General features: G+C 38.0%; 1 protein-coding gene across 3 annotated transcripts; it reads left to right on the top strand.

Moving 5' to 3' along the window:
* Positions 1-22,137: 22,137 nt before the first annotated feature.
* On the top strand, positions 22,138-63,557 carry RBBP8 (RB binding protein 8, endonuclease). 3 transcript variants are annotated; one of them, XM_018081028.2, is made up of 19 exons: positions 22,138-22,172; positions 29,042-29,266; positions 34,302-34,344; positions 37,592-37,687; positions 39,448-39,560; positions 41,293-41,368; positions 44,354-44,517; positions 45,925-46,026; positions 46,720-46,817; positions 47,491-47,618; positions 48,566-49,448; positions 49,533-49,653; positions 53,124-53,224; positions 54,012-54,126; positions 54,653-54,805; positions 55,512-55,581; positions 56,547-56,643; positions 60,854-60,995; positions 62,898-63,557. In XM_018081028.2, the coding sequence occupies exons 2-19, from the start codon at positions 29,155-29,157 to the stop codon at positions 62,993-62,995; spliced, it is 2,712 nt and encodes a 903-aa protein (XP_017936517.1). In that variant the 5' UTR covers positions 22,138-22,172; positions 29,042-29,154; the 3' UTR covers positions 62,996-63,557. The 3 variants fall into 3 exon arrangements, with proteins under 3 accessions (XP_017936517.1, XP_017936506.1, XP_017936520.1); XM_018081017.2 differs by lacking the exon at positions 22,138-22,172 and adding an exon at positions 26,274-26,404; XM_018081031.2 differs by lacking the exons at positions 22,138-22,172; positions 29,042-29,266; positions 34,302-34,344; positions 37,592-37,687; positions 39,448-39,560 and adding an exon at positions 39,674-40,599.
* The last annotated feature ends 8,532 nt before the right edge of the window (positions 63,558-72,089 follow it).

The following is a 72,089-nucleotide window of genomic DNA, read 5'->3' as shown; positions in this document are numbered from 1 at the left end:
TGATATTTTGTTACTTTGCAGTGCTTGACTTGCAAGCTAAATAATGTAGTTTTTACATGCAATTCCATTAAAGGGAAAAAAAAAAGAGGGAGAGAGTACTGGAAAACTTCATGAGTAGTCATCAGGTCCCAAAAACTTAGATCCATAGCACAGCCTACGATTGTCCTAATCTGCTTGAGCATTTGGTGACACAGTAGAAGACTATTGTCTATGCCCAGCCACGGGAGGGAGATGAGACAGAACTTTAATGAGTATATTCAAAGCTATTTGTTAGACAGCAAATGAAAGATGAAAGTTGGGAAAGCACAGTTCAATCACAGAAAAAAAATGTATTTTCTTTCTGGAAAACTGCTGTTCTTGTTCTCCCTGGCTTGTCTCTCCATCCCCACATCTGTTCCCACTTACTCTGCCCCATTTTCTCACTGGGAAGCATCAGACAATCTTTACTGCAGGCACAAGTATCTGTTCCAAGTGTCTTCGAGGGAATGCATTCTTAGTCATGCTTCTACTCTACTGGGTGTGCTTGCCTTACATGCAAGTAGGGGTCCACATGTGTCCCAGGCTTCGACTCAGCAAAATACTCAAGCGGAGATCTCACAGTACAGAAGTGCTTAACCCCCCCAACTGTTTAGCATGCATTTAATTTTGAGAACTTGTTCCACTAAAGCTAGCAAAAGTACAGTGTTTATCACTGTCTTCTCCTAAACTTGGGCCTGACACTTGCATATGGCACTTTCTTATGACACTGACAGCCAAAAAATGCATATTAATTATACAGCAAATAGAGCATTTCTGTTTTAAAAAAATATATGGCAAGAAAGACTGTTATTTCCCCCATGCTTTCTCTAGATGAGCTAATTAGAAGTTTTCTTCCTCATTTTGTTATACACTCAAAACTCAGACCGCTGTCAGTTCTCCGTGTGTCCCTTTTGTGTCTCCCAGGGAGAACCAGTGAGGCCCTGGGGGGCTCTTTCTCACTCCTTCACTGACCTTCTCCCAGGGAAGGCTCCTTACCCTCAGCCCTCTAGGTGGCTCAGGTGACCTTTACAGACAAAGCACACCACAAACACTTAGATGAAGGGGGGAAAGATGCCCAAAAACATAACAACACCCATATTTGCCTATTGTTTGTGGGTAAACGATTGTGATCCATGGGAGGAATAGAGAACTGGCACAGATGAGGGAACAACATTATAAGGCAACAGGTTGCTATGCAAAATAGTGACTTAATAGGCAATGCCTGTAAGCATTTGTTATATTCATTAATTGCAATTAATGTGTTTCAACTACTAGGAAGATTTTCATTCTGTTAGCAATGGCAAGTGTTCAGTGTGCAATGAAGCAGCCAAATGTAGAAAATCATTGCTCAGAAAATCATAAATCTGCAGGAAAAGAACATTGTTGCTGGCTTTTTTTTTTTATTCAGGAGAAAAGGAGCTGATATAACAGGACAGGACATATCCCACTCAGAAAACATGCATGCTCAGGCAGGCTGAAGGACTGTGTAAAGCAGGCAGATGTGGAGAGATGAGTAAGTCCCATCCCATTCATTCAGAGATAAAACAACTCTTTTTTTTTTTTTTTACATAGGATAGTCTAATGTGGAAACTGACAATCCTTCTCCTCTCACTACTTCTTTGATGTTCATTTGCTTTAAAATTTTTCCCCTGTGATGAACAACAGAGATTGCCACTAAGTATTTGCAAGCTCAGCAGCAAAGTAGAAGGAACCAAGGATTTGTTGCTTAAAATGAATCCTTGAAAATTACTGACTACAATAATTCCCTTCTGTTTGCTTCACTGTTATGGGATAAAGGGAAGCAAACAAAGTATAATAGCAATAGCTATAATAATAATAATAATAATAATTCATTAATGTTTGCAAAACCTCTGTTGGAGGCGTGTAAGTGAACAAAGTATCACTGTGAAAGGGATACTGAAGACGACATAATTACTTTCTCACAGTCTGCCTCTTTTTACTTACACGTTTTGGTTTCTGATAGCGCTGATAATTTTTGACAGCAAATTTCAGTGCTGTCAAAAATACCATGAGAAGAGCAAAAAGTGCACCTAAACCAGTACACGGTCCATGAGGGTGGGATGCTTTAGGAGGAGAGCAGGAATAGAGTCAGAATATTAAAAGATGGTAGTATTGCCTCCAGACACACTCTCCATCTCAAACCATTGCATATGTTGCACGATGAACATAGAGAGCATAACTTGCTCCTCCAGAAGTTAGCTATTCTGGCGGCTCTCCTTGCCTGAGATGTTACTTGCGCGAAGCAGGAGGGCGGGTGGCGGCACTAGGTGGCACTGGAAGCCCTGCGGTTGAGGCATTTTTAGGGTTATTCTGGGCTTTAAGCGCCATCTGGCGTTATTGCCGACTTTTTCGTGAAAAGTCTGATTATGTGACCACTGGCAACCACCACTTTTCACGGTTTAAGCTAAATATACATAACTAGATATCAAAACACAGTACCATCGAGTTTTTCTGAACTGGATAGTATTTCCCCTCCTTTCTCATTTTACTTTTGGAAAGGAGCTCAATATGCAATGTATTTACCAATTCTGATTTTTTGCCAAAAACATTTAATCAGAGAAAATTTGGCTTAAACGCATGAATGTGCTGCCAGATGCATTCCTGCTGCTGGATGTAAGAGAGTTTCAATGTCCTTTCCTTCACAGCTTCTTGGCTTCCTCTTGAAAACTCAATCAAATAGGTAAGACAAACCAGAGAGACTGCCATGGGAGGCAAAAGAACAAAGATTAAAAAAAAAAAAAATCACACATCCATATGTTCTTCCAACTCCCCTCCACCCCACCACCTAAAAAAAAAAAAATCAAAAAAAGCAACAATAAAGGACTAGTCCTTCACAATATTTCCCAAAGCTAGGAAAGTATCTAATCATCCTTCAAGATGCTGCACGAGAATGCTGACCAACTAGTAAGAGTTTTCTTCCATGCAAACTTGTTGCAAATCTGCTCATTCCTAGCCCCATTCTTAGTTTGTTTGGCCTGAAATGCTTTAGTAACAAATAACAACTTATTTTATATCCCTAGAATATTGCTTCTGGATAGAAGAGTGTATTATTTGTGTATGTAAAACTCTACATCCTGCTTTACCATTTCCTGGACAGCATCCATTCCTGGGTTGAAGGCAGTGTGCAACAGGTACACACTGAGCTTCCCAAAAGCAGGCATCTGTTTCACATTTTGAAAGACTTTAGCACTATTGTAAAGGCAGTGGGCAGCAGGGAGTGCAAGGGGAGGCTTCATTTCAGTTTTGCTCATGTTGAGGCTGACAAAGTACCTTTTCACTTCTTTAGGGGCATAGAGAGGATTTTCTCCTTTGCTTCTATTTTGGAGACTGATGCTGGAACACGAAATCGCCAACACAGTGTGACAAAGAGGAGCAGCTCTGGCCCTGGGAGCTGGTGGGTGGCTGGTGCTGGGGTAGCAGACAACTAAACCACTCCAGACCCTGGCTACAGACAGGGCAAGGGACTCCACTGGCTCCACCTTGAAAGGCAGAAGGGCTAACTTGTTCTTCCTGGGATTACCAACACTGGCACACTAAAGCCAAAACTCAGATTACCTTTGAAAAACTTGCCAACAAGTCATTTACAAGTTATTATCCTACATCCTGGGGGCGAGGATGGAGGGGGGTGGCAGGTATACACCAGGACATAGGGTGGGCACTTCTGCAAACTGCCAGACCAAGCAAACTAGCCAGGGGAATTCAGAGAGGAGTGTGAAACGGTTGACCTACCTAAAAATGAATGCTCTCACACACATAATTAAGACAGAATTTGCATTAGAAATCCATACAGCTGTTTGGAAAGGGGAATGTTGCCCTCAGGGACAAATCCACTCCCTAACACCCAGCCTTAGTGTCTCCCTCATGCTTGGCCAAGGTCCTCCCCCTCATGAGGAAGAATCCTCCCCCTGAGGCGCCTAAGCAACAGTGGAGCAATCCCGAGGAGGCTGCTTTATTAAATTAAATGTCCTCGTGGGAGGATGCAATTCAAGGGGGTTTTTTTCCTTGCTTTTTTTCTTTTTCTTTTTTTCCAAAATGAAGCTCACTTCTCAGGAAAGAGAGCTTCATTTGGAAAAATGAATTCTGAGTGTCAGAATTCAAACTGAACTTTATCTCCATGTTGGTTTTTTTTTTAAGTCAAGCTGCATAAAAATTAATAGATTTATAAAATCAGATTGTCTCTCCCTTCAGATCTGAATACTTATTCCAAGTTCATCATTAGGACAGTGTAATGTGGGTTCATGTTTTAAGCAGGGCTCTCCAGTGAAAACACTGCCTAAATTAATAACACAATATGTCCCATAGAAAATAACTAAAAGATAAATCAAGTCAAGTTAGATTCATTTAGGTTTCATTTGAGTTTTGTCTTGAAGTAAGAATATAGCAATTTGGTGTTGTTCTGTTCTAAAAGAAATTAAGAAATATATCCCAAATAATCAAGACAGGCAAGCATTTTGTATATGAGTAACCAGGATTACATCCCTGAAATACAGATGAGGACTCTTTGCAGCTTTAATATGAGGTTTTCTATACAAAATACTGAGCATAAATTCTCAAATCCAATATTCTTCTTTATTTTTTATGATTAGCTTTTTTTTTCTTTAGTCAGTGTAACTCCTTAATAGCACAATCCTTTTGCCTCTACTATTCTGCTGACAGTAGGACCACAAATACAAAACATTTTTGTAGAAGCACCTTAGAAGGTTTGTATTTTTGTTGGGTAAGTGCATGCTTTACTTGGTGTATTTGCACCATAACTAAACAAAAGCAGAAGGTCACATCAGTGTGTGCCTATGCAGCTTCAGTAATGGGATTTGCACTATAGTCTGCATGGGTGTGGACACCACCATGGTTACTTTTAGAGTGTATTTCAAGCTTGTGTCCCAGCACATGCTTAGCTCAAATTTGTTTCATGTCCAAATAATTTCAATACTAACGCCCAAAATGCAGGAATTTCAAACAAGCAGTGATTTAGAGCCATACTATTCTTTAGTCCACATTCAAACATATGCCAACCCATAGGCCATGTTATTATTATATGCTCTTAGCACCATGCAGCAAAATTACATGGTCAGTACAATGCAGACAAGTCAGCGTAGGAGCCTTCTAAAAAGGCTGGTGTCTTCAGCAAGACACTTTAGGCTCATGAACTGTACTTTAGGACCAGAACTGCAGACACACAGATGAGTGCACTTAGCTTCAGGCAGCTTTCTGGCTTGTGCTCCACCAAGTAAGGGAGATGCAGCTTATGTGACCCAAAATTACCTGATTCTTCTTAGAGCAACTGCAATTTCTGCCTCTGTCTTAGGTTACAAAGAGTAAAAAGAAAAATGTACTTTTGTCAGAAAACTGACATGTAAATGTTCCTGATTGCAGCACAGGGAGCAGATTTGTTGAGTAAGTTCCACTTTTAGCCAATGGCTGACTCCATCTCTGCAAGATAGTCCCCATTTTAAGATCACTCTTTCCACAAGATGGAAAAGACAGTTAGGATGTCAGAAGGGCCTTCCAGCCTGCCTTTGTTCATTATTTCTTTACAGGTCTTAAGGATGCTGAACAAAATGGCAACACTTGTTCCGAGAAGGGAGAGGGCATCAATAACTGACAGACAGCATGAACTCTTCTTCCTACCAATCTGTACTCGCTACCTGTGCTCTACCATCTTGTACTTACATTGTTCAGACTGTTACCAAGATGTTTCTGTCGTTCTTGTCTAATTATCTTCAAAGCTTTCTATAAAGAGCAACTTCATGTAGAGCAACTTCATAATCCACCCTGTTGAGAGAAAGAGGTGTACAAGTAAAATTTGCACTGCACTATAGACTGTAAAAATGAATGGAGGTCAGACCTCACCTACTCATGTTGTACAAAACTCTTATTCATGTAGGTAAGGTCACTGATGTGGACCAGGCTTTAAATTACTTGATGTGATGAAAATTAGTATCAGAAAAGTAAACAAAATTACAAATTTATTTTCTCTTCAGCTTTGTTGAGATCCACAACCGCCTTCTTGTGCCCTCTTCCAAACATGAAAGGTACTTTAATTTTCTTTTGCAGGAAGAAATTCTCATCTGTATGAGACTCCAGTGACTTGTCTCACTGGCCATTTAGGGCATAAATACCTCTTCTTAAAAGAAGAAAAAGGTCAGATTCATTAAAGACTTCACAACCCTACTCATGACTACCAGGCTGTTGCAATGTAATGACTCCAGGAGATAGGTCTACAGTCCTAGTGTTAAGGAATGCAATTTGAGCTGTTGCCGGTACAGACATGTCACTGATGCTACTAAAACAAAACTTGAGCTAAAATTTGTTTCAAGTCTTTACTTGCTTGCAATGGAAAGTTTGCTGGCAGCTGTTGTCATCATTAGCCTTGTGGCGATGTTTTTTTTCTGAAGTGTCTTGTGTCTTATTGAAGCTTAAGGCTTGTTAAGTTGGGAGGGGACCTTGGGTGATCTGCCAACAGCAGACAATAAAGTGTTCTTTTCTCCTGTTGTAACAGAGTAGCAAGTTCTGGTTTATGGAAAATGGCAGCTACACACAGTAAATTAAAACACACACAAAAAAGAGGAAAAGATGTGGGGTTTTCTCTAAGCAGTCCATTTAGCCCATTACAGGCTTCCCTTGGGTTTTAAATGCAATCGTAAAAACACTCTAATTTTTCACCATTAACTGTTTTCTTTTCCTAGTAAGCTAAGAGCAGGCATTTTTATAGCAATGTCCCTCTCCAGGGACCCCAGCTTTATAAGCTTTGAGCTGGATTCCTACCACCTCCATTTGCTGTGGCTCCCCAGACCAGCAGGAAAAGCTGTGATCTGGAGAACACCTCCTCCTCCCTGCCCAGCTCTCTGGGAAGGAGCTGAAATTCATCATTTGCTCATACACTGTCCTCTGGTTTTGCCTTCTCACTATGGATTGCTGGGACAGATGGTGGTCTAGCTTTTAAATATGGACCAGCTACATCATCTTTATCCTGTAAACCGACAGAGAGCTGTATCTCAGAGTATGCCAGAAGTCCACAGAAGAACCACTGAGGCAAACCATGCATCTCAAAGCAGACTCAGGTACAGTGGTTCTATGCAGTGAAGCCTCACATGTGGCTTAGGGAGCTCTATCAGGGCCATGGGACCCACCACAGGACACTGGTAATTTGTTGCCATAAAACACCAAATGCACCAGAAACACTTAATTCACCATCTTCTGTACAGAGGGCCTGTAATGGGTCCTGCAAGCAGGTTTGGAGGTCCTATATCACTCTACAGAATCATACAGCAGCCTCAGACTGTTAAGTTTAGGATCATTACCAAAAAACAGGTCCAGTGAAGACTAATCAGATTAAGACAATTAAAATGAAACCAGGCACCTTCAGTAGAAAGAACAAAACTAGAAGTCCAAGCAAGGAGCAGCATGTTTTGCCCTTTGATTGTGGTTTTCCTTGTTTGCTCAAGGTGCCAGAGCCCTTGAACTTACATGGAGCAAGCATGGCCAGGGACTGGCATTGTTTTAGCAATATGAGGAAACTAAACTCTAAAAGAAACCTCTAAGGTTTTTTATGATTTAACAGGTAGCTCTGTGGGTAAGTCCTGGGATGGAGACATAGATTACCTGGGGAATTCAGTTCCTTACAGTGACTCCAGCTTCTCAGGGCAACCATGGACCTGTCACCACTTCTCTGTATCTTTTCTCCTCCTCCATATTGCAGCCATGATGATGATACACCAGTGCCTTACCCTTTTCTGCCTCACCTCCTGGAATGGGAACTCCTCAGGCAGTGAGTTGCTGGCAGATTCACGCAGGAGCACAGCCCAGCACCGCAGGGCTGCCAGAGCAGCTTGTCATGGCTCTAACAGCAGTAGGAATGTGTGTGGCACTACTGTGTCACCACACGAGCACACACACAGCAAGATTCACTGTCCCTGACATGGTGGAGGTAGAAAGACAGCGGGCAATAACCACTTTCTGCATGCTTAACAGTTTAAAGGAGATAATTGCCATACATAACTCAAACCTTATGGTTAATTCAGGAAAGTGGAATTAATTAACTATCTTGGCACTTGGTCTTGATTCTACTGCTAACATGTGTTATAAAACATATAAACATCATGGAAGTGTTGTTCTATTTGTCATGCTGTGTAACAAATTGGGGACAGTACTACTGAAGAGGAAGCCAACATCTTTCCTCACATACGCTCTGCCGTAAGTAATCATCTCCTCCAGTAGGGATCTGAGGGAACAGCATTCCTGCTATTATTCATCTTCCAGTTACACATGAACAAGAAGTACAGAAATAAAACTCCAGTTGTGATGCATCTGCCTTTCCTAAGTGGCCAGTGCGCGTAACTTGCTCAGTTTGATTCTGGAATCTCAGACTCAGCCAGAAGCCAGCTCAGCCTCCCCAGGGTCACTCATCCGGCAGCCTTTTGCCAGGTTCTCTGCACTCGTATCTTCGCCTAGTTTTTTTTATGGGGTTTGTGTGTCTTTTGATCTTCCTTCATGATAAAACCAGGTAACCTAATTAAAAAAAAAAAAAAAGGAAGAAAAGAAACAGAAAAGTCAATTTAGCATTTGTAACAACAATCTCATTGGAATTTCTCTGGAAGTCTTGTAGTCTGGTCTTGCAGAGGCAAACTCCTCAGGTTGAGACCTTCTTAATGTTCTGACCCAAACATTTGCATAAAAATGGGCAGGTTTATCTCTTTTTTTTCTCCTAGCATCGGGATTTTTTTAAAGTATTTCACACATCAATTTGCACTTACTATTGAGATGGCTGGCTGTCCTGATGGAAGGGCAGAGGTCCCGGCTGACCTGAGTGTCCATCCCCCCAAAGTAAAAGTAAGTTCATGGCTGCTCAAAATTAGGCAACTGTTGTGTTTTCAGGGGCAAAACTTTATAAAGACACCAGACTAAATGGCTGTCCCAAGACAGATATGTCCTTTTGCTTTTGAAATGTCCCCAAAGTTCAGGTTGTTTTTTCCTCTGGTCCTAGAGCTCTTTAAGCAGCAGTAGCATATGTATTTCAAACATCAGTCACTGCTGAAAGACAATGAACAAAGGGCCATGCAAAAGGGAGGAAAGAACTCAGAGGCAAATTCTCTCAGGTCACATGCCAGGTGAGATGACACTAGTTCAGGCTGTTCACTTGTCCAAACGAGACCCTACTGCCATCTGCCCACATATTTCTATCTTTCCGGTGGTGTTGCCACAGCAAGTCCTTCATTCTTTAGAAAAAAAAAGAAAGAAAAAAAAGTCCACCTGAACTATTGTATGTGTATTGATTTGGTTGATTTGCTGCCTGTGTAACTCAGAGCATCATTAATCTGATACAGTGAGCGCCCTTTGAAAAGCTTTGACTAAGTACAATATCAAGTGTCACCCTGGGCTTTAGAGTACAAAAAGTACAGATAGCACAAACAAAAGGGCCATATTCACCCTGATTTAACTCTTCCAACCTTCCTAACAATTGCCATAAGGTGGTTATTCTGAAGCTGAATCAGAGGAAAATTTGAACCAGAATAGAAATGGGAGAAAGTGGCTTGGATAAAGATGTTTTCTTGATTTCTTAAGCATGTTGCTTGATTGATACTGCTGAAAATTATGCTGATGATTTGAAACACTCATGTTACTGTTTTTCAGATGTTGGAATTGTCTGGTTTCTAGATTACAATATGCTTAGCAAAGGTGCTAATCATTTCCTCCACATAAACAAGATTAAATTCTCTTCGGAAAATGAATACGCAGGTTGCCTCTGACAAGTACTTGTGAACTGCTTCATAACAGTTGGGTAACAGTATAAACTCCTGAGAATGAGTATATTCAGAGTAAGTAGCAGCAGGCATTTACTTTCACAAGAAGAAAACTTTCAAACTCAAATCCAAATTTTGTTCTAGTCCAAATTCCTTCCCCCTGCCTGTACTCCGATTCATACTTCTGTTGCTATGTCAGCTGTCATCCTTTCTGTTTCCATGCTCTTCTTCCCTTAATCACAACCTGAATATCACCACTGGTGTCAGCTGCTGCCTTCTCCAACCTTGGCCTTAGCAAGACTTGTCAACAACCACAGCACAGGGTGCTGCTGTACAGGCTGCAGCCCACCAGCCAAGTGCTTTGGAGTGTGCTCTGCAATTCCAGATGGGATTTTCAGTGCTGTATATATTCCCCCTGTCCCTACAACCCACACATCTAGAAGAGGTGGGATATTTCATTAGATATTTCATTAGAAGATGCTGTTCCAGTGCAATAGGGCTGTTGTAAGCCTGAAGCAAAACAAAACTTAGCACCCTGTCCAGCTTTCCTGCCCTTGATCACCCCTGATATTACTCATCCCCAGAGGCTGAGTCTAAGCTTTATGTCATGCCTATGGTAGACAGAAACAGTTTTACTGAAGATAAATATTATTTGGATTCTCAGTAATTCTGGTGTCCCTTAAAAGAAATTTTGCAAGACAATTCAATGACTTGACTTTTGTTCTACCAATAAATTCCTTTTTATGTTAAAAAAGGTATTTTGATCTCAGTGACAGAGGTAGGGCCAGATCCTGCCTAGTTTTTAAGCACACAGGGTGGTGCATGGCCAGGGTACACTTGAGCTTTCATGTTTTTTCACAGCAATGGGCAAAACATGGTCTAGAAACTTTAAATAATGAAGGGGAAACTGAAGCAGCTGTTTTCAGTTTTTAAACCAGTTCCAGTACTAGTTGAAATCAACCTATGTACCAGGAAATTGGCTGAGACCAGAATGTTTTTTGGTGGTGCTATTCCTCTGGCTTAGCACTGCAATAATGTAAAAAAGAAAAAAAATATTTACTAAAGAAAATACCCCTGGTGTTGTTGGTGACTCAGGTAGAGTACCTATGACCAGAAAACAACTTCTCTGTCACTGAATTATTGTTTCTCACTTATGTTAAGAAAACAACCTGGAGATTAGCCATTGATAAATGGTTTGTATTTCCTCAAAGGTAAGTTTTATGCTGCAATGCAGACAATTGAGCCTATGTCAGATTGTCAGTAACGCGTGACAATAGTTTCCTGTAACAAATAGGCCTTGTTCCAGTATGCACATTCCAGTATGCATTAATCCTTGTACTACTTTGTGTTTAAAATATCAAAGGCAGACATGATTGGAAAAACAGCAAAGATATCATCTCAGCAGTAAGTATATAAGGGTGCAGAATTCTTAGAAAACAGCTGTCCCAGTCCTTCTCAGCATGTAAGAGATACTGGATCTTGGCACCCTAAAAAGGAGGATAAAGTAACTCATGTGCTGACAAAATGGGGGAATTGAGGGTTTAATCCCTGCTGTTGCAGTGAAGAAAGTGGAAGCAGCAGATTACTCCTGCAAGGAGATATATTCCCTCCTTCCCCTCTGCTCTCACCCCAAAATAGTCATCATTTATCTATTTTGCCGGCCTTTTACTGTGGAAGAACTGGATAGCTGGCTGCACAGGGGATGCAGCAATTGTCTGCATGGTCAACAAGCACTCCATGTCCCTTCCAGCACAGACATCTAGGCAGCAGGATCCTTGCTAGCCCAGTTTATGAAACAGGGGAACCCATTTCATGCCTTGGTTCTGTGTGACCCCACAGAATAAATGCAGAGAAGCCTCTGAAGAATCCTAGAACACAAAACCTAAAGAGCAGCAAATCAATAAAAGGAGAAAGCACAAAAGAACAAATTTTTCATGCACCTACACTGAGATCATCCATTTCAGGATGAAAAATAATTTTGTGCACTTCCTTAATGAGATAACAATCCCTCAATTTATAAAAGGAAGCCTGCTTAAATGGTAGCAGAGCCTAGTTCAACACCTTAGATGTCATTTAACACTTTATGTTTTTGTTTCAGTGCCTTTTAAAGCATAACTCAAATATGAGTCCCTGATATTTGTTCTTAGAACTAATTATTCCTGTATTTGCTTGAATAGGAGCCAGGAGTGAACTACAGACATGAGTGTCAGAAAAAAAATACGACTGAAGGTACATATACACTGTTTGTTCACTATTCCATATGTACTTTAAATTGCCTGGGTGGGGGAAAGTGTTCTCTCACATTTGCATTTAGCTCACACATTTTCATTCACTTAATTCAAACAGGGTTTGTTAGTCGGTATTCTTTGCTGCCTTTTAGGTTCCTATTTGCTGCCATTTTACAAAGCATACTGTCTGGTCTCAGTTGTGTATGAGTCAGCCCAGTTATAAGGAGGTAGGTGGAGAGTCTGTATTTGGGCCAGCTGAGAGTGATTGTTGTTACCCACTTAGTTTTAGCTAGAAAAAGATTATTAGGGTGCACACAGGGGTGGGGGGGACACATCTCATAAATGTGGTTGTGTTAATTCTAGAGGGTGCATTTTTCTCAGTGTTGGGCCAAAAAAAGAATGGTTTCACCACTGTGTTCTGATTTTGCATTTTCAGATGCTTAGGTGAGAAGAAAATCACATTGCTGATTTACAAATAGAGATACTCAAGTCCTTTACACTGAACAAGTAGAGGTTTTTTTAACTCTAGATCAAATTCCAATTATTTTACTTTCAAAAACACATCTCTTAAAATGTGATTTATTTCCTAAAGAACATACTGTGAGAACTTGCAAAAAGGGTGGATACCTGAATTACATAGCACCCAATTAATCTACACACTTTACTGGTACAAGTGCCAGTTTAGACGAGATGCTCCAGGTCAGGCTTACTGACATTTCTGCCCACTTTGTGCTAGTCATGGAAGAATACAAATGAATCTCACATGTGGGATAGAGCAAGCTTCAGCAGATTAACTTAAGTCCCAGCTGTACAAGGTAACCACTGCCAAGAAGTCTAGGGAATGCCATCAGGGTTCACTAGTTGGTCCACTTTGACAGTAGGATATACTTAAACTTAATACAAGGGTTTGTTTGGAAGGGAACAGGGCAAAGTAGCCAGAGTGCTGTAAATTCATGCCTTAGCTTACTTTTCTCTAATCTTCCCATGTCAGACACACTGATGAAAGATGAGATTTTAAACTGATTGCACTGAGCAAATCCAAAAAGTTGTCTAATCACTGAAATCCACAGTCCAAACCAGACTTCCTGACTTAGCTTAGCTGATATAGTCAGTATAAGTGGCTGCAGATTAATTTGGTCTAGCTTAAATGAATCATCCAAAAAACTCCACTACACTGAAATCCTGTAGTATCTGTTTTCTCAGACAGCATGACTCAGCCATGACCTATCTGCTGGATGCTGGCTTTGCCTCAGGTGGAGGCTTGGAATAAAGGTGGTCTGAGCCATCAGTCCTGACAACCCTGCCTTCTGTCAGGAGCTCATGGAAGTACCACAAAAACTACGCTTTCCTTAAGGCAAATTACCACTTCCCTTGGAATTTTCAGAAGTTCGTAAGTACTTATGGAAACAATAATACTTACATTGTGTCTGTATTGTACTTCTTCTTTTGATCACTAGAGCATTGAAAAAGCTGTGTTGTTATGCACAGCACAGTAAACACAGTGCAAAACGAAATTTGACCAGCATCACTGTAACAAAGAATCACTTCAAAGTTTACATCTTTCCTGTGCAGGTGAAGAGTTCATGTTTTAGCTATACAGCTTTCCTGAGGGAGGAAGATAAATCTAACACAAAAGATACCATTAAATCACAATTACCTTTTCTGTGTTTGTTTGTTTGGGTTTTTTTCTGTTGATCCCGTCTCTTCAGTCATAAACAGTTTGGAATAAGGAAAATGCGTTGTGTTGTTTCTAGAATTAGTCCAGTAATGTACTTGCCGTCTAGCTGTCAGTTCATTATATAGTTTCTTCATGAAATTAAGGCCTCTAAGAACATTCATTGTATTAAATAAGGTCTTGGTCACCGTGCACGTGCTAGTTTCTCAAAAGTTTGATCCCGTTCATGTATTAAAAAGGCCTGAGCATGTCTCCCCTCAGACATGCTACCTCCGTGGTGGTTTAAAGTGAAACATACGTTTTGTTTAAAGAAAAAAATCCTGTGGGCTCATCAGTTTTGTCTACCCTGCCAAGGTTTGCCAGTACTTCAAGTATCCTCATACAGGGTTTGTCGGGCTTTGCCATTACATTAATTTAACAATTTTGGTTTAAAAGTTCCTTTTGCTTAAGTATAGATTTTTTAAGGCAGATTATTTCACTGACACCCTCTACTAAGAAAATCCACAAACACTTTCACTGGCACTATTTGAAGACAATGGCAAAGTTGGCTTCTGAATAAATCAAGGAGGTGAGTGACGGCCTCTTTAACATTCGTGAATGTCCGGGCTCCAGCTGTGTGTCTCAGAGGAAGACGGACAGAAGCTCTGCAGAAGCTTGTGCTGGAGGATGGCATTCCCACACCTTCTCCACCTCCCACTGCTCTTCCCCTCCCTCTGCCAGAAGATACCTCCTCCTGAGACTGACAAGAAGGAAGATAATCTATATTTTAAATGAGATAAAGAAGAAATAGTGGATCGGGCATAGAAACAAACCACTCTTCTTATACAATTTTAATAATGCTGCCAGACTGGTGTGAACTATTCCTTTTAAAGTCCTAAGAGAGCTGACGAGAGGTTAAGCAATGAAGATAGTACTTTGGTAGCTGCTGAATATGAACAATGATCATACATGACAGAATTTGAAGAAATCACAGAATATTCTAAGTTGGAATGGACCCACAAGGATCACTGAGTCCAACTCCTAAGTGAATGGTCCATATGGGGATCAAACCTATAACTTTGGTGTTATTAGCATCATGCTCTGACCAACTGAGCTAATCTTATGAGAGAGGGAGAGGAGGTCAGATGAAAGAAATAGGACAAATTAATCTCCCTGTTAGTTACATTAATTTTAACAGAACACAATTTAGTTCAGTATGATTAAGCCAAGACATAAATAACTGCTCAGACACTTAAGTGGGGACAGTGGGTAGGTGTCAGAGGTCATAAAATTAAATTTAATATGAGAATCAATGACAAATTAGACCAAAGAAAAGCACTCTCAAAAGCCAGGAGTTCTTTTCGCTTCATCCTTCCAATACCTAAAGGTAGTTTACAAGAAAGCTGGAGAGAGACTTTTCACAAGGGCATGTAGTGATAGGACAAGAGGGAATGGCATTAAGCTGAAGGAGGGTAGGTTTAGATTAGATATTAGGGAGAAATTCTTTACTGAGGGTGAGGCACTGGAACAGGTTACCCAGAGAGGTTGTGGACTTCCTATCCCTAGAGATGTTGAAGGCCAGGTTGGATGGGGCTCTGATTAACCTGGTCTAGTGGAAGGTGTCCCTGCCTATGGCAGAGCGGTTGGAACAAGATGAACTTTAAGGTCCCTTCCAACCCGAACTATGCAGTAATTCTACACAAAAAGCAAACAGAAGAAATATGAGACAATACCAATTTCTTTTTAGTTATGGATATCCCCAAGACACACAGAACGTTGTTGAGGAATCAGGTATAGGAGCTATATAAACATCAGTTTCCTTAGGTTTTCTATAGGTTTCTTGATTGTTTTGAAAGAGGTGGCTTTTGAAACAACAGCAATTAACTTCAGATTTAGACCCCTTCTCATAGCACCTTGTAATTTCAATATGTTGTAGCTAGTAAAACTGATTAAAAAGCTATTTTGTAGATATTTTTGATGAAGAAAGACTGGTCTTATTTTATATATTCTAGATACACATCAGTAGCCCTTGACAAATTACTGTCATTTAGCTGTAGAAGCACTAATTCTCAAAGAACCAGAAAGCAACAAATACATATTCTTTTTTTAAAAAATCGACCTAGTGAAAATTTTAGTCATTCTTTCTTCAGTAGCAGTTTGATTTAAACTATTACTACATTTTGCAATATGAAACACAAAGAGAAACCTGATGCTAAGAACATTTCAGCAAGTGCCTTGCAATAGAAAACTGTAGATTCTTAATAAAACTATGAAGTGTATTAGTAAAACAGCAGATAAATGAGTAGTAGACAGTCTACTTCGATTTTCCAAGGTCTTTGACCAAGGACCGCAGAAGAGGCCATAAGTACAAGTTAAGGGGTGAGAAAGTAGTTTTCACATTTAAAGGTGCAGACAACAAAAAAGAGAAATAAAATATCTAATTTCAGCATGTGAAAAGATAACTGTGGTTCCCATGATATCCTGTGCTTCCATGTAGGAAGCCTGTTGCTTAATACAATATCATCTGAAAAGAAGACAAATGACAGAAAAATATTTATTATTAAGACCTCCAAACAACTACAGCAATGCCACTTCTGACTCCTGCTTTGTAACTCTCCTTATAGCAAATGCTAACTCTTCTGTAAAGATCAATCTTCATTTTAAACAAAAGCAAAATATTCCTAAATATCTGTATCTGCTTTATAATAATAATTCAAACCTGGTCAAATACAAACAAATAGACAAGAAGAAAATCCAGTGACAAGGGATACTTTAATCTGTGGCAGCCTTTTCTGAAAAAAGTAACGATAAATCACTCTTTATATGAGAAAGTGCTGGACATTTGTACCCCTACACATTGAATTTGGCAAAAATGGAGGTTCCAGCCATTTGTGCAATCTCATTCCAGAATAATCATTCCAGTGTAATGGTCTCGGGTGCTTCAGTTACTTTCTGATTGTATTTCCTTTTTCCCCCTCCTCCTTTCCAAGAATGGAAGAGAATGCTGGAATTTCCTAGGAATTAGTTCTTCTCTTACATTTCCTCACAACATTCCTGTAGTATTACGGCCCATAGTGAGACTGCTCTACACTCAAAACTTCACAAAACTAATTACCCTTCTTGAATTACTAAATTGGACCAACTATTAAAGACAGTCTTGAGAACTGCGGAGAAAGAGTTAGACTGACACAAAAAATAATAACATTTTAAGGCTTTTTCCTCTCAGAGGAAAATAGCCAAGCTTTTATATCAGCCTTACTCTTGTAGTGAGAATAATGATAGTTCTCTTGTAATTTGTTTTTTATATCCTGCCAATGTCCAGTCCTGCTGTCTCAGCCAAGGTAGGTGAGACACTGTTGTCATCAACAAATTGGTTGCAACAGGTTCTAAACCTGTTCTTGCTCAAAGAAGCTTCAGAAAATGCTTTAGACTGCATCCTTTGGTTCCCTTGAAGTAATTTTTCTCTAGTTAGCCTTTAGGTCAGAAATTAACTGCTGCTACCTCTCTTTGTTATCCAAAGTAGGACTTGGCCTATTTTTCAATGTGCCTTTATGAACCAACAGTCTTCTGTCCTTACACTGCTACACAACTAGTCAAGGAGAGAGAAATATTACCTAACTCGAATGGGGGGGTGGGGGCATGTGTGTTATCTGAATTTGCTTGTGAAAGAACTGAACAGCTTTTGATAGCTACGGGGAGGTATGTTGTAAACTCTCTGTAATGAATACTTGTAGACATGAATGTTTGTGCATACCTTCAGTATAAGAACAAGTTGAAGCCTGCACAATATTGTCTTACTTTTCAGAATTGCACCTCTCAGACTCTTCTGGAGAAGATTTTATATGATCACTGCATAAATCGGTAGAGTTCACACACAAGCATTATGCGACTTTTCTTCATGGAAGCTGGAGATGATCTATACATCATATACAATTTACATATAATTTATTCTCAATTGTAAAAGCATTTAATAATAGGTTTGATTTGAAAGAGAATTCATCTGTGACATCCGTTTATTGTAAATTATATTTGAAATAAGAGAGGATTTGGTACTTCAGATAATACTACTGCCTTCTTCAGGAAGAAAAGCAATCTCTCTCACAGAGAACTGCAAGCCAGCCTGATACTATAACATTTATATCTGCAGTAAATGTACTAATAGAACTGCCATGAATTACAAGGCTGAGAACAAGAGTCAAGTCATGTTTATCCAAGAATGTAATGATACATACAATAACTTCTCTGTCCTATACCTTTACCTTTTTACTTATGAAAAATTAAATTCCTGTTATTTGTGGAAGTGAATATAAAAGCCTAACTTAATGAATCAACCCTCCCAGCAAATCTGTATGAGAAGTCTCAACTGGTGAGAAGTCCCTGCTGTATCTCTAAGGTGTGTACATGGTGGTTTCGGTTTGGGGGGAGCAAGAGTCTTCTTTAAGCTCCCAAGTCAAAGGAAGACATAGAAAAGATCCCTTTTATTCCTGTACTTTTCAGACTCCAGTAAAAAGTTAAATGGCAAGCACAATGTTTTTTAAAGGCCTACCATCAGGTTCACTGTAAGACTCCAGTTTTAATAATGCACTCAGAATGAAGGAAGTAAAATTTCAGACAGTATCTTTTATGAGACCAGCTGACACTGCTGGCAGTAGACCAACTTTGAAGCACATCAGCCCTCCTTAAGTCTGTTATGCAAGCAGAACCTTTTCCACATTATACAGTCTTACAGCTATTTTGGGTGGTAATTTACCTGTGTTAATCAGTTACACAGTTTATCCAAATATGTGACACTCATGAAAACAAACTGTAGGCAAACACAGTTCATCCACATTGGACAGGGATTTACAGCTCAAGATGTAGTGCTTGTGGAAAGGGCTTTGGAGTGCTTAAAAACTTCAATATATAGCATCTATACTGTGGCATATCCAGAACTCAATGTCTCCATCACAGTTGGCACTAGTGCCCAATAATTCTGTAAAACCTACTGAATCACCAAAACCACTTCCTGCAGCACTTTCTGTAAATCATTTATCCAAGTACTGACCACGCCCAGCCCTGCTGAGCTGTATGAAATCATAGCCTAAGGTTGTGTGACTACAAGCACAAACAGCTTACATCTGTCATTTCAGGCCAGTTAGTTGCCCTCTTCAGAAAAGAGCCTTCCTTTCAAGTCTGTCATAAGATGTGGTCTTTTAGGAAGGGTTACTTTCCTGTAGTAAAATAATCTGAGTATATTCAAATATCAGCATGTCTACTTTTTCATATTCTGGTTAATTATGAAAATACTGCCCGTGCTGCAGAACGCTGGTTGAATTTGATGGTAGCTTCCAGTTCTGATCACTAGTTGTCTTGTAAGTATTATTAAAATGGGTAAGAATACACAATCTAAAAAATGATAAATGATACCACTGTGGGATCATTTTATGAACAAACATAGCTTTCTGCAGTTATTCAGAGCCTTTGACAACATTTAATGCAGCAAATTTTTTCAAGTCTGAGTGTTTAAATTCAGATGCCTAAATAAAAAATAGGCAAAGGTTTAGCAGGCTGACTGTATGTACTCATGATCACATTTCCAGAAGTGTTAGACTTACAGCTCTTACTGATTTTACTCAACATCTCTGACAATCACAGCAGGAGATCTGAAAGTTATGGACTATATTTGTACCTGGGGGAAAAAAAAAAGTAGTAAGTTTACACAGATGCAGGCTTCTGTCGGGGCATATCCTGATCTCTGCCTACAGCCTGAATAACTATGCAATATGCAGGACTGCTGTGCAAGTATTCTTGCCCTGCAGCCATGAACAAGAAGCAGCGCAGTTGCTGTGGCAGCCCATGTGATATTGTAATAGGGCAGCTGCTGTAGCTCCCCGCAGTTATGGAAGCATGTCGCATACACGACATGTTCTCTGACCTGTTTCACCTTGAAATATGCCATGCAGTAATTCCGGGTGGGCTTGCACTGACCTAGGTCTCCACCAAAGTCACAAGGTGGATATTCCACATGCAAGCTCCCAGTGTCCCATTTCTCATGTGGTAACAAAGTTATGCTGAATCCTAGGCATACAATAGGTGTATATATATATATAAATAAGTCTTGGTGCATAATTTCAGGGGTTTTTAGCTGGTCACACTAAAAATTTGGTGTTATTTGGTTGTAATAAGTCTGTATGGTTTGTGTTATAAAAAAAAGGTATTTTCTTTCCTGTTTCTCCTTGCACTTATGCTGGGCAAGACCTCTAGCCCAGTGCATCTGCATATGAAATGAAAGAAAATTTATAACAATAAGATCTTGCTACACTTAAAAAGGATGTATCACTCCCCCACCCCTCGGTAAATTATTTTGCTAGAGGCTACATCATTCTCTCTGAGTAGTATGTTGGGAGTTGACAGAGGCGTGAATAATTCACCGCGTATGAAGCCTCCCCGAGCTGAGCTGCAGCATGTTGGGCCAGCCTTTGATGCAGACTGGTTGGGCAGGTTCCTGGGCGCCCCGGGAACCGGTCTGATGGGTCTGTTATGCCAACAAATTCTGGTATGATTCCATGCTCTCCAGAATGCAGAAACCTGCCCAGCCAGTTAAATGAAAGGCATATTAGGTTATCCATTGCACATTGTATATATCTTAGGTGCAGCAGATCTCCTCTCGGCATTCTCTAGTGTGGTCCACAGTGGCTTCCTCATCTTACTTACACTTGAGGTTTATAGCTGGAGGGGAAGTCAATAGTAAATATTTATCACCCCGATCAAGAACAGAACTTTTCACAATTCAAACAGAAGGGTGAGTTTTGAAAATCTTTCTTTAAAATTAATTTAAGATAACCTTAAGCAAAAAATTTCTCTGATGCTTGAAGTGGTATAATGGCTATCTCCTTAATGTGTCTGAGTACTGCCCGTCTCAATGGTGTTTGTTGACAGGATTTTTGTGATTGCAGCTTTTTGACCCTTCTGTGTGCAGCTCAACATCATCTCCTCTGCAAGAGTATTTACTGGAGAGACAGTTCAATGAACCTAGCATGGGAGTGAGAGATAGAAACTCCACTGCCAATGACTTAGTATTTTGAGCAAGTCATTTAAGTATTGCCTGTTGATCTTCTCTTTTATACAGTGTTTTTATAATCCCTGTCTCACAACAGCACTGCTGTGACAAGGCATAGTGCCATTACAGTAAGATGTGCAGTTATTAATTCTTGCCAGACTAACTTTTTTAATTGTTCAATTTTATAAAGTAAATTAATTAAGTCTAGATTTACATATTCAGAATTAGCTTCATAGTAAGACAGGAAATGTACATTGTTACCGCTTGCCTTCTACATATTTATTAGAAATTTACCTGTTTGGAATGAGTAATGGTGGTGGCAATGGTAATAAAAAGCAGTCCTAATCATAAAGAGTAGGCTGACCTGAAAGTTCTACCTGTATCTGTGACTGAATCCATTCACAGGTTCTGTGTCAAATAAGAAAAATTAAACAGTGTGAAAACAAAAGCTGTGGAATCTGGTAACTGATTAACTACTGGAGCACAGAGGCACTTGCTGAGCTGAATAGAAAGGAATGAAGACAGGTTTTGTCATGCCTGTTAGGACAAAATAACTCTTTAACTTAAGTAAATGTGAATCTTCTCACCATCTGTGTAGCTACATTTTTTAAAACCTTCACATAACTACTTCCGTCTCCCAGGAAATCTTAATTTTGTCTATCTTTGCAGGAAACAATCACCATTCTCTTTGATGATGTGAAAAAAAAATATTCAGAATCAGTGGATATAAACCATTAGATACAAATATATCTATACAGGATTATGTAAGACTTTATGGTAGGAACACAACAGGAAGCTTTAATTATAAAGGTGTTTACTTGCCAGCTGTTTCCAGGTTGATGTTAAAATGAATATTATTCATTTGTAGAGTGCCAAGAAAAAGGCCTCCTGAGTACTTAAAAAAAAAAATCAATGAATTGAAATTACCTTCTAATTAGCAGTATTGTATCTATGTGTGGGTAAACAGAAAAAAAGCATAGGGAAAGTTTTGTATTCTCACAGAAGGTAATAACATTTATCAAGAAAAAAGTTTAATTTTCTTATCAGCTCTGTTGATTCTGCTATCAAATATGTAAGGAAAAATTATAAGGAATAAACCATTTTCCAAAGAAAAAATTATAGCTGGTTGAACTGTATGGTTTGCACAGGAAGTCTCTGTAGAGACTATAAAATGCTACAACAGAGCTTTGATTTCTAAAGCTTTAGGATTTTTACACAGCACATTTTTAAAATTCAAACTAAATAAACCACTTTTTCAAAATACTGCTTGCCACCCTCTCTCTCTCTCCTGTTTATGTGTTCTGTTTTATTCAGGTTTTCCTCAGCTGCTTTTTTTTAGGGGGCTGGAAGAGCAGGGGCCATTGTTTGGGGACTTTTTTTTTCCTCTCAAATGGTAAGATATTATTTCCTATATGTTGTTTCAGTTTGCTTGTTTTCTGGCCCTGAATTTATGTTGTTCACTACAGTAAAAGGTAGGTGGCATGATTTTGTGCACAGATCTGTAAACTTTTACTTCAGCTGAGATAAACACGCATAACTACTCAAACTACTCATGCAACCCTGAGAAACATCAGTAGGAGCAAAACATTTCCGCATGCAGCTAACACAAATAGGTGCTGCTGCTTAGAGCCTGAAGACCAGCAACACTGGTCTGGGGTCCTGCAACAGCATCCCTCAGGTTGCTTTTTTTATTTCCCTCCATCAAGACTCTCTAAGAGACCTGAGAGTTTCAGTCGAATAAGCCCTGGCTTTTTCTGACTGCAGATGAGGAGCAGTGAAAGCACTTCAAAGAAGAGGGTTTCTTAAAGTGAACAGTGTTACTGGCATCAGGGAATTTGATCTTGGCTTGATTTCAAAAGTGGCTACGCAAGCAGCTTGAGAAGAATCAAATTCAACTAGTGGGGGTGGTGGAGTGGCTCCTCCCTATTTTTCCAGAGAAAGCAACTACCTGTGCCAGACAGCAGTGGTGTTCTCTGTGTGCCCTCCCAGCTGTAAGAAATCATGCCATTCAGAGGACTGTCACCTCCTACACTCCCAGTTTAAATCCCATTTAGGCAGCAGCTGAACTGTGCCACATGCTCTTATATGCTGCATCTGAAGTTGGTCTCCTTTGATGTCCTCATTGGCAACTGCAACATGAAGTTCGTTGAATGAATATGATTAGAGAGTTAAACATTATATTTATCCCTCAGTTACAGATCTGCAAGTCAAGGAGGTTATGAACACATTGGCTGTGTATGTGCAATCCATTCAATCTCATGAAAATAAATAAGGACCTGCTATTTTATATATATATATATATATGTATGTGTATATACACATATAGGCAAAGAGTGAAATAGTTACCATTGTGCTTACAGCATATGAAATATTTAAATTGGACTTCCCATTTTAATTCAAAGCTGGTTTTAATCTTTCCATCTAAATTTAAAGTAATATAAGCAAAAAAAAGGGTAAGCCTTCTGCTAACCTCTTTTAGCCCTATTCTATTTAGCCTGCTGCTACCTGAATGGTTTGAAACACTGATGCAGCCTCTGCACTACACTTGAAAACAGGGGTGCATGTGTGAGAATAAAGGGCGATTTTTTATGTTATCTGTGATGCAACGTTGCACTACTCTTACAATAGAAATTCAGTCATTAGTTGATTTGCTGGTAAATTGTCCGGTCATCAAGAAGAAAGGTATCACCACTAAGGCATACCTGAAAATCAACAGTTCCACATACTATTATAAGATTAAACATTTCAGACCAGACAGGTCTAAAATGGGCCAGGATAAAATTAGACTCCCTTTTTATCAGAGCTGCTCGTGGATAAGTATTCTGTCACCTAATTTAATGTGCCATGTTAAGGGTTATTTTGAAATCTGGACATGAGCCATGACACCACAGGAAGTGTTGTATCTGTTCAAGCTCAACAAAGGTGAAGCATTTTTCCCACAGTTTTATTGTCTAGGTGTGTGTTTACTCTTATGTGGTGAACGAGATGCAGTTCCAGTCAGACAAGTCAGCTTAAAACATCCAGTATAGATGAATGTGGAATATCAGACTCTTCAGTAATTTTCTAATATGTTCAATGAGCCAGGGATCTATTCAGTCGCCATGTGATTATGGAATACATGAAATCAAATAAATCTGGAAGGGAGATAAGAGTAAAGTTCAACCATTAGTCTTAATCCATTATCACTTACTGTTGAGTAGATAAGAACAACACTGTAGAAGTCAGTGGATTTATGTTGTTGTAAAGTTCAACATGAGAGAATATGAGAACAAACTGCTCACACAGTTTATTGGGAAATAAAAGGGATGACATAATTATTTTCCAGAGTACCTCCTATAAATAGAAAGAAAGGTACAGTTTATGGTAAAATATCTCATCAATCAGTAAGAGGGCTATTTTATTGCTACTTATCAGATCTATGTGTATATTTAAGACATCCGTTTCTCTTAACTCTGAGGAAATGATTACTTGCCTACATCGCAAACTTTTAGATTATAGAAGCTTGAAAAGTAGAATGAAAAGCTGTCAACAAGCATTATTTAGGAGGACTGGAGTGTCTATCAGAACCTATTATTTTAGTTCACCATATGTGTACTGATATGATAATGGATCAAACTTACAATATGAGCAATCTCCTGCTGAGCTCCTGAATATCGCATTTATTTTATCTTAGTTGAAAACTAAGTGGTTAAACAACTGTGAGGAAGAAGCAGAAAAGTTAACTACAAGATTTTTTCAAAATACTTCTGAATTCATGGTAAGTATTTGATGGGAAACCAAGAGTATTTTCAACAAAGGTTAACAACAGATTTGAAGTCTGCTCAATCGCAGGTCATCTTGGACTTCTGTCTGACAGTATTTCAAAATACTTCAAAATTGTTGAAACGGTATTTCAGATCCAGTCCTATTTACGCTGTAGTTCCATATTTATGACACCTTCTGGAGATCTGAGTGATCTGAATACGTAACAAGAGTAAGATGGAACAGCTCCTAACAATTATTAAATACCTGAAAACATAACTTTTTAGATACTGCTATTTACAATCTAGAAAGTATGGGTTTGCAGCACTGGCCCTTGCAAACTGATCACCACTGTGTCTTCTAGTCATGCCACTAAGCTGTCTCTGTAGGTGTCCCTATACACATCCAAATGGTCCAGTGGAATCATGTGAAGGCAGAGCAGTAATAGTGAAAAGATGTATTTTGTTTCTATTTCACCACTAAGAACTACAAACTTAAAATCAAGGGGTTTATCTCATTGCAGACAGCAGGGTTGGTCCCAAGGAATGAAGGAACATTGATCCACAATTTGGGGGAAAAAATTGTGTTGCAAGAAGTCTCAAAAGTGACACCAAAGTTCATCTGCCTTATGCTATAATAATTATATGAGCCTACCTGTTTTCATACTCACATAAAACATCAAAATGTGCCCCAGGCTGTTCTGCTGTGCGCTAAAATGACAAACCATGGAAACCGTTCCGATCGAGAAGGCGAGGGGAAGCACTGCAAATGCATCTCAGTGTAAATCCCAGTAATCAGCAGATAAAAATCCTGGCTTGTCCCCTTGGCTTTCTTCTGGCAGCTCTCTGTGGAAACCTCAAGCACTGGGGCAGAGGAGGAGAGGGCTAGGACAATGCCTGATGACATTGATGGATGAACATGAGCCAGCAGTGTGCCCAGGTGGCCAGAAAGGCCAATGGCATCCTGGCTTGTACCAGAAATAGTCTGGCCATCTGGATCACCAGGCACTGGTGAGGCCACACCTCGAGTACTATGTTCAGTTCTGGGCCAGTAAGAACATTGAGGTGCTGGAGCACATCCACAGAAGGGCAACAGAGCTGGTGAACGGTCTGGAGCACAAGTCTTGTGAGGAGTGGCTGAGGGAGCTGAGGTTGTTCAGCGTGGAGAAGAGGAGGCTGAGGGGTGACTTTATCCCTCTCTACAACTGCCTGAAAGGAAGATGAGGCCAGGTGGGGGTCGGGCTCTTCTCCCAAGTAGCAAGTGACAGAATGAGAAGAAATGGCTTCAGGTTGTGGCAGCAGAAGTTTAGGTTAGGACATCAGGAGGAATTTCTTCACAGAAAGTGTGATTACACATTGGAATGGACTGCCCAGGGAGGTGGAAAAGTCACTGTCCCTGGAACTGCGTAAGGAAAGACTGAACGTGGCACTTAGTGCCATGGTCTAGTTGACATGGTGGTGCTGGGTCACAGGTTGGACTCGCTGATCTCCGAGATCTCTTCCACCCTAACCGATCCCGTGATCCTGCGTCACCGCTGGCACACGAACACCGCGCCTGCCGCACCCCTCCGGGCTGGGGGAGGGCAGGCAGACCCTCTACGCCCTACTCTCGCTCGCGAGAGTAGCGCGGACGCAATCGCGAGAGGCTGCCCGCGCCCCCTCCCCCCCGGCAGGGAAGGTGCTCGCTCCAGCTTTTCCTATTTTTCCGCCGCTCGCGGCGGACCGCCGGAGCCAACAGGTAACGGCGCGCGCGCCGCTCCCGCTCCGCCCGGGGACAGGCGCCACAGCCCCGCCAGGCCGGGCCCCCGCCGGGCGCGCTGCCGGCATTGCCCCGCCTGACCCAGGAAGGGGCGGGTTGGACATGCCCGACCCCTCCCCGGCCGTCCCGGCTGCTGGGCGTGACCCAAGCCTGGCGGGAAGCTCCCATGGCAGGATTTCCCAGAGCATCCCGGCGTGTCTCTCGAGTGAGTTTTCTGTGCGGTGTTCGTGCAGGAGGGAAAGGAGAATAAAGTTCACCGCCGGGAGGTAGAGGAGAGTTGAGTCTGTAGGAGCAGCCTGGTGCCCAGGGTTTCTGGTGGGGATCGGGGCTCCGTGTGCTCCCCCGAATCCCGGAGAGGCGGCGTGTTCCCGGCGGAGAGGTGTAAACACGGATAAGCAGCCTCGGCGCGCTGTCGGTGCTGCGGCATTGCTGGAGGCAATCACTCGTGAAGCCCTGCAGAGCCCTACGGCGCCGGAGGGAGATGCTGTGTGGAAGAAGAGGGAAATGGACGTATTTAAGTGGTTCTATGAGAGCGTCAGTCGGCAGGATATCCGGGAGAGGGGTTGGCGTGGTGCTTCCAGCCCCCCTCAGGCAGCTTCCAGTCCTGTCCCTGCTTGCAAGTGTCTGTACATCCAGCTCAGGTGTTTGGTTTTATTTTCCCGAAGGACTGGAAAGCCCTTTCTTAGGACTGGAGAATAAGCCATCACTTTTACACCTGTGCATCTGCCCGGGCCTGTCAAAGGCTCGATCTAAACCGTTGTTAGGGTTCCTGTAGTTTAAGGCAGGTTGAACGCCTGTAGGAAGCAATGTATCGTTTTGGGATCTTGAAACAGGTTAAGCTTGGGAAAATTAGTTGCCTTTTTTTTTTCTCTTTGTATTTAGTCGACGTACTAATCATTTGCAGAAACTCCGAGCAAGTTTTGTGCGGTTTTTTTTTTCAAAGTCATATTGGGGAAAAAAAAACAAAACCAAAACCAAAACAAACACTAGGGACAGCATTTACTGTCTAGAGTCAGACGACTTATCCTAGGAAATGATTAATCTGACATACTCAAATCTAAAACAGCAAGTGAAAGCAGGTTTGTGGTTTTCACTGCCCTAGCGCTTGACAGAGGAAAAAGATTGAAATATCTGTTGTTGAAGGTGGAAAAACAAGAGTTTAAAAGACATTCCTAATGTCACTAGGCAATTGGTCCCACGAAGAAGCATTGTGAGATGGCTTAATGTGGCTGCACAAAAAGTGGAGCATTTCAGCTGCAGAGGTGCAAGCAGATTGCTGTTACTTCCACCAAGGAATTGTAGTCATTGCTAATTTGAAAAGTTAATTTTATTTTCTATTAAGGACTTCTTTGAAGATAACATTTACTAGGTTGAAACCAAATACTGAAATAGGCTCTGAATTTTCTATGGACAGAGCATGTTAAAGCGTTACTTTGATGTCTAAGTATCCTTCTACTGTAGAAAATGTACAGTTCAAGTGTTCCTGTGCTATTGAGAATAATGTTTTGTTCCATTATTTTTATTCCATTTTAAAGATAGCCAGACTGAAAAAAAAGTGACTTAAAACTGTGCACAGAGATATGAGAAAGGAGAGTGGAACCAAAGCCTCCAGGCCCTACACTTGGTTACTGACCACTGGACTGAACACTTTATCATGGTGAATCTAGGGGACCAGCTGAACCAGTAGCTGCACCCAGATATTCCAAGTTGCTTGAAGACTCTCAAGGAAGGAAATGCAGCTTCTTGGCTAATTGTAGACCTTGTATCTTTTGAACTACAACTCTAACTTGTGCCTCAAAAATTTGGGAGCAAATTGCTCCTTTTATTTGTGTATGTAGACATAGTGGTTTGCTTGCTCAGGCTGCTAATTTAGGAAGAGAACAAAAAACCCAAGATTTTTTTTTTTATTTCTTGTATTTTGTATTACAGAGTCATAGAGATAGCCATGTCCAGCTGGTAATGACACAGTGCCTGTTCAAAAGTGTTTGTTTAAAACTGACTGCGTAAAAATGGTGAAAACTTAGAATGGCCAGTTTTACACACAGGGAACTGAAGGATAAAAATTATAGGAGTGTTTCAGTATTGGACACCCAGTGCCGATAAAATTGAATCTTACCTTGGCTCGGATCCAGATTTGAGTACTGTGCTTCCCCTGAAGTTTACCTGAGGGCATCATCTTTGCTAAGAAACCCTTCAAAACAGATAGAATTGTGGGTAAGACTATCCTGAGCTGTGTAGGCAGTCAAGCTTTTAAGACAGAGCTATCTGACTTTGGTAGTTCTCCTCAAATATTAATGTTTTGGAGATTTATTAATTTTGCGATTACTCTCCGATTTTCTTTTCATCAGGGAGTGGGAATCATTTCACTGTAGAATTAGGAAGATTTCAAGGGGATGTGAGCTTTTCTTTGCAAAAGGATGTCATTCGAATCCATGTTTATGTAAAGGATGTATATACACAAATAAATCTGTGATAAAACTTTGACAAATGCTTTTGCTGGCAGCCAGATTTTGGCTCACGGATTTGGGTTACTTTTGGAAAACAGGAATTCTGTTTAACTGTATCTTTACATAGGAAAAGCATAAAGACTCCTAAGTATCTTAATCTAATTTTAACTTGATACCTTTTTAAGGGGAGGGAAACTCTGTTAGTTTGTAATTCTTTGCAGCAAAATACTTAGGATCATCAGGGCCTTCAGGGTGACTGTCAGTATAAAAGTATATAAGTATATATAATATATGTATCCTCAACAAGGATAGACAGTAAATTTTGTAGTTCATCTATGGCTACAAGTTATACTCTGATACATGCAAACATAAGTGTTGTCATTCTGTTGTTACAGGTATACACCTGTCTTCAGAAACAGCTTCATAACTATGTAATTTAAAATACAAAGTTTGAGAGTGAGCCAGTTCTGCAAATAAATCAAGGAAGCTGGGAGCAGAAAAAAGCAAGATGAATGCATCTGGAGGAAGCTGTGGGAGCCCTAGTTCTGCAGAACCTTCAGGAGATTTCTTCAAGGAATTGTGGTCCAAACTGAAAGAATGTCATGATAAAGAAGTACAAGGTAAATCGTTTAAGTTTGGGCTTGTCAGGTTAAAGTTTGGATTTGTCAATTGCCACCGGAAGACTTTGAACCTAAATACTTTGCATGGAACTAAATAGATTTTGTGTCTTAAGTTATGCAGAAAGTTGATTGGATGATTACAAATGATCCTTACAGATTGACCACCTAAGCCTGTTATAACAGGATTAAGCTATCAACAAGTATAAATGATTTGCTAGGTCAGTGAAGAAAAAGTAACACAATATTACATGGAATTTGTGCTTGCTTAGAAAATATTTAAATGGTACTTTACCTTTAATGGATTATGATTCAAAGTTTCGAAACCATGTTATTCAATGAATTTTTTTTCTTCTTTCTTTGGCTTTAGTTACTTTAGGTACATTAAAACGATTTGCATTGTTTATTTTCCCTAACTTGTGCGAAATACCACTGTAGATTAATGTTACTGAAATGAAAAGTATTCCTTCGCTTTGTAGTGTTCTAAATTTTCTCAGCAAAATTTATAATATTTTTATAAATGTTTATTCTTACTTTATATTTTGTGATGTGTGATAACAGTTTTACTACAGATTGACTGTTAGTGTCTGTTCATTCTTCAGTAGTTCAGGAAAGATGAATTATTGCACTATATGTGTTGCAATTGTAATATCGTTTTACAGGTGGTATTCATAAATTTTTTTGCTAGAAACTTTTCATAAGAAGTTAACGTTTTGTTCTGCTAATCTAAAGTCACATGTATAGATTCAATAGTTTGCAGCACTGGGCTGTGACACTTCGTGTTGTTAATTATTACAAACAAACAAAAAATCCCAACAACCAATCAAAAAAAAACATTTATCATTTTGATACCTGAAAGGAAAGATGTACCAGAAAGTAGCATTTTGTTACACTAAAGAAAAGTATATGTTAACCATGTGAAATATAATTTTATGTTGTGTTACAAAACACACCGAAAATTTACTTTTTCTTAATGACTTTTTTTTTTTAATTGTTGATGGTTCTTTTCGGAGTGGGTGTGATATCAACCACAGGTAAATGCGGAAGTACTGTCAGGATGGGATCTGGCAATCCGTGGCGTGTCTGAACAACAGAAACTGTACAAACAAAAAGCTCCCATGTAGAAAGCTGTGCTAAGTGACCCTTTCTCTAGTTTCTTGGGATGTGCAGCACGTGATTTTAAAGTTTTGGTTTTCTTTATGCAAGCAAGATACTCTTTAGAATGCAGGCTGGGTGTGGCCAGGTAATTTTGCCACCAGGCAGTCTTTTTCATGCCTAGCCCTTTGTCAGTATGTCCTACACCGCACTGTGTTAGGTAAAATTAGGTCTTCCATGATAACATCAAAGACATGCCTGAAGGATAGTTAATTTTTTCAGAAGGTGGGGATCCTCTTATAGAAAATGGTACTGGAAGATATTTTAGAAACATCAAACACAGGCTTGCCTGGACTTTGCTTGTTCCTGAAGTCTATAAATAAGAATTAAAATTGACTCATGAGTTTCCAATCTAAATGTCAGCAAAAAATTATTTTAAAGGTGGTGGAAGATGGATTAAGGGAAAGTTAGTAGTTGGAGGAAAAATCTTTTGGTGTGTACAATGCATAGCATACTGAACACTGAAATGGTGGAATTCTTATTATTTGTTAACAATCCATGACAAGTAGAATTTATGACACAGGAACTTGAAATGGTTGGACATATTGTGTAAGTTATATCTATAGAATATAGACTAGAGAATACTTTAAACTCACACAGTTTGAAATGGATTTTATTGAATTTTGGTATTACTTTATTGTAAAGGGTGTGTTTTTCCATTGTTATCTAAAGAAAAATCCAGCTTCTTACTCTTTTAAAATGATGACTTGCAAAAAATTCCAAATTTTGGCCCTCTTCAGACAAAACAGCTATCATTTAGCTCAAATTCATTATGAGACAATTGGTAGGACACCTACAACCTAGTTTCCAAAGATGCTGGGCACGGTCAGTGTCAGTTGACTTTTCGTAGAGTTCAGAAGTGCTCAGCAGCTCAGAATAATGGTGATTATATTTGCTTTTATTTCCTATCTGTAGAATGTGTGGGATACTTGCACAGTGCTCACAAAATTGAAAGGAATTTACTAATGCTTTTTGTAAAGTTACTTATTTCTACAGGTGTTAATTCTTACCTCTGGCTTGAAATAATTATGTAGATACTTGGTGCATATGGATCTTATCAAGGTGGTTTCTGAGGATTAATTCAAGTCTAAAGCTCTGTACTAAAAAAATATATTTTATATATATATGTTTCGGCACAGAAGTGTAAGCAGAGTTTCATGTACAAGAAATAGCCTAGCTTTTTTTCAATTATTCCTTACCTCTGAAAAGCTGAAGATATCAATAGAGAAAAAACTGTAGTCAGAGATGCAGAGAAAACTATGAGGAAAGCAATCCTGTTGATAGATTGCTGTAGGAAAGGAAATAGCTGGAAGGTCCTCAAAAGTAAATAATTACAGAAAATGGAGCTGGAAGGGATTTTAGAAGGTCATCTAGTCCATCTGTATACCCTTAAGGTAGGATTATGTCTGTGTCATTGCTGACAGAAGCTTGTCCAACCTGTTTCAAGAAAACATTAGTGATAAAAATTCTGCAGTTTTCCCAGACACTGTCAGTTCTAGGAAAATGCATTTAATGCATTTGAAAATTCATCACAACAGAAATTGCCATAGCCATTAATGGAAATGTTACAGGTATGTAGTCTAATCAAGTAGCAAGGTTCATAAAATAGTGTTGTGTGTTTTATTAATCTGCTTAATGACAGTTTAAAGAAGATCTCCATCACCTTAATGGGGATAGTGTGCCTTTTACTAATGCTCATAGGAGCTTTAGGCAATGTAGATTTATATAGTCTGCAGCTTGTCTATTCCATAGAAATATTGTGTGAAAGATAAAATTGAATTGGGAAGTTACATAGTTCAATTCCACATAGATTTATATACTCACTAGAGTGTTAAATAAGGAAACCCAAAAAAGCAAAGCTCCTCAAATGAGTATGCTTAAAAACTCGCAGTGCCCTGGAAAAGCAAAAGGAAGCGATTATACCCGATGTAGTAATTCAATGCTCTTGGATAAATGTAACAGACTGGTTTCCTGCCTTCTCATTGCAGTCATTGAACTAAGAAAAAATGCAACCTTTAAGTAACTAGTTTAGTTCCTCCTGAATTCAGGTGAGAGGGGAGATAGTGTTACCTGTAGCACAGTAGTGGGCCTTTTGAGCCCTGCCTCTTCAATTGGTGGCTCAGGTTGCCAAAGTTACAATCCTAAATACTTGCTGAACAGACTACCTGTTCATACAGGAGATGCATTGTTGTGCAGCTTCATTCCTTCCGACGGGTGTGGAGCAGCATTAAAGCTTTATAGGGGTTCTAATTGCAGATGCCTAATTGACTTGATGAATAGCAACTACTTAAAAAAATAAACCCTCTTTCTGTGCTGATCTGCATGATAGAACATAACATCTCACAGGTGCTGAACACTTGGAGATAAAAGAAATCTTGCTGTATTTCCTAACTATTTTTTTAAATGGTCTTTCTGCATTTTTATCTCGTTGTCTCACTGGCATCTTGAAGCAAGCATGGGGTCACTGAGGCTGTGGCTGGCCTGATGTTGTAAGTGGCCTGAAGAGTGAACCTTCTCAAGCAAATTGTTTCCCCTTTGTTCCCAGTTGAGTGTGGTAGGGGAGAAAAAAAAAAAAGTCTGTTAGCTGCCTTAACATACATTTTCTATAGTAGTATCAACTCTGTGTTTTGGCTTAAATTCAGACTTGTTGAAAGTTTTCTTAAAAGTGTTCTGGTTTCATAAGTTTATCCTATTATCCAAAATTCATAATGCTTTTGCAAGAGAGCTTACAAGACACCTAAAGTTCAACTTGAAGTTGGTAGCAGCCTTTCATAGTTAGAAGAAAATAATGGCACTAGGAAAAAATTATGTTGTTTTCTGATGTCACACAAAAATTTCTGTTGGATTTGTATTTAAGAAAATGTTCTATCATTGTGGTCTGATTATTTGACCATTTATTTGAATAGAAATGGCTAGCTTGTGTGTGGGTAATCACATAGCACTGCATCCAGCTTGTTAAGCTGTGCTGTACTTGGAGCACCTTTGCCTTCCTGCCCCTGTGCACATACAAATGCACCCAAAGCCTTGCAAGCAGATTGGTTGGACAGTGTTCTGTCCCCTGGGCTGTCAGGAGGCCACTTCTGCTGAGAACATTAGTTGTATTTGCAGACCGTTTTACTTCTGCACAGAATACATGTTTAGGAGTGTGGGAGTCTTACTGGGAGAAAGGCCACAGATGAAATATCATTCCTCAATTCACCTTAAGATCTTCCAAAGAAGCTTTGGCTGAGAGAGTCTGGTACTTCATCTCCAATGGAGTGTGTTGTCCTTTTGTGCTTTAAAGCCTTGGATCACATATTTTTAGTGTTTCCTTTCTGCATATACACTGTAATGCATTTCACAGTTCAGTGGTTGGGTGCTTCATTTCCAGTGTAGTATTATGCATTTATGTGCACACAGAACATAATTTATGCTACTTAGGTGGACATAGTCAATGAAAATATATTGATGGTGCTGCCTATTCATGTGTGGTTTTTTTACATAAGTGTTTTATACCTGTTTAAGTGGGAATCTGAGTGTTTGTTTAAGTCCCTCTTTCCTAGAGATTATAATAACTATATTTGTTTCCAAGATCCTGTAAAACATACTTGAAAAGTCCAGAATGAACCAATAACTTAGTTGGTTAGAGCACAGTCCTGATAATGCCAAGGTTGTGGGTTTGATCCCCATAGGGGCCATTCACTTACGAGTTGGACTCGATGATACTTTTGGGTCCCTTCCAACTCAGAATATTCTGTGATTTCTGTGATCTTCTCTCCAGATTAGTGACATTTTTTTTGTCTCTTTGCAGATGTCATTGGCAAAAGGAAAGTTAATTTATTGTTTCACTAATTTTTTAAAATCAGAATTCTATAACATGCATTTTCTTCTTTCTACTTTTCAGGCTTACAGCTGAAAATATCTAAGTTAAAAAAGGAAAGATGCTTGTAAGTACTCATCCCAATGATCTAATTTATTAAAGGAGAGTCAGACTGCCATTAATGAGCTGTAATTTTTGTAAGATCAATTCAGATTTCATGGAATCTTCCTTCAGTTGTGTACAAAACTCTGCTCACTTTAGTAATTCAAGTGAAATCATCTGAAGATGTGCGTAACTGTTTATAGGGTATGTAACCTGAACACTGCGTTTGCCTTCTTTGCAAAAGTGACTCCTACAGTATTCTTATCTATAGTATTTCTAGGATGCCAGTCAAGATGTTGGCATTGCTAATACAAAAGAGAATTAAGGAGACATTTTAAAATTGAGGTCAAATCTGTAAAGTGAAGTAAGGGACAAGACAAGAAGCCAACTTTATTTAGATTTTTTCTTTTTGGCTTTTAATATCAGGTATTGTGCATCAACTCAGCTTTCAGTCATTCAGTAAAGATTCTGCTAATAGTCTTGCTAATTTTCACTCAATTCTTATATTTTAAGACATATCCAACTTCTTTTGCAGTCATTATATGCTACTTATTTTTAGTTCTGTTCATTAGAAGCAATTTGGGAAAAACCTGAATTACAAGATTTACCTGTACAGTAGAATTATAATATGTATTTACAGCATTAAATTAGCATTTCTTTTCTTTCTGCTGACTACAGCCATATTTAATTAAATGATAACAGTTATGCATATGTGATTGTTTATTTAAATTTTCACTTCAGATTTGATTACATTAATATTATGGTACTATTACATATGATCTGTATTATGAGTTGCACTTTATAAGTGGCTGTGTAGGAGGAATAGGAATAAATTACTTGATCTTTTTCCATCGTGGAAAACAATATAATTATATTAGATATATTAAAGAAATTAAACTCTTCTGAGAAGTAGCAAAAATGCTCCAGATTTGTATTGCCATCTGCAGTCAAAGACATATACTGAAGAATCACAAGGAATATATTTATGTTAGTACATAATATTATATTAGGTTATTATACAGCTTTCAATTAGCCAATATGTGGTGCTATGTATTATTCTTAGAGACTACACTTACGCTCCTGGAGAAAATCAATTTAACATCTTGTTATTTCCTAAGTATAATTTATAAATTAAGTAGTTATTAATTTTTTAATCTAAAAGAATGAAATTATCTCTTGCTGATACTGTTAGTCTGGTGTATCATAAGTTACTTTCATGTTCTAAAATCTTAAATGATCAGTCAGTTTTCCAGATGATGAATATTATCAGTGGTGTGACACATACCAAATGCTTTAATCATTATTTGTTGGAATCTCTCTACAACTCCCACAGTGTAGATACAGTACTGTTACATAGGAGGTCTTGTTCTCCTTAGTGCATCTGAATACCTGAGGTTTAGTATTTCAGACTTGGTAATCAGCTGACAATGAGTGCCTTATTTTGTATCCCACTCCAGCATTGAGGCTAATGACTTGTAAACTCTAGGTCAGAGACCAGCCATTATGCAGGGTGCCTTCATAGCCAAAAATGTCTGTGACATTTATCAGCTGCACTGGAATTTTAAGGGAGAAAAAAAAAAAACAAAACAACCAACAACCTAGTTCCTTCTGTCATATTAGTACCTTCATGGAACATTTTATAGGGTTTAGGTGGAAAGCATGTAGTATTAGTGTATGTTATTGTCTTATTTATTTATTAAAAATAACTTAAGGCCATAGAATGACTTAAAGTTAGCTAGAGAAATGATTTTAAAATTTGCTACTTTAGGCCTCCTGTAAGTTGCATAAATTGAAAAAAATGAGATTTTTTGGTTTTTTAATGCCTAAACACCAGAAAAATACAGATTGCTTTTCTCAATTCAAATTTTGCCATGGCCTGGCTGTACTTGGTTAATGAACTGATGTAACAGAACTTAGAGGCATTGTCCTCCCCAAGTGGAAGTACAAGTCTTAAACAGTCCCTCGTGCTGTTTGCATGTAACTGTTTTGTAGGTTGAATATGCAATTGAAAAGGCCTAAATTGGTCTCAATGGTAAAGATAAAGCGTCTGTATTTAAAATTCAGGATTAATAAAACATGTCTGTGATTGTACACGGTAGAAGCTTCCAGCAGTCCCATTCACTTTGTGCCCCACGATTTCTAATTTCTTGTATTACTGGAATGCCAGCAATATGAAAATGTGTTTGACTAAACATGTGTTAAAGGGATAGTGCCAGTATAAAAGTATGTTTGTGTAAAAGAGCTGTATCAACAAGTTAGTAAATATGTTTTCATTTCCTGTTGTGTGTGAGCTTAACAGCTTTTCATGAGCCAATTTCATGGCTTCCTCAAATAATCCATCTCAGGCACACTGAAAACAAACAACCGCTTTCATGGATATATACAAAGGATTCCGTGGTAAAAAGAAGAGCTGGAAAGCTCAGAAGTTAGTCATTGTCGTGTTACATAGATTCAGTTGCTTATCTTTTACTGAATGTTAATTGCCTTGTAGAAAAAAATTGTTATTCTAGCTTGTACTTTATATCTTGAGGAGGTGGGGTGATCCTATAATAAAAGTGAAGGGGAGCTAAAACTGGGAAGTTAATGTTACTGCTTTTCCTTACCTCTTTTAAGGAGGAGATACTCTTTACTAATTAATTAACTCTGACTTTTAGGGAAGATATTTTTCTCAAGATCTTCTATTTCTGAGGGGTTTGGAAAGAGAGTTCGCTGTATTCATATTACAGGAATACATGCTTTATAGACTCTGCAAATTGTTTCTTGAGAAAGTAAACCTCTAATGGACCTAAAGACCTTTCAGACATTTCTAAACCTAATGTGGTTTGCCACACTGCAAGATTCATTGCCTGCTAAGAAAAGACCAAAATGACCTGATTGTGAAAGCCCCCATTAGATTCCCAACAGCTCCACAACACAGTAAAGTGTAAGAGAAGTGTTTGTGCTTATGTTCTCTGAGATTGTTGCTTGAATGTTATAAGCTTTTGTGCTTTGACTGTCAACTCTTAACTTTTACCTGAGCAAAAATCAGATTTATCAACAGAAGATCAACTGTAATACAAATTAGAAACTAGCTGCATATTTCCTAATTCAGTCATTTCTAAATTATCGTTCATCACAAACACTTGCTTCATTTGTCTTCAACTTAATATTTGTGCTGAAAATAATAAGATTTTCCCAAGAATATGAAAGAAACATCCCAGAGAGAATTCTCTATTGAAAAGTTAATAGCTGTAATTTAAAGGTAGAACTAATTTTTCTCTGTTTGCTTTCAGGGATGCAGAGAGGCTTGAAGAGTTCTATACCAAGAACCAACAACTCAGAGAACAGCAAAAAGCACTTCATGACACCATCAAGGTTTTAGAAGACAGGTGAAGTAGTGTTTTCTAGCTTTTGAGTTTGCTGTGTTTTGCTCTTACAGAGTAGCTCTGGATACTTTACCACTTGAATTTATTATGTTTTGGTGGTTTTGTTATATTGTTATTTTTGAAATGCTTAGTTTGCTTAGTTCAGTTAAGATAAATAAAATAGAGCAGCTTGGGAGGCAAACAGACAGTTTAGGGTGCATTCTCTTACATCCATTTTTGTAGAGGTAAATTTACATATCAGCCAAGACATAATACAAGTACAAAACCCAAAGGCTATAATATATTGTGAAGCTCATTAAATAACTCATTAGGAAATCTTTCAAATTTGAGGAAATCTTTTTTGCCAGTTGTCTGTTTTACCTAAATTTAATTACAGGTTCTGTCCTTTGGTTTCTTTTGGACTTAGTTGTTCTCATTGCCTTTTGACTCGTTCTGCCTTTCCCTTATTTGTTCCTGTTTAACCTGGTAGAGCAAAACAAAACCAACAAACATGAAATTACAGTGCATTTTTTCATCTTTAAAAGTTATACCTGTTTTGGAACGTGTATGTTAAATTTGCTGTTAATAGGCTCTCAGAAGCTTTCTAGGAACAGGACATCATTACGTAGTAAATTATTTTCCAACATTCCCTGTTACTTCACTCATAGTGTGGATGGACTTTTCTAATCCTTTAGCAGATGAAGAGTTTACATTGCAGAAAACTAAAAGAGTACTTAAAATGATTTAATACAACGAGATTATAATATGTTGTCTGTTATACAATTAGATAATATGAAGAGGCATTCCAGTATTTATTCTTTCCATAATTCCACAATATTAGAGTACCAATAAACCAGTATGGCTTTTACTTCCAATATTCAACTGTTTGGAAATTGGAAATTGAAATTGGAAACTTCGTTTGTTTGGGTTTTTTAAATACTTCATGTGGTAGCAGCAGCAGTGCAGAACTGTTGACTGACTGGTTTCTTATTTAGCAGGCAAAAGAGAGTCTGCTTTTCACTTTGGTAATACTGTTAGCTTTTTATTGTGTACCAGAAATAAATATACTTCAGTTATCACCTATAAAATGAACATATATTTCATTGCATGAATGAGTGTGCCAGGTAAGATGGAGTGATTGTAACAAGTACTTTCTGGTCGCAGATGTGCTTTAAACAGCTGATCTAAACCATTAGAGACAGTGAAGTCAATGCCTCACATGACAAACTTTTGGATCCACTTTAGTTATTGGTGTCTACATAAAAGATTTCACATTTGCACGGCATTTGTTATGGAGTGAACTTTGTCCTTTTTATTTGATTGTTTTGCTTAATGACAGTAATATATCCTTCTTAGATAAAGTAATAATACTGAATACTTTCTGAAACACTTACTGAAATTGTTTGCTTATTTGTATTTTCTTGAATGAACTTTACTTACAATGACTGGTAATTTATGTCTGACATTATCCTTAGTAGGACATCTCACAAAGGCTTTCAGTGGCAAAGTGTAGCATGCTCTACTTCATTTAATAAAGTAATGCATGTTGCTTTAGAAGTGTCAAGTGTTTACAGTCATTTATGCAACTGTTAGTTCATGTAGTATTAGGTCATTTGGAAATCTTAAAATATTGCTATGTCAACATATAAACCCACAGTACTTAGTGGCATTCTGCACAGTTTTCTGGTATTCATTGTTCAAAAGGTCTGTTAACGTGGATATCTGCTTCATGTATGGCAATATTTTCTTAACAGAGGGACATTTTTTTCTCAATTTTATTGTAGACTAAGAGCAGGATTATGTGATCGATGTGCTGTAACCGAAGAACACATGAGAAAGAAGCAACAAGAGTTTGAAAACATCCGGCAGCAGAATCTCAAACTTATTACTGAGCTTAGTGAGTTTTATCCACAAGTCTGAAGGCAAAACATACTATTTTGTAGACTAGCTCTTCATGAATTCCTGTAACTTGATATAATTTATATGTGGTGTGCTTAGTAAACCCAAAAAGTTCAGTCGGGGGATACTTTAACTTTACAGTCTGAAAATATGTAACATACCAGTTACTAGTCATTTGACCCACCTTCTTAGATTGAAGTGCTGATACCGAAAGTGAACTGACGTGGAAAATCTTACTGTGTAAAGTAGCTACTTTAGATAAAATGTGGCTGCTTCTGTTTATTCCTGCAGCTAGAATGACTGATTGCCAGCTTTCCTAAAGAAACCATGACTTCAAAGGAACTGGTGATCGCAAAGTAGCAGGTTCAGACTAAGTGCCCTGGGTCCAGCTTGTGTCCCGTAGTTAGCTGAACTTGAACTTTAACTGCAGTAAACCCATAACTTTCACATGACCCACGGAAACCACAAAAGAATCTACACCAGGCAGCTTGTAGGCAGCACACTTTGAAATCAGGAAGTAGTACATGTGGGGCAAAATAAACTCTTCTAGGTGACATTCAAGCAGGACACAAATGCATTTATAAAGAGAGTTTGGAAAGACTGGTTGTATGAAGTGCTAAATAATACAGGACAGGATACTAAAATGTTAGTTGTATCTTTACCATTAATTATTTTGTATTATTTAGTTGTCTTGCTTGATCAAGAGCAAGCAGACTTTCAATGAGATTTAAAACATGAGAAATTCCAAATACAAAAAGTAGCTTTTCAATGCTTAATTAAGTTATGGAAATATTATGTTCCGTGCTAATACAAAATACATCAATTTTTGAAGGATTTTTATTATTGGACATTTGTGTAAAAATATTCTGAATTCTGTGTTTAATGATTGGCTGAACCCTGTTAATCTTTAAATAAAGCTCTGAACCTTAAAAATCAAGGTGAGACCTATTAGGTACAAACCTTCTGGAACACTGTCTGACAGAACAGTAGGATTCTGTGGATTTGGGTTGAGATCTATATGACAACCAGTGGAAAAGGTCAGTCAAAAGTAATCCAGTGGTAAAATATAACAACAACAAAATAAGAACAAGAATACAAAAATTAAAGCAAACAGAAAAGTTGGGAGCTAATCACTATGTTAGTTTGAGACAGCATGGAAAAAAGGCTGAAGGGTGATGCCATAAGCTTGTGTGAAGCACAGACAGAATGAATTGGAAATTAAGAAAAGTAAAATCAAAAAGTTCTGATTAGTCTCTCTTAATTTCCAAAATATTTAACTGATTTTAAAGAAATTCTTGGTGGAGGATTTTTTTCATTCTCTTCAACTAGCTGGTTGCTTCAGTGGCTAAAACCAAATTCTAATTGTTTTGTACTTCATGGGTTATCCTCAGTCTAAGGAAGCAATTTTGTCCATGAATTCAAGTGAGCAATTCATTCATATTTACAGCACAGTCTCGCTTGTATCTACATGGAGAAAAGTAATTAATGAATGTGTAAAACAAATATTATGATCCAGTAATTGTGACACCTTTCCCTTTTCTAACACATCATTTGCAACCTTTTTAATGATTAGCTTGAAACTTCGTTTTTGTAAACCATAGAGAGGGTTTCACATTTTACAATTTTACATTTTGTAATTAGTTACAATTACAATTAAAGGACCTGGCAAAATTATGATATTAACATATGTTTGTTGTTTTTCTTTTTCTCTTTTTTTGTATAAACTGCAGTGAATGAAAAAAACAACTTACAGGATGAAAATAAAAAGATAACTGAACAGTTCCAGCAATTACAGAAGGAGCTGGAGTAAGTTTTGAGTTGTTTTAGATATTTCCCCCTTTCCCCTATTCCCCAGTAGAAATGTCTGGGAATATAAACATCAGCTTTTAAGTGTTTAAAACTTGTTTCCTTATTTTGATAGATTGTGACAAGACAGCATACTGCCACTATAGCAACATAAGCCTACCCTCTTTCTGTTGTGCAGATTTTTTGTTTTCTTTTAAATGAGCACATCTTTTTTTAAACCGAGAGAGGTAAATCTGTCATAGGAATTTTTTTGACCTCTGGTCATGGTATATAGCAAAGCCTTATGTCTCATACTTTTATTCCTCAGTCCACTCTTTATCAATTCTTTCCTTCTAGGTTAAAGCTTTAGAAAAGTAGTTTCTTAGAAAATCCCAGGATCTTACAATAAATTTTTAAAATAAACTTACAATAATGTTACAATTTTAAAAGAAAAAAGACCATAGTAAATTTTGAAAGAAAACCATGAAAGTGGGAAGCTGTGAAGTGACCATCAAATTTTAATTTGAAGTAGCAAGACTGTGCCATGTAATGTTGTGGTTAATATGCAGATATGCTGCACTGTGCAAGTCAGAGGTAGTGTTCCATTCTTGTTATGGTTTGACATCATCTGAAACTTATCTCACTTTTGCATATCTGTGAATAAGTTGTGTACATGCACGGGGGAAGTGGGGGAGGATGTGTGGACGTGATATGTCAGCCTTTTTATGCACCTAATTTTTTCTTGTCTTTGTCAGAAGATAGCTTCGACAGAGAAGTAAAACAACTAGATTTCTATTCAGTTACTGTGGTCCTATTACTTTGTATTTCTTGGTTTGTCTCCCATCCTTTGCACCTTAATTGTAATTTCTTTTTCTGTATGCATTTAATCTTCTTGGAGTAACGTACTTCATGACCGTAGGAGTATTACCTTTTAGTACCAAGTAGGAACAAATTTCTATATCCTTCGCCATGTGTAATTGCTGCTCAGCAGCAGTTCTTCTATGCAGTGAGGAGATGACTTGAAAAAAATTAGCACCAGGCAGATCCATCCTAATTCATTGAGTTTGATCTCCAATCTTGTGGTTTAGCTTCCTGTAAAAATCTCCAGCCAACGTGAGAAAGTTGAGAATGACCAATGTAACACGAAGTTACTTGCTCTGCATGTTAGGTGGTCATGTAAATGAGTGCAGAGTTGAGTGGATAAACACTAATTAACAAGGATGGTCCTTCTGTTTTAATATAGTCACTGCATTTGAATGTTTTGGTTTAACTATAGTCATGTTACTTTATTTAGAAGTAATAACTTAGATCAATATACTGTCAATGTGTAGGTGTAAAATAGCAAGTTGTTTCTGGTCCATGACATGAAATCAGATTTTTGCAGTCTTCTGTATTTTGTTACCAAGGTGTAATAATAGGGAAAAAAATGTAAGAATTCTCCATAAAAGTGAAATCAATGAAATTGTAGAAGAATTGTATTATCTGACTCTTTATCAGATTAGGATTTCATTATGCGTGGATGGAAACAGCAAGGAAATTTCTGCTAAAACCTTTTCTGAGGTGTCAGATAATTCCATGGTTCAGAACTTATTATGTAGTTATGTATATAGCAGCTTTTTCAGTTGATGGCGTTGTTTTGTGATGGTATGTAGGAACTACCTCTTAGTTTGCACGGAACTGCCATACTGAAAAATACATTTATAGTAGGTTAATTTGTCATACAAGGCCACACACGCCAGTAAATTTGAAGAGAACTTTAACAGACAACTTAAATTTGCAAAGTAAATAGATGAATGAATTGTTTTGCTGTTTGTTTTGATTTATTTCTTAAGATATTGCTAGTAGATGATACAGTTTTCCAGTGCTTTTTTTTTTTTGTAAATCTGCTAGAAAAGAGGAATTACAAAATCACACAAAGGATTTGTCAAGGCTTCGGAGCATCAAGTGCGTCAATGTTTGTTATTAAGTGTTCAGAGTTAATCACAGTAAAAAACCTAACTGCAAAAATGCTTTTTGTCTTAAGCCAGACAGCTTTTTACAGTTTTCCATTACCTTATTTTATGTAAGATCTTGTGGTTCACTTCAATCCAAGCAGAAATATATCTGCATTTCCTCTTCTTCTCTTAGATCAAAACCTTATATCCTTCTCTTTTTATAGTTAGGAAATGATCTTTTGGCCTGTGTTTTCTCTTGAGAATCAAGGAAAAGTGCAACTGCAGAAAGATGACCAAGCAGGCCAAGTTAGATTTCTGTGTAATTTTCTTTTACTACCTCTTCCATTTCTCACTGCCACCACCACAGAGCAGGTAGCCTCTTATTAAGTACTAAACAAAGTGTATTTAAGTTAAAAGATCCAAAATTAACGCTTTTTTTGTTGTTATTTCCTTGCTATGTCTAGATACAGTTTTATGAAAGACAATACAGTTATTTTTAATGCTAATTTTTATATACTGACTCTGCAACAGGCTGTTAGAGCTGACAGTTTGAGAGAAGATAAACGCTGCAACTCATTTTCTGTTTTACATTACCTGCTTTACATGCTTTTTACATTAATCTCTGAAGACCTTGTGAATTGGAGGTAACATCAGATGTTTTGTATTTAAGACAGTTAGTATTCTTGGGATGTACTGGGAGAAGAGACACTAATCCATCTGTTTCAGCATTCTTTTGTTAAAGTAGCACGTGCTTCAGAGAGCGAACTATAAACTCTCCAATGCCTAGGTTCTTCCAGGGAAAAGGTCTTCCACAGTGCAGTAGTTGTATGTTGACTTCAAGTGTGAAGAGCTAGGGTTTTATGCTGTTCCTTGGCTTGATGGAGCAATGGTGAATTTGGTTTTAGATGTATCTAAAACCTGGCTTGTAGTATTACTTTTTTACACTGTGATGCTATTGAGATGGCTGCATTTCCTAATTGTTGCTTTCTTGGACCATATGATTGTCCTGCTTGCTGAAATGAAAACTCTTCATCTTGCTGACTTTTATTTGGCCACCTGATTTGATCTTCAGGGAGCAAAAGCAACAAGCAGTGGAATTAGAAGAAGGAGTCATTCCAGATTCTCCAGTTCTGACCTCTTCATTTTCTGTGGTTAATCGTATGAGGAGAAAAAAAGAGAATAGGCATATCCGATACACAGAACATGCACACTCAGATTTGGAACTTAGCAACAGTGGTAAGAGTACTGGTTTTGATTTTTTTTTTTTTATTAACTTAAAAATTATCTTAAGGGCTATAGAGAAAAATGATGTATAAATTTGATTGTAAAGGGCAAAAACTAAAAAAAATAAATAATCTTATGCCCTTTTTTGGTTTGCCTTTTTCCTTTTTGTGCAATAATACGTGACTCAGGGGAAAATGTCTTTGACAGTAACTGTTAAGTCAGCAGTATGCTCAGAACTTATCTCAGCCTTCTACTTTTCTTCATCCATGTGCAAATGTAACAGTTTTTCAACCTGTATTTCTTCCGTAAGTACAAATTAGCTAAAAAAAATCTGTTCTAGTTTGCCTTGTGCATGCAGCGATGCCACCACCTAGCGGAGAGGGAAACAAATGTTTTGCCACATTCTGCAATTCTTCTGCAGAATATGCAAATTAAAGTAGTTTTACTGAAACTGGTAGATACCTACATGATCTTTCTTCTTCTAGTACTGATACACCATTTGCATTTGTTTTTTGTCTTAAGTCTAGGAATATTGTCCACAGTTTATTTCCTGACTTTGTTCTGTAAGTTCTAATGTATTTTAACTATGAGAAATATTTTTGTGAAATAAGGGTCTCTGTGCTTGTGTTTTAATGATACACAGGAAATACGATAATCCAGGTGCTCTTATTTTGTTAATCTATGTTCTGGCATAAAAAAAAGGTATTTTAAATAATGTATGAGTATATTTAAATAGGAGTCTTGACTAAAAGCCTCTTTTGAAGAACAAAAATAGGACAACAGTGGGGTAAAAAGGGTGAGCTGGTTATTCATGGCCTTTAGTTTGCATTTGAAATTTTTAGTACAGTGAATAATTTCTCCTTTCTAAGCATAGCTATACCTCTCCATTTTCTGAATAAAAAAAATGGAGCTACTAAATGAATCCAAAGTATAATATGTAAGAAATGGTGTAAATACCTATCACAGTTAATGCCTATGGAAAGCTGTTGGTCGTCTGGATGGAAAAGACTACATGGCAGAGCTGACCATAATTCAGATCTCAGGTTTTCACCTTTTCACTTTATTACGTTAGCTGATGCAGAACATTAGTCCCTTGGATGGTTTACTCTCTGATTGTTTTGTTGCCATATTAACAGGTAAAATAGAGCTTGAATACATATATTTATGTGGTCAGTATAGACAGTGGTGTAATTCTGGGATCATATTTGTGAGAAAAAGGATTAATATGAAATATTTGTGACTTTATTCTGAGGTATCATTATGACAAATTATCAGGTGTGCTTAGATTACTGGATCTACTGACATATCAAAACTCATATTCAGGAGCTTTTAAGGTCAGGATCATTGTCTGTGTCTACACAAAATTATCACAACAGGATACCTAATTTCACTGAGTGAAAATGTTTCTACATCTCCTAGAGTTTGGAAAAATTCCACTCTTTTCCACACAAGTGAGCAGTAACCACAGAGAAGAGATACTAGTGGCAGACACCTGTGATCCACAACTGTCCCCTGTACCAAGTAAGTGTATTAATAGATTTAGTTCTAATTCCATTCAAAATAAGGCAAAAATATTGTAAACTGAGGGTTCATCTCTTTAACAAAGAAATGTAAAAAGGTGCAAACCTTTTTAACTAATGACTGTGAGAATTAGCACGGAATCATTCGTGCAGGTCATGGTTGTGGTGGTTGTAGTTCTTGTACTTTCCAATCTTATTAACTTGCACCAGCATAATGAACTGTGTAATGTTAAACCCCTCTAAGGGAAACTCATCTATTTGTTTTTCTAATAAAAACATAGGAAAAATAATGGTGACTGTCACCAAGGAAATATGCAAGAGAAGCATTTTACTATAAATATACGTTACCACTGTTCTATGTGCTTTTCTCAGACTATTCCTGCCCTGGACTGGGAGATTGAAAAGCAACTTTTACACTGACTTGTCTTTGTATGTTCATTTTTGGAAGCTATTTTCAGATTGGAAGCATATTTCTCTGTGCTGATACAGCAGTTTGCTCTCATCAGAAATTCTTCTTCTGCCCCCCTCTTCCACTTAGCACTTTCAGATATGATTTTTATCTGATACAGGTCAAACTATTTCCATAAATGCCAGTTTTAATTTGTGAACTTTTTAGTTCTGCGTTTGTACCATCTGTGTGAGTGGAGTAAGAGACTATAATATATATGTAACTTACTGTGATCTTCTCACAAAGATAAACCAAGAGTAGGAGGCTATCCCATTCCAAAACCATCTTTTAACTTGGCTGCAGTTGTCGCAGAAACTATTGGACTTGGTGTTCAAGAGGAATCTGTAAGTAGTATTCCCAAATTTCTTACATAACCAGCTTTTTGGGCCAGTTGTTTTCAAAACCAGTGTTTTTCCTCTTTTGCATTAAGATTCTCCAAAGGTATTCTGAGTTCCAGTAAACTCACTTTGGTTTGCTTTTGCTTACTCATTACTGAATTGCTCTAGCAAGAGGAGATACAACTCAGCTGACCTATCTGGGGGTTGGGGAGAAGGGTTGGGACATGGTTCCCACTTTGTATAGAACTTGCAAGTTTTATTAATACAGTGTTCTAAACCCTTGGGTCTGCTGCCAAACTCCCTTTGTGCAGTAATCAAGTCTAAGACACTGAAATAGAGTATTAGGTGATGAGACCGTTTGGTGATTCCAGGTCAGATTACTTGATGTTTTTACTTGGAAACTACCATGAAAATTATAGTATGTAGACTATTTCTCTGTGTGAGCATTTGAATGATGAATTATTTTCAGTTTCCATAAGATTTCTTTAAAGTTGCTGGCCAAAAGTTCATCTCCTAGCTTTTATTATTTTTCATGAAGTTTCGAATGTTTCAATTTGAATGGGTCCTCTGAGTATTTGTGTGCAAATCTAGCACATTTCTAATTTTTAATTCTGATATTTCTAATTTTTAATTCCAGTATCTTCTCACGCTTCCTTTCTTTGTTTTCCTTCACCTATAGGAGTCCCAGAGTGTACTGAATCTTCCCCACACTAATACAGTTATGAACCAGGCCCCAGAGAGCATGCAGACTGAAGACTCAAGAAAGCATCCAGCTTCTGAATCAAGAAATGATGACAGCAATTTAGGGTGTGTTTCCACACAGTTATAATAATACTGTTTTAAGCAGGCTTATATGAAGTTCTGGTTTTAGTAGAATTTAAAACCTTAACAGCATTTTGCTTTAAACACATGGAAATAAGTGTTTTCATATCATAGGTGTTTCTTTCAAGTAAATAACATTGGAAGCAAAGAAACTGATAGAATGCAAAACTGTGGACTTTTACTTCATTCACTAACTTCTGATTTGGGCTTTTTGTGTACACAGTCCCTGCCTTCCCAGCTTCTCATTATTGCAAGGCATCGTGTGAGGCTCATAACCCTGGGGATAATAGGCCTAAAGCTGGAATAGGAAAATGATCATTAAACTTTTCTGCTGATTAGGTGTCATACTGATTTAATGTTGCCCTTCCCACTCTCCTAAGGGTGTTGTGGTCTAAACTGAAATTTTTTGGCCCTATTTGTCATCTCAAATGTATGTTTTATTGATGACAGGTAAGAAACAGAGTACCTGAAAGAAGCTTGCACTTTTTTCCTTCACTTGGAGAAGCTTTGAGAATATGTTGTCTTGGTTTTAAGACCTATACAAGATCCTAGATTGGTTGCAATAGCAGTCTTTCTCTCTTTCTTCCTTTTCACTGCACTGAAAGGTAGGGAGTCCTTGGATAGAAGAGATTCTTAGGCAGGCTTAGGTCTGTCTGCTGTTTTCAGTTGAATGTGGAACAGATTATCACACCGTACCAAAATGAAGGGTCAGATCTGTGTTTTGTTTGCCTTTTACAGCTCTTTAATTGCAACAGTACTTACTCCTAGAGTAAGTTCCCTTTGGTTTTTCTTTCTGTTTTCAGTTAATACTAGCAACCTGCACAGCTTTATAGCAGATCAGTAACAGGAAACTTAGAGAATTTCTGTATATCCCTTTCTCTCCTCCCAGCCTGTGTACACCAGAAAAATCTCTCATCTCACATTGTATTCAGTATTTCAGATCCATCTCAGAACACTCCACCACATGTTGACTGGGATTCTCAGGTAGCTTCTCCTGTTTTTGGAGCTTCTAGCAGTATGAAGAACGACTCAAGTATAGGTCATGCTCCTTGTATTTTAGATTCAGGATTGAAGACTAATCTCAAAACCAACCTCTTCAACAATCCATCCAGTTCCAGATCTCATAAAAGTAAATCAAAATCCGAAGATGTTGCTTTTGTTGCACCACTGAATCTTGGAACAGAAATCAACTCAGTTATCAGCCAGGCATCTATCAGTAGGCAAATGGTTGTGAAAAAGAATCCTAGTGAGGCTGTAACCTGTGTTGGAAACACTTGCACAGCTAAAAATGAGGTGATCAAGAGCGATTTCCTTCTTGTGCACCAGAAGCAGCTAGAAGGCAGGTGTGCTAAGAGAAAGAAAACTGAAGATGATCATGCAGTTAGCTGTGAAAAAACATCTTTCAACAAAGAGAACTCTGTGCCCTTTCGATCAGATGTTCAGCATATTAATGGGGAACATACAGTTGATAAGCCCTTGGATCTGTCCGATCGCTTCTCTGGAGTTCGTTGTCAAGAGAAAAAACAAGGAAGTGAGGAGACATGTAAAAATAGACTGAAACAGGTGACTCTGAATGACATTTTTTCACACCTGGGGAAGCCCGTTCCTGAAGGTTTATCGTCCATTCAAAATGCCAATGAGAGCTGTTTGTTTGGTAGAGATTTACAAGAGGAATCGTATGTACAAGAGGCAATGCTGGGAAAAACATTCCCAGATAAGAAAAAACAGATCCAAATGAAAGAAGAAGTTCCTCCCTTCAAATTTGCACCATTGCCAAGTTCTGCAGAGACAGAGGAACTTTTTGGCGATGTACAGGTACACTTTTCTGACTTCTTTTCTGCTCCTTTGGAGTACTATATTTAAGTTTTGGGAAATAGTAAAATTGCAATATGTTGTTAGGTTGCCGGTGGCCATGTACCAAATAGAAGGAAAACAAGGACAGGACATGGAGAGTCTGAACCAGCATCTGTGCTTCAACCAAACCCTTGCAGAGTATCAAAAGCACTGCAAAATGAGCAAGGTAACTTGATGAAAATGTTCCTTTTATTGCTGCCCTACCGCCTCAGCCTGCGCTATGGTTGAATAGAATGTTTCATATGTTACTTTCTTCCACTTTAATCACTTCGTTGTGCTTCTAACTCAGACTCATTCTATTTAGGACTTCTTAAGATCACCCCCCACATTTACAGTCTGTATCTTCCTGGCATTCTTTTGCCACTGTTTAATAAATATATCGTTGGTATTCAGGTGTATACTCAACAGGCTAGGAATCTTGTTCTTTCTTGTTTGTTTAGCATTGCTATTGTTTAGCAGTGTAATAATAAAAACCTCAGCAAGTTTGAGTTTAAACTTTTTTCAAATGCTTGAAAACTGTACTTAAGTGTAAGGATAAGCTATTTAGATAATATTTTTCATTATTCCTAATGATTTGTTAAAGAAATTTGTACCTTTAGTGATAATAAACATAGGCTGCCATATACTCTTCCTGTATATATACTCTTCCTTGTATCTTCTTTCCTATTAAGTGTTCTCAGTCTGAAAACTAATTTTTTGAACTCGGATTGTAAAATCAAGGCTTCTGTACTCCCTAGGTGAGCTATTACACTGCATACTTTATTTAGAAATACTTGTATTATGAATTTAAAACATATCTATCACTAGTTGGTGTGGCTGCGTAGCTTGGAATCTAAATATTCTCTTCACAGACAAATCAAGAGACATCTTTGGAACAATGCCCAGACACTTCTATACCCTTTTCTTACACTTCTATGCTCTTTTCTTAGACCTCACTCATTGATCTAATGTAAATAGCAAGCCAACTAGGGAAGGCACCCCCTGGACGTGTTGTTTGTGGACAGAAGGACTGGTGGGTGGAGTGATGGTTGGGACCATCTTGAGCACAACAGTCACAAAATGATAAGAGTTTTCAATTCTCAGAGAAGTAAGGAGTGGGGGGTAGCAGAACTGCCACCTTCGACTTATGGAGGGGAGACTTTGGCCTGTTTAGGATACTGGTTGACAGTTCTCCCTTGGGAGGGAGTCCTGAAGGGCAGAGGAGCCCAGGAAGTCTGGACATTCTTCAAGAAGGAAATCTTTAAGGCCCAGGAGCAGGCTGTCCCGATGTGCCGAAAGATGAGCTGGTGGGAAGGAAGACCAACCTGACTGAACATTGCCCGGAACTCAGGGATCAAAAAAGAGAGTTTATGAGCCTTTGGAAGAAGGGGCAGGCAACTCAGGAGGACACAGGAGGACTACAAGGATGTTGTGAGGTTACACAGAAAGAAAATTAGAATGACCAAAGCCATCTAGAGCTTAATCTGGCTACTGCCGTAAAAGACAATAAAAAATGTTTCTAGAAATCCATCAGCAACAAAAGGAGGGCTAAGGAGAATCTCCATTCTTTATTGGATGCAGGGGGAATCATAGTGGCAAAGTATGAAGAAGGGTCTTAGTTACTTAATGCCATCTTTGCCTCTGTCTTTAATAGTAAGATGAGTTGTTCTCAGGGTACCCAGTCCCCTGCATTGGAAGACAGGGAAAGGGAGCAGAATGAAACCCCCATAATCCAAGGAGAAATGGTCAGAAACCTGCTGCATTACTTAGACACACAAGTCTATGAGGCTGGATGGGGATGCACTGAAGGATCCACACCTGCTTAGTGGATGAGGGAAAGACTGAGGATGTTTACCTGGACTTCAGCAAAGCCTTTGATGTTGTTTCCCACAGCATTCTCCTAGAGAAACTGAGTGCTTATGGCTTGGACAGGTGTACTCTTAACTGCATAAAAAACTGTCTGGATGGCCAGGCCCAGAAGGTGGTGGCAAATGGAGTTACATCCAGCTGGTGGCCGGTCACCAGTGATGTTCCCCAGGACTCAGTGTTGGGGCCAGTCCTGTTTAATGTCTTTATCAATGGCCTGGATGAGGGGATCAAGTGCAACCTGAGTCAGTTTACAGACAGCTCGAGTTGTGTGGAAGTGTTGATCTGCTGGAGAGTAGGAAGGATCTGCAGAGGGATCTGGATGGATGGGCTGAGGCCAATGGTGTAAGCCACTTGGTCTGTTCAACCTGGAGGAGACTGAGGGGAGACCTCATCGTAGTCTACAACTTCTTCATGAGGGGAGGAGGAGGGGCAGGCACTGATCTCTTCTCTGTGGTGACCAGTGACAAGACCTGAGGGAATGGTCTGAAGTTGTGTCATGGGAGGTTTAGGTTGGATATTAGCCTAGAGGGTGATTGGGCTCCCCAGAGAAGTGGTCACAGTACCAAGCCTGACAGAGTTCAAGAAGCATTTGGATGATACTCTCAGACACATGATGTGACTTCTGGGGATGGTCCTGTGCAGGGCCAGGAGCTAGACTCGATGATCCTTGTGGGTCCCTTCCAACTCAGCATATTCTGTGATTCTGTGAAGGCCAAGTGCCAGGTTCTCCACTCAGGTCACAACAACCCCATGTAACATTGCTACAGGCTGGGGGAAGGGTGGCTGGAAAGCTGCCTAGTGGAAAAGGACCTGGGGTGCTGGTCAACAGCCATCTGGACAATGAGGTGGCAGTGTGCCCAGGTGGCCAAAAAGGTCTTTGTCAGAAATACTGTGGCCAGCAGGACCAGGGCTGTCACTCTGCACTGGTGGCTATCACTGTCACTCTGCACTGATGAAGCTGCACCTCGAATCCTGTATTCAGTTTTGGACCACTCACTAAAAGAAAGACATTGAGGTGCTGGAGCATGTCCAGAGAAGAAGGCAATGGAGCTGGTGAAGGGGATGGAGCACAAGTCTTATGAGGAGCAGCTGAGGGAACAGGGATTGTTTGGCCTGGAGAAAAGGAGGCTTTGGACAGACCTTATCGCTCTCTACAACTACTTGTAAGGAGGTTGTAGACAGGTGGAGGTCACCCACTTCTCCCATGTAACCAGATAGGACAAGAGGAAATGGCCTCAATTTGTACGAGGGGTGGTTTGAATTGGATATTAGGAGTAATTTCTTCACTGAAAGGGTTGTCAGGCATTGCAATGGGTTGCCCAGGGAATTGGTGAATTCACCATCTCTGGAAGTGTTCAAAAAACTTGTGGATTTGGTACCTAAGAACTTGGTTTACTGGTGGACTTGGCATTGCTGGCTTAATGGTTGGACTCAATGATCTTCAAGGTCTTTTCCAACCTAAACAATTCCATGAGCCTATGAATGTTTTCTATGCATTATCAATACTACCTGACAGAGGATTTACCTGCAAGTGTATTTTATGTATTGTATGCCTCATACAAACCCAAAGGTGTAGTGTGCTTCCTGAATACGACAAAAAAAAGATCTATTTCTAACTCTTCAGACAAAATACGATTTACACCAAATGAGCCTATTGGAGAAAAATAATCCCTAAACCCATAGATAAATTGATAAAAGGGAAGCTGATGTAAATTACACACTATAGGGTGCTGCTGGCAGAGTTTGATTCTGATTGTCTTTTTTTTCCCTCATATTCTCTGCATCCAGACCTGAAAGATAAACCCTCTTTAGAAAACCTACAGTGGAGCATAGACCCAGGAGCTGACCTTTCACAGTACAAAATGGACATTACTGTGATTGATACAAAGGTAAACTTTTATAACAAGCCTGCATGTTCTGTGATGTTGAAAAAGCCTGAAAAACTACTATCAGGAACATTGTTCTGGGTAGACCAAACCCATTTTCTAACAAAATTCTAAATTCATCTCATTTAATATTTGTTTGCACACCTGAAATGTTTGTTTTTGTGTAGTACACTACAGTTATCCTAAAACATTTCCACTATCTAGTTGATAAACTCAGCAGACATATACTCCATATGAAACTGATGCTTTTGGAGGTGGTTTTGAGTTTCTTTTAAGACAAAAAATATTCTAAATCTCATTATTTTTCCTGTGAAGATGTTCAGTGTGATACATCTGTGATATCTCTTTATGTTAAGTGATAGAAAATGTGCCAATAATGACTATTATCTTTCTCTGAGTTGGGTGCAGCTTGGTTATTAAGATCTCTGAGAATTTTCATGAAGTCTGCTTGTTTTGTCTCTCTCACTTAAAGACTATCTTAAAATCTATTAATTTGTCCAGTCTTTCATTTCTGTATGTTTCATTGTTACTTTTTATCTTTGGAGAGTTTAACGTGAAATTTTTTTAAGGCATTTCTTGCCCATCAAATAAATGCTTCACACTTGAATTTCAAAACATGTTATTCTTTATGTAGATTTTCTATCTTTATCATGCAGACATTACTGTGGGGGGAAAAAAAAGTGTCCAAAAAGAAGCCAGTAATTGCTATGAAAGTGTTTCAGAATACACAGAAGTGACACTGACTACACCAGTTGCATCTGAGGGCAATTGTCATTTTTGCTTTTTTTAGGGTGATTCTCAGAGCAAAGTCGGAGGGGAAGTTGTTGATATGGATTACACATATGTTAGTGATAGTGTGCTATTAAAAATGAAAAATCAAGAGCAAAATCAGGAAAGCAGTCCAAGTAAGACTTTTTTCTTCCCCTTTGGTTTGCTGCTTTTTGTGGTGTGTGGGGAGTTGATTTTTTTTTTTTGGTTGGGTTTTGGGGTGTTTTTTGTTGGGTTGTTGTTCGGAGGGTTTTTTTGACAAGGGAAGAGTGAATGGCATTTTTTCCCTGTATGACTATATCATAAAAAATGTTTTACAGTAAAAAACTGCTGATGTATTTTTATAGGTTGCACAGATCAGTCTGGTTGTGGATTTTAAATGGTTTTTTTTAAGATTAAGAAAATGATAGAATTTATGCCAAGAGAGCCAGTTCATTTGTAGTGCTCAAAGAGTTAAATACTTAGCCATGTAACAGCTCTGATCTCACCTGCAGCAATCACTCTTGTAACAAGCAGCTTTGAAAGTTTACTATGTCATCATACTAGACTTTCTATGGAAAGACTAAACGTTACTTCTTTTGATACACATTCAATCAAAATGCACTTTCTTGACTAAAATCGTGGAGAGGCTGATTTGGATGTTCATTGTACTTTTTATAATAGGAGGAGAAATAACAGAGATGTTTGATCGGACAGCCCATGAAGAATATGAATCCTGCCTACCAGAAGATAGTCCTTCTGCATGTGATGAAAAAGAAACTCTTCATGATGAAGAGCGGGATAAGGGAATAACAGTAGCAAGCAAGAAACTAAAGAGTGCGATATGATTCGATTTTGTCTTTATTAGACAGGTTAAACTGCAAAAGTTGATTTGAAATCAGTCTCTGTTCTCTGGGAACAAATATGCTGAGTAAACCATCGGTTCTTTTTTCATAAATTCATGTGAAAATTGATTAATTGTAAGGACATAACATAAACCAATATGATAATTATTTCACTAGTTCATTTATACAGTCACCACCCAAATGTGGGATGTGTAATGGAAGTTGGCAGAACAGCAGAACAGCAAAGTGACTCTTAGAGCAAACAGAATCACAAAATATGCTGAGTTGGAAGGGACCCACAAGGATCATCAATCCAACTTAGCCCTGCGCAGGATCATCCCCAAGAGCCATACTAGTTTTTTGCTACAGATTAATTACTTCCTTTCTTCTCCCTATCCTAGGTTCTATCAAAGATTTTACAGTATTTTGTATTTTAAGCAACCTTCCCTTTAATATTCTGCTTGTCTTTTTTACTTGTCTTGCTACTGTTTTCCTGCTACTCCAGGAATGCTTTTTGATTGTCGGTTCAATCAATTCTATATTGTTTTTAGTACATACTTGAATATGTTATCTCAGACTGAATGTACATGACGGGTTTTTATTGGTTTTAGTTGGTTAATAATTTTACAGAAGTTTTCCCAGGCAGTCTGTTCACCTTATATGATATGTAACTTTTTGTTTTGCATGTATATGTACAGAGCATGAGGATAAACAAGATAAAGCCAAACAGAAAGCTTTTGTGGAGCCATATTTCAAAAGTGATGAAAGGTAATTTAATTTGTTCTGTATAGACATTCTAAGGCTCTTTATATTCTCCCTATAGGGAGCTTGTTCCTCCATAAAATCAACATGTTTGTTATATATTAGCAGTTGAAGATGCACAGGCAAAAGATCTACTAAATTAGATAAAAGCCTTAGATAAAAGCTGGGGTAGGGGAAAAAAAGTAACCATGTTGAGATGCCTATCATATTTGCTGAAGAGAAGGTATTGCCTGTTCTGCTTTTTATAATTTATGGAACGCAGTGTTTTGTAATCCATGTGATTTCTTACAGGCATGTGGTCACGTATGAGTTTAAGAGCCGAGAACCTATAGGTTGCTTGTACAAATAAAAATCTTTCCTTCTCTGATATTTTCGCCCCTTGCTCTATGCAATAAATGAATAATGTTCAACGACTGTGCCTCTTAGTGCCTCCTCTATTTCTGTTTCTATAATCATCACTGGAAGTCTGTATCTTTATTTCATAATGATACCAAGCCCTTCAGTTAGCTTGTTTTTTTTTTTTTCACTTTGGTGTATGTTTTCTTTGTAGAGGAAAACTTGTTTAGTGTTTTGTGAGCAGATAAGTTGAAAAGAATCTGTTCTGGTCTTGAACCCTCAGATATGTTCCTCTCATGGAAATCAGTGCAAGCACAACTCAGACAAAAATAAATACTCTACAGAAGATTTATATTTGAACAATTTCTATCTAATAATTACTTTCACGCAATGAAAAGCCAGAATAATGAGACATACATCTCTGGTTATGTAAAAGATCATATTACATTTAAAAACTTTTATTTATAAAAATAGTCCTATTCAGCTATGAAATACAATCTGATTTGGGTTTTGCAGGCATTATCTGATATTTTTTTCCCTTGATTCTCCATCATTATGTTCTAAAAAACAGAAATTTCCAGTTATGTAGAAGAAATAAAAGTACTATCATATGTGAAAATGTTTCTATTTTTCAGAAAGAATACTGTGTTAGATTTTCCTCATATTGAGGTTATTCGAAAAAAAGAAGAAAGAAGAAAATTACTTGGCCATACTTGTAAGGAATGTGAAATAGTAAGTAATGCTTTAAAAGTTTGGTCAGTCTTCCATTCCCCTAACTCTGACAGTATTTAAGTGCTAAAGTGCTGTTGAAATCATGAATCTGGTTGCATCATTGTCATTGCCTACAGTAGCAGAGGAGTAAGTATTTACCAAAGCTGTTTTACCAAGTTTGTGGTTGGTTTGTTTGTTTTCAGCTGTAGTAACTGCATATAAAGTCTTGGGGTTTTTTTGTGTATATGTATTACAGAAGCTTCTAACATCATGGTTCCTGTAAGATAAGTAAGTCAAAGAACTATTAAAAGTTTTAAATTTCAGCTCAAAAGCTCTATTAAATTTACAGGTACTGGATTCAGTAAGTTCTATGTCCTGTTGTTCCTGTTTATAAATAGATATATCTATCTCTGTTTGATTTGCTTGTTTTTTCCCTTGTTTTCTGTGATAAGTTTTTCAAATAATTGCACCAGCATAGGTGGCAATGTTTTTATATGTGCAAATGCATGCAAAAATGTTTACATTAGCAGGATAAAAGGTATTACATTTCAGGTTTCATGATGACATTTTTTCCTCCCTTTCAGTTTAGTAAACTGCTTTCAGATACTTGGTGTAGAGATAAAATATTGAAGTAATTACATGTGTAATAAGGACAGATTTAATTTGGCTTTCAGGCTGAACTTAATCATTGGTGATTATCTAATAAATTATGACTCACTAGAAATGTGGATTGGTGACTGAATAATGATGGATTTTCTGGAATATTTTGACCTAATTTCCACACCCATATAGAATCAACATTTTTCATTGAATCTTCTGCTATTCAGTTTGCAGTCAAGTCCCATTTACTTAGTTGAAGAAATTTATAAGACTATATTTTTAATTAAAACACATTCCTGAAAAATAGTTTTGATGAAACTCATTAAATACAAATATTTAAGTTTTATAACTATAAACACCATTTTCAAAAATATGTTTAATTTAAAGAGTTTGAAAGAAAACAAGATATTGGAAAATAACAAAACCAAAGAAAACCCCCAAACCTTCAGTCTGTTTCTTGGTCCAAGAGCCATGTGGTTAGTGTTTTAATTTCCTGTTTCTGTAACCTGCAGATCTTCTCTCTAGAAATGCAGTTTTTATTACTTTCTGTCAAGTTAGAGTGGTAACTGTGGTGTCTGAAAACATTCACAGCTCCACTTTTGTAATAGTAGGTTTTTACATTAAGTGTCAGGAAAGTGTGGTTTTGTTGTTGATTTTGGTTTTCTGAGGTTTTTTTTTAGTCTACACCATTCAAGATGAATGTCTTGAAATGTAGGGAATGCTTGGCTCTGTCATTGCACAGTAATAAAACTAGCTTTGAATTAAATGCCTATGGAAGAAGGGAGTATTGGATAAAGCATAAATGATGCTTTTAAAAAGTTTTGGCTTACTGATTAGCCATGTGGGTTTGAAAAGTCGCCAAAGTCTAAGGAAATATTTTGGGAGTGGGTAGATATCAGTCAGTTTTTTCTGGCTGTGTGCTGCAAGTGATGTGAGTAGGGTGAGTTACCTGTCACTCTGAGAAGACCTGACAGATTTAATTTCTGCACATGCCGCAGCAGACTGATATTACAGTCCTTTATAAGTGCTTATCTTAAAATTGTGGAAGCATCTCATTCACTTTACAGTGTAGAACTTTTGATAAGACGTTTTGTTATGACTTTGCAATGCTATCAGAGAAAGATTGTAGGCAGGAGTTACTGGTACCTTGTAAAAGTAACATTTGTTAGTGTGGCTATAAAGTCTAGCTACACTTTGGATGAGTAGGACAATCAGTCAGATGTTTTTATATGCATTTAGATTGCAGAAATTATTCTGTAAGTAACTTTATGCTAAACTAATGGGAGTTCCCTTTCTGAGACTTGAAATTGTAGAGTTCTGTAAACAGTTATTTTACAGAGAAGACACTGTAGGATGAGATATGACCTATCTTCACCATGGAAAACCCTAGCTCGAATGTTTTGTGTGGACTGAAAATGCTGTGGACAGGGAAATCAATCTAGAAAACAGCTGAGAGTTCTTATTGCTGTTTAGCTGACATACATAACTCTCTCATTCTCTGTCAACCCTAATAGATTTCTAAACAAGCCAAAGAAAAATAGTTACTTTCTAATTTATATTTAAAACATACTTGTCTTAATTTTTTATTGGTCTTTTTATTTTCTGTTGCCACTGAACTGTACTGTATTTTTCATTGTTGGATCTATAAATATTCCTTACCAATCTAAATGTTTTAATTAAAAAAAAAATACAGCACATTACAAACTTTTAGTAGGTCAATTTCTAAATTTTCAGGCTATTTACAGGACAAAAATATGGAGCACTGCTAATTATCCCTAAATAAGACTTAGTATTATTTGGCTTATACAGATATTGTAGAATTCTTATATTAATTTTGCTGACTTTACACCATGTTCTTACCTTTTGCAGGGAAAATTGATGTGTTCCAGATGACAATTACTTGTTCCTCCTCTTTCATTAGTTTCTAGATATTTAACTGAGTGACACAAACATCTTTCCAGATGGATCTCTGAAGTCTAGCTGGAAAAGTAACCTTAATCTGTCTGACTCAATCCCCAAGATACTGATGATACCCACTTAAATTCTGGTCTTGGTATAGGCTTTTTCTGCTTTAAGGGAACGTTTTATAAGACAGTGGCAAACATTGTCAAATGAAGTGTCTACAAATTCAGTGACTGATCCTGGACTTAGACTCAAAAAGTTTTGAAGAACTTTCTACTAGGGACTCATAACAATTCCTGAATATTATCTATGGAATGGGCTGTTTATTCTGTCCCACATTCCCGGACTTCATAGTAGACAGACCATAACCAGAATTTTGGTTACAACCTGCTAACAACCTAAATCTGTGTTCTTGACTAGGAGATCCACATGTTACAGATGCATGTACTAATAAGGGAGAGAGCAGAGTATGTTCTGGTCTCACACTTTGTAAAATGGCACAAAGTCTGAATTGATTTGGGGAGGGGAGAAATGTACCTGTTTTAGGTAGAGTTGCAGTTCCCATGGACTACAGAATCACAAAATGAAACAAGTCTGCTTTTCCTATTTCATGCCGTTTTGACACTGACATATTCAGAGCTGTGATTACTCTTTTCTATACAATCATCAATATTTATATCTCATGATTTTTTGAAGGAGGATTTTTATGCAAAATCCTACTAGTAGTTGGGGAAAGGAAGTAATCTCTATTGGCTTTTTTTCCTTTTCTGATTTCACCAGTCTAGATCACTTTGCAGTTTATTGAATGAGCTTTAAACTTTAGTTTGCCTTTTTGAATTGTAACACTGTCATTTCAGCAGAATTGTATTACCACTTCTACAAGGGTCAGGTTTCTTGTGTTGCTGTGACTGTTGGCTTACCACTTGAATCACATGGTGAATTCACTTTGAAAATATTTTGGCACTCTCTGATATCAAAGTGCCAGATTCGTATTTTTAGGAGACACAACTAGAATTACAAATCAAAACAGTACAAAACTGCATGGAAAAAAAAACCAACCTAACTTTCTTAGATGCTACTCATGGGACCAATGCAGCAAAAAGGTTTGAAGTCTTTGCAACCTCCAGTACAGCTGACAGGAATAAAAGAGTAACCAATTTACTGTAGAGAATGTGTGGTTGGCAGACAGTTTGTGGAGTCTCAGTGACAGCTAGTTAAACTAGCTCTTTATTTACTCCTAATAAGAGGGTTATTAAGAAGGAAGAATTTTTACTTAAGTTTGCTGTTGCTGATATAAATGTAGACATGGGGCTTTCATAGTGTGTTTCTTCATTTTTTTAATTTTATTTGTAAATGCAAGCTGAAACTTAAAAAATTTTTAAAATTCCCATCTGTTTCAACACCTGTGCTACTTATATTTGTAAAATCAGTCAGTAAAATGGTTGACATAAGCAATTATACACATGCATAAACCTCGTACCTATGGTATGTTAAAAGATAGGAAGCTAACAAATTTGCCACCATAAATAATCTGTAAGTTTAGTAAGCTTTTAGGATAATTGCCAGGTGTTTGTCACTTGGATAATAAATCTCTGCTCTTGGCTATCCTCACCATTATTTTTAGATAACTGTGTTAATAAACACAGTGATTGACAATGTCATTGTGTAAAGCAGTTGCTGTATATGTATGCATTTGTTAACATGGATTCTTTTTTCCCCTAATATTTAGTATTATGCAGACATTCCAGAAGAAGAGAGAGAGAAGAAACTAGCTTCCTGTTCCAGACACAGATTTCGCTACATTCCTCCAAATACTCCTGAAAATTTCTGGGAGGTTGGATTTCCTTCCACCCAAACCTGCATGGAAAGAGGTTTGTGCAAAAAAAGATCTTACAAAGCACTTTTCAAAGCTGATTTTGTTTACCAGAAATGGTTCCCTGAAATTATCTGTAGCCTTTCTCACCCAGTCCTGTTGAGGTCTGTTTACTTATCAGCAGCCATTATTTTAAATAAATATTGTCTATTTTTAGCAGCTCCTGTACTACTAAGAAAGGAATATATGAAAACTTTCTTAGACCTTAGATAGAGAAGGCAGAAAGAATTGGGATTTTCCTAGAACTTAATTAAAACCCTACATGTCTTTGAATCAAAGCAAGAACTAGGTTTTCAGAGGCAAAGGCTGAGAGATTTTACTTACTGAGGAGAGACAGGCAGCACTGTTGATGTCATTTGTCAGTATTTTTAGAGCTTCGTAACACTACGTGATAATGGGTATGTTGCAGGTAGGGTGTGACTAAATAGTTTTTAATACATATACCCTGCTTGTTAGTGACAATAAAAAACTGTGCTGTTTGGGTTTTGGGGTTTTTTTGACTTCTCTTTACACAGGAGTTTGTTCTTTCCTAAATAATTTTTCAAAATCCTAGAGCTTGGTATAAAAATTAGGTTTTTCTAATTATATTAAAACATGGTGATTTTGTAGTACACTCTATATACATTTCTTCAGAAGTGGTGAGGAGCCCTATATGAACTCTTTGAGTTACTGATATCTTTACTTGTGCATTTGTTATTAGCTGTGAAGAATTAATCTTCTAACAACAGTGTCAGGTCAGGCATAGGAAAATGTAGCCAGAGAAGTGTATGCGTTCTTGTGTGGTAGTGTTGCAGTATTATCCTTAATCTTTCAGAACAGGGAGCTTTGATTTTTACATAACTTGTTACTACCCATTCAGAATCTGCTTACAGACTCTTTAAAAATTCTTGGCTGTCTCCTTGTTATGCTAGAATAAGAGCTGTTCAGTTGTTAGTGGTCCTCAAAAGCATATCAGAGGCAGACTTAAGATCAACCCTCCCTTGGAAAAACATATAATTATGTAACAGTGCATCAAGAACTCCAAAACACCAGAGAGAATTCCCACAATGAGCAATTGCAGCCGTTGCTCCGAAGTAGTGGGGTACAACAGATGTATTTTCTACTTCTTATTGGTACCTTGAACCAATTGTGGTTTGTGTTGGTTTTTTTTTTAAATAACTGAGTTACATAGACAGCATTTTTCAACTATGAAGAAGGAATCTACTACTCTCACTGTGGTGGATGTTGTTCCTGATAAACAGTAAGGGTTTGACAAAAGCCAGGTGCTGTAATCGACTTGCATAAAATGTCTGCTCACTGTCAGTGTTAGCTAAGTCGAGTGTGTTATAGAAATTTGCTATACACTTTTCTTATCAGAAAGCTTTCAAGGTGTGTTTGATCTGTAGGTTCATGTTTGGCTTTTTCCAGGTGGATAAGTCTTCAATAAATAAGGGTGCCCTTAAAACAGAGGGATGTACTGTTTAGACTCACAGAGCACATGTGCCTAAAGTGCCATTTCTCTGCATGACTAGGATTTACATTTTTGAAAGTGGTTTTTATTAGTCAACTGAATTAGCAGTGCTTGCATACTTTGTTACTTACATAAAATCTTCTGTAGAAAAGAAAATGAAAAGTGCAGTTTTGTTTTTTAACAGTTGAACAATTCATAGTTACCATTCTCTTCAGTGTTGACTGTCTGCAGTGCATTACTATGCACTCATCTACTAGAAAGCAGAGAAGTGTTTTAATGAATGATATTGCACCCTGGGATCTCATAACTTTCTGTGAAGTGAGAAACAGTTGCCACAAAAGGAAATAAAAATCACAAGTTATTTTTTGAGGGTAAACACAAATTTAAGCTAAAGTTATGCCCGGTTTTATATTATATTTCTTACTTCCGATTTATTCTTATTCTTTTAAGGATACATTAAAGAGGATCTTGCTCCCTGTCAGCGTCCAAAAAGACGGCAGCCTTATGCTGTGATGTTTTCTCCAAAAGGCAAAGAGCAAAAGACATAAAGGATGGGGAAGTAAGGCCTGCCAACTTGAAGCGTATCTTTCCTGCCCATAGATATTTATAGTTAATATAAACTTGAAATAAAGGACTATGTTTTCCACAGTGATAGATAAATTGTTTAATTGAATATGTAAATTTTATAGAATTCATTTGAAATTCTGATTTAGCAGGAAACAAAAACTATTTAATGTATGTTTGTTTCATATTGTGTTAATACATTTTGTATTAATTTTTGCACCTGTCAGACAATGAGTCTCCCACTTTTTTTTTTCCTTTGAAGTCAACAGCTAAAATTCCAGCAAATCCTGTCTAAACTTTGTGTCAGCGAGTAACTGCTTTTAAGTCACTGAAATCAGTTATTCTTGCAAGGGTAAATGTCTATTAATGGGAATAGAAATGTGGATTTTCTAGGGTGCTTTTATTTTGCACTGGATTTTCTTATATGGCCTTTCTCTTATGGCAGTAATGGTTATATTTGCTTGTAATAAAGTTGTATTAAATATGAAATGTATCTACTGTTAATAGTTTGGAAGTAGGAAAACCATGAAGTCTGTCATTCTTAAATTTTGGTGTTAAATGTATAGCACTGTGTTTTCCTAAGTATTTAAATTAGAATATCCAATATTTCTTTTTTTTTTCTTAATTTGGACCTGTTTGCATATCTATGTCTCACTTGTTGATAGAGATAAGCATTGTTATTCCTAAATTTGGGTGACAGCTCTGCCTAGAGTTCTCCTAGTGGACAGCAATGCTCATCACCTAGATTACAAAGGATTGTCCAGAGGTATTTTAAAATGAATTTTTTGTAGCAGGCAATAGAGTTCCATACTTGCGTTTAGGAAGTAAGAGAATACAGTATCAACAGAGGCAGGGTAATACCTACCTAGTGATCTTTGGCCTGCCTACCTATAAGATACTGAGGAATAAAGAAGCTACAATCAGAGTTAGGTTCAACCAGTGAGAACTCTTTTTTTTTAAAAGATATCATAAAGCAAGGAACTATTTAAATGCCTTAAGTAAAAATAAAATAATAGAAAATGCAGATACTCCAAGGATTTATATATTTAAAAAATTTTATATATATAAATGTATCTGTAATTTCTATTCTTGTATTTGATACTTGTGTGTGTGTTTGTGTGAGAGTGTATGTGTGTGTGTGTGTATAAAAATATGTATTTAAAAACTTGGTGGATAAGACCATTTGATTACAGGTGTAGTTATATAGAAATGTTGGCAAGTTCTGCCGGTGGAGAGGTCAGGGCATCATCATGGTTAGGCTTTGCAAACGAAGATTTGGGAAGGGCTCTACCCACATTTGCTACAAGCACTCTGGTGGCTAAAAAGGCCGATATGAGATAGACACATCCGGTTGCAAAAGGCACAGCAGAAAGACTCCTTAGGTGGTATATTCTGCAAGGCATGGTTCTTTCTGCATTGTCTTTTCTCCTCAAGAGTGATCCTGTGTGCGTTCTCAAAGGAAGCAGCAGCATTATAGATGGTGTGTCTCCAGACCTCCCGATTGGAGGCCAGAGTAGACCAGTTATGTTGATCAATATGGCCAAGGCTGAGATGTTGTTTCAGGGAATCCTTGTATCTCCTCTTCAGGGCTCCTCTCATGCAGCAGCCAGTGGCAAGTTCACCATAAAGCAAGATCTGAGGGAGGCGGTGGTCCTTCATCCTGGAGACGTGCCCTGCCCAACACAACTGTGTTCTCAGCAACATGGCCTCAATACTTGTGACTGCTGCCTGTTCTAGAACAGAGGTATTAGTCACATAATCTGACCAGTGGATGTTTAGGATTGTGCGGAGGCAGCATTAATGGAAGCATTCTAAGAGTCGTAGGTGGTGGCGGTAGATGACCCATGATTCAGATCCATATAAGAGAGTAGACAGCACTATGACTCTGTAAACACTGACCTTGGTACTTTTCTTCAAGTGTTTATTACGCCAAACTCTTTTATAAAGCCTACCGAAGGCACTATATGCCTTTGCTAACCTGTTGTCTATCTCTCCGTCAATCTTACCATCCAGAGGAGATGAGGCTACCTAGGTAATTAAAATGCTGGACTGATTTGAGCTCTGATTCGCCAATGGTGATGTGGGGATGACGGAAGACATCCTGAGGTGCAGGTTGATAGAGAACTTTCCTGAGGTGCAGGTTGATAGAGAACTTTTGTCTTCTTTAGGCTGACTTCCAGCCCAAAGAGCTCAGCAGCGTCTGCAAAGCAGGATGTTAAACGCTGCAGAGCTGCTTCTGTGTGGGCGATGAGGGCGTCGTCATCAGCATAAAGAACTCCCGGACAAGATGGTTTAAGGTCTTAGTATGGGCCTTCAGTCGCCTTAGGTTCAATAGGCTTCCATCAGTACGGTATAGGGCATAGGCCTAAAAAAAAATAAAAAAAAAATGTGATCAATTTAACTGTAACACTAAGTAACACAAAATCCTCGTAGGTTGAAATCACAGACCTTGCAGAAAGACAGAAGAAGGTATAACAGTAGGCACTGTCCCCATCCTACTTGCTTAGTTGATATATTTACTTTAGCCTTTCACAGGGGTATATCCTAAGGCATACCAAAGGCATAAAGCCAAATAACAATTAAAATCTTTGGTCATTCCCTTATATTATAACACATGCTGACAATAAATGTTTACACACTGTAGAAGTTCATTTCTTGGAGCAGGCAGTCAAAGAACCCTTGCCAAGGTAAGTCTAGTTTCCTGAAAAAACTTTGAAGAAAATTAATGGGTGCTGCCAAAAAGTGGAATTCTTGCAGATATCTTGAAAATTGTTTTAAGACAACTGTTAAATGCTCTGAATAAATATTTATCCATTAAAAAAAGAAGTTTTTAACACAAAAAGAAGGGTAGGAGACTGCTTTCAACTAGGGTGAGTCTTTACAAAGTAGAAGTTGTGTCCACAATAAGAAAAGTTGGAGGCACATCATAACTCATCAAATGTAAAATTTGCTATGAAATAGGCTGTTTGAGAACATTTCTGAAAGAATTAATTATAAATCCTATTTTAAGGAACTATGAGAAAGAACAAACTTCACAGTAAGTTTGTAAAGTAAAAGATCAAACAATAATTAGAACATTTAAAGGTAAGATGATGAGAAAAGTGGGATTTTTACAGCTGTGTTCGTTATGGAAGTGCGTAAGAACCTTCCTTTGTAGGGTGGGTGAGCAGAGCTGTTGTAAACTGAAATGGCAGAGAAAGTCAATGGCAGCCAGGACTGGAGCCCACTCCCATGGATTGGAAAGTGAGAGAAGAAACTATTAAATCCCTCACTGCAGCATGGAACCTGACATTCAGAGCAGCTTTGGTGGTTAAGAAGAACAAAGTGACAATTCTGCCACCAGGCCTTAAAAAAGACTTGAAGGAGATCAGTGGTACTGCAGCCTGAAGAGTTTTATAGAGTACTGGAAAATGGGCTAATTGGTAAGAGTATAACAAACGAGATTTTCAGACCTATGGATAAGTATGATGTGAAAAGATGACACTTTTTAAAGGTGCCATTCTGGTGGTCTTTTGGACTCTGAAGGTGTCAAAGCACAATGCATCTGACAGCTCACAGGAGAACCAAGTCGTGGCACAAAATGAAGAGTTCTTTCCTAGATATTACCTATTTAAAGGTACATAAATCATCACAGCAGGAGAAAATTACGGTGAGGTTCTGCTAGGTCCCATTTCACTCAGCCTTTTTATGTTTTGAGAAAGGATGGAGGGCAAAGTAGAAAGTTAGTTAAATTATTCACTGTGCAAGTCGAACTGGGATATAGAAGAGGGGGGAATTTGCAGAGCAGAACCCCTTCACACACAAGGAGGACTGTGAGAGATGCCAATGAAGTCATGAAGTGTAGAAGCAGTAAACAGGAAGGGTTGCTTACCAAGGGGCAGCAGGTTTAGTTACAAGCAGAAAGGAGCAAATATTGTCTGTGAGGATATTACTACTCCACTAGAGGACAGTAAGGAACTGCTTTTGTGCTTCAAACAGTGCAAGAGCTACCCTTTCCCTTTTAGTTAGCCAATTTTTTTAAGACTTCAGTTGCTTTTAAAATTGTAGATTTAAAAACTTTAGATCTCTTGCCTAGCTCTTCTAATGACAGAAAAAGTGTTTCATCTTCACAAGTAAGAGATCACTTTAAAAAATGTCTAGAAACAAGAATAGAAGCAGACTGATTTCCCTTCCAAAAAATAAGAGAAAATCCTAAAGAAATATCAGTAGTCTCAGGAATGTTTGGGTACCAAAAAGATGAGTGAAATTTGTAAATTTTAGAAGTTCAGTTAAAGACTATTATATGCAGTCACTTCTAATTACAGTTTACCTGCTTTTTTAGCAAACTCTTATAATAGCATGTCTTTAGCCCAGAGGAATTGAAGGAAAAAGGGAGCCAGTCAAGAAAGTCTGCTAAAAAAATAACTTTAAATATTGTTACATTTATAATTAACATTGGCTGTCTCTATCCTCTTCATGGCATGGCAGCACATTGTGATTGCAGTCAGCTGTGCTGTCAGAGGAGTGGACTGTGGTTTTGAGGGGGTTTTTTCCACATCTATAAGCACTGAAAAAGAAAGGAAATTTGGGATAAAAGTTGTAGCCTGAAGTAGGCCTGTCTCTTTAGAGGGGATTGGGACAACTGCCTGCTGTCTTACATGAAGACAATATTCGGAATTTGAGAGAGTGGGAGAAATTTCTTCAGGTGTGAGTATGCAAAGGAGAATCTCTGAATAGCAGTGCCTGTTGGGTCATGCATCCATCATCTGGTAGAACAGCCAGGACAGCTGCAGATGTCTTCTAGGTTCCTCTTCTTGTCTGTGTCTTATGAGATAAGGGGAAAATTAGCATAATTGATGCTAGGATTTGTGCCTCTTGTAGATATGTAGATAAATAATGATATGACATTAGCCATGATTGGAAGAGCTTGAAGACTTGACATTCATATAGTAATAACCCTCAAAGAAACAGTAATACCTAAGAACACATCCATTTGACATTGAAAACAATCCTCACTGGAAGGGGCTGAAGTGGCTTCTGAAAGTCAGTTTTTCCAAACTCGGTAATTCTCAGGGGTTGCAGCAGAGCTCCTTCTGGACTAACGGAGTACCGTGCATCCATTGCCCCTGGATTCCTAGTGATACTTAGCCTGTGATGTTCAGACACTGGTATGGGCCCAACAATTGTACAACCTTCAAGTCAGTGGCTTAGTGTCATTCCCAAAAACATAAAGATGGCAAGGTGATGGCTTTAGCACTTCCAGAGTGTTATCTGCCGGGTCTGCAAAGGGATCTCAGCCTGAGAAGCAGGCCTTTGTTTAAAAGCCATTTTGGGAGCTGCTTGGAGCACAGAAGTCACACAGATTGTTGGTAAAATGTCCACAGGCAAACTGCATTTCCTGCAGTGCCTTCGAGGCCAACTTGATCATTAGTTGCTTTTAATTAGTTGTGCTTTTGAACTTTGCCTTTCTCATGCAGAAAGGATGAATGCCTTGTCCCTAATGAAGCAGGAGGAAAACAATATCTGTTTGCTGGTAATTAGAAACTCCTGTCAAAAGAAAAAAGAAAAACAATAGAAGAGGACAAAATCACAGGCAGGGGAAGAACAGAGGAGGGAGCAGAAGGGAGTGACGGGGTGCTTGTTGATGGTATCATCATGGTATGGGGTATCAGTGGACTCTTGTTTTTAGAAATAATAAACATTGGCCCCAATCCTCAGAGAAAGGGATTTGCTGTATTCAAATCAATCAGTTGTGAAAAATTTGAAAGGAGCTGATGATTCCTGTGTCTTTTGTGTCTTAGTGCAGAAAGACTGCTCGATCTGAACAGAGTCGGTCTTTGCTTTGTTCCTGCACAGAGTGAGCATAAAATTTCCAGGAGGATTCTCTGTGTGCAAGTATGAACACCTAACTACCAAGGGAGGGAGTGAGACAGTGCAGAAATAAGCCCAAAGTTTACCTCAATGGAAGGTGGACCATGCTTGCTTTAGGTCCATGTAGTTTCTTTGGACAAAAACAAATGTAAAGCATTTTCCTCAGAATTCCTCTTGCTTCTTTAGTCTGTGCTTTGCAGTCTGTGTTCCTGTCAGCACATGGAAAAACTATGTGCTGTAGATGATATAAACAGTGTTATCTTCTGTGAATTATGTTACAGGCTACAAAGTGATGGGTCAGCACAGGTTGGGTTGCTGTGTCTTAGGACAGGGATGTATTATAGCAATACAAAATGCATTTCGATCATCAAGTTTGAATTTATGAGTCCTGTAAATATAGATAAATCTCCCCTCGATGGTCATATCGATAGGAGATTTTTTTTCTGGGTTACAGTTGTCTTTCATCTCCCATTCTTTCAAAATCTGCTTCTCCTCTTCAGAATATTTTTGGGATACGTGTGTGGCTAGACATTTGGCATCCTGGGCAGTGCTTGGGGTGCAAGCATCATCATAGCAGAGCCACATGGACATCCAGGTGGCTGGGAGGAATTACTGTATCATCTTCATTGTGCAGAGAGGCACTAGGAGCCTCCAGTCAAGGGCAGCAGCGCATGTCTCCCACACTTGGCAATGGTGGGAGATAACCCTGCCCAGCAGGAACTTGGAGAAGGACATTTGAAGACCGCTTGTCCTTGGGTGGCTTTTGTCTGCATTCCAGCTGCAGCCATGAACAAGGCTTATCAAGTCTCATTTATAGCCAAGGCTCCTTTTTAGTCACTTATTAGAAAAATTAGTTGGAGCTTCAGGTCAACATGGGAGAAAGGTTTTTCATTACAGAGGGGAAAGCTGATTTAGGCTGAAAGCATGTATTTGTTAGGAAGGCATTTTCAAACCAAATCAGAACAGCAACATTTGGTACATACTTTCTACACCAATAAGTGACTACACTTGGAACCAGCCAATGCACCAGCAAAGTTTTAAATACAATCTGATGACATACATGATATATTCAGACAAGAAAAGTGAGGAAAATTTCCCCAGAAATAATGGTAGGAAAACTTCCCCATCTACCTCTATTCCACCAATTTCTTCCACAAAGATTACTACTTCCATGGGGTGATGACACATATTAATATATTTCAGCTACTGCACCAGAATAAATATAATATTAACCATAATTTGGAAATACAGAAGATCTCTTTTTTTCTCCCTTCTTATTTCTGAGTGGTTTACATTCTTACCTAGGATTTTAAACTTCAAAGTAGAGATCAGTTAGGTCTTTGGATTTGGTTTTTTTTCATTTTCGATAGTCACCAACTTTCATAACTGTTTTGAATGAATTCGTTTTCACTTACTTAATACCTTACCTGACATGGTTTCTACTTAGACAACAGTTTTGTATGGAGAAGGCTTTAAGAAAAAAGCATAGTGATAGAAAGGACAAAACCTTTACATGCCTGTACTCCAAAGCCAGTAGGAATAGACAGGAGACTGTGCTGTGGATCAGACACACATGAAACAAGAAGCAGAGGAGAAAAAATTCAGATCCAGTCATCAGCTCAAATCCATGTGGTGATAAAAGCTGCTCAATTCCCTCACAGTCAAAATTACCAACTCGATGAGTCTTTTTAGAGCAATTTTAAATAAAGTGAGAATAAAATAAGGCTAGATAAGAAAGAAATAACGATTTAGGGACCTTTAGGAATATGTTTCATGTGCTTTACTTGTGCCCTTGGGTAAATCAGTTGTGGGAAAAGATAAAGAGATTAAATACAGTCTTTGAAATTACATTCCTAATGACTCACCATTTCAGAGAGCTTGGGAATTTAAGCAGCAATTGAAAAGAAGCATAAAATGAGAAAAAAAGCTAACATTATCTTGGATAATGTGTATCAGATAATGAGTTGATACTCTTTTAATGTTGAACAGATGTCCTAGAAGAGGCAATTATTTTAATTCAAATTTTCTTTTACTTAAGCTAGTTTGCAAAAATACAGGTGCTCTCTCACACAAATATAAGGATGAATATAATGAGAACCAAGGCACTAATAGTTGCAAATCAGAAAAGCTAATTTCTTATTTCTATTACATGGAAATATCCAGCATCTTAAGTCACAGTAGTGTTCCACTTTGGAACAAAAAGGCAAAATTTTCCATGAAATTAAATCTAAAATAATTGGATTTGAAATATTAGACTTCTTGAAGTATTTCACTCTGTCCTAATGAAATTCAGTTTATATTATTACTGTCAAATTAATAGAGGCTGGCAAGAAACTCAAATTCATCATGACAACCCTCTCTGAAATCACTGTGCTCTTTATATGCATTGCTAAAATGTTTTGCTTGCTAGGTATCAACTGAATACTTTACAGGTTGTTCGCCTGCCAAGCACACTCTATTAATTGCTAATAAATCGTTAAATGCTTGGAAAATAATTCAGAGACACCAAGGGGACTTTTGAAGTTTAATTCTAATACTTTGACACTTAAGCAAGGAAAAAAGGAAATGTAAAAAGTTACAAAGAATATTTTTTTAGCCATACTTCCCTCTAGTTCTCTTTTGGTCTATAATAGAGAAGCACATGAAATCATTGGAAATACGATTCTCTTTTTCTCAAGCCTGTGTTGAAAGAGTTAACTGGTGGTGAGGTCTGTCAAAAAACCCTTTTTATTGCTCAACCTCTGAATATTGAGTATTTTCTTAGTGATTACTCTTGAAAAGTATTATGCATTCCTGAGACAGGAATTGCATATATGTCTCATCTGCTCCATCTTCTACTTTAGTTAAAGGATAGCACTGAGCCAGGGGAGTCGGGTTAGTGGTGCTTACTGGTAAGCCCCTCCACAACTGCACTCATCAAGAGTTAGGCTCTTTGTTAAGGCTCTTCTCCACCCTAAGGATAAACAAAGGAGGCTTTTCTGAAATTTTTGTCAAGACATCAGGTGACCAAACTGTTCTACCATAGCATTATGGAAATATATGGAAATATATGTCTTATTTTTAAGTCATTAAATGTGATCAATATTTTTTTTAAAAGACAGGTATGCGCTGTGGAGACTGGTGGTCTCCAGGCTGTGCCAGCTGTTTAAAGTTACTGCATACATGATCTCCTCACAGAAGGAGATTTATAAAGGCATTTATGTTAAAGCAAATGTGAGCTGCCACTGA

Source organism: Manacus vitellinus, unplaced genomic scaffold, assembly GCF_001715985.3.
Source record: "Manacus vitellinus isolate BGI_N305 unplaced genomic scaffold, ASM171598v3 scaffold_1_pilon, whole genome shotgun sequence".
NCBI lineage: Eukaryota > Metazoa > Chordata > Aves > Passeriformes > Pipridae > Manacus > Manacus vitellinus.
The sequence above is the reverse complement of the archived record's forward strand: the minus strand, read 5'-3'. Positions and strand labels throughout refer to the sequence as shown.

Coding starts and splice junctions, on each gene's coding strand:
- RBBP8 (XM_018081028.2), top strand. CDS start 29,155: ATGAATGCATCTGGAGGAAGCTGTGGGAGCCCTAGTTCTGCAGAACCT. Junction 39,561..41,292: donor CAAACTTATTACTGAGCTTA/GTGAGTTTTATC, acceptor TATAAACTGCAG/TGAATGAAAAAAACAACTTA. Junction 55,582..56,546: donor TATTTCAAAAGTGATGAAAG/GTAATTTAATTT, acceptor TCTATTTTTCAG/AAAGAATACTGTGTTAGATT.